At 41.9% G+C, this 72,089-nt stretch overlaps 2 protein-coding genes and 1 non-coding gene across 3 annotated transcripts; all 3 read right to left on the reverse strand.

Moving 5' to 3' along the window:
* Positions 1-13,326: 13,326 nt before the first annotated feature.
* On the reverse strand, positions 13,327-13,815 carry LOC141588010 (uncharacterized). Its single transcript, XM_074409470.1, has 2 exons — positions 13,663-13,815; positions 13,327-13,548 (listed from the first exon to the last, which is right to left on the reverse strand). Exons 1-2 carry the CDS (start codon positions 13,813-13,815, stop codon positions 13,327-13,329), a joined length of 375 nt encoding a protein of 124 aa, XP_074265571.1.
* Positions 13,816-13,878: 63 nt separating this feature from the next.
* LOC141588011 (uncharacterized) lies at positions 13,879-14,454 on the reverse strand. The gene has a single exon (XM_074409471.1). It carries the CDS (start codon positions 14,452-14,454, stop codon positions 13,879-13,881), a length of 576 nt encoding a protein of 191 aa, XP_074265572.1.
* A 34,173-nt stretch (positions 14,455-48,627) lies between these two features.
* On the reverse strand, positions 48,628-48,734 carry LOC141589234 (small nucleolar RNA R71). Its single transcript, XR_012520183.1, has one exon. It is a non-coding gene; the product is annotated as a small nucleolar RNA R71 (small nucleolar RNA).
* Between the last annotated feature and the right edge of the window lie 23,355 nt (positions 48,735-72,089).

Genomic DNA, 72,089 nt, shown 5'->3' on the forward strand with positions numbered 1-72,089 from the left:
TACAAACTTACGCCCTAATCAGCCACAAGCATCACCAACTACCGAAAACCCGACATACAAATTCACGTTTGACTTACAACCACTACCACCACTAGATGTCACCATCATCCCACATCATATCCAGCACCACCATCAACCCAGCCACGACTAGCCACCATGCCCTGCTCACGACACCCATAACAACACTCGGACAACATAACCCGACACATCCACGAAACCCGACCACAAACCAAACACAACACCCATATACCACCCTTACCACCACCAGTGACAACCCGTGGCCACCACCGTGGTCTCCCTTGACCCACGGTGGTCCCACCATCAGCCACAACCTCTCACGACACAACCCAATACCGACAGCAATAACAAACGTAACCCCTCCCCTGTTTTCACGTTTTTTTCCGGCCATCACCACCACAACCCGCCAACTTTATCACACCAACACCCACCAATATGACCGACTCCTCCCCCCACGACCAACCAACACCAGCCCAGGTCATGATGGTCAAGCTACGGGTTAAAATTCTTGTTTTTAATGGTGCGATAACACCTAACCAAATACCACGACACCACCCCTAAAACCCGCCCGAACAGCCCCTTTCCCGAGGTCCCTGGTGGTCAACGGTAGTTCAACGGTGATCCTTGGTCATCCACGGTCACAACCGTACTTACGGCCTGATTTATGGTGGTCTAGATTACGAGTTATAGCAAGGCAAAGTGTATATATAAGACGATTTAAAATATTACCTTGAGGCGATAATAAAGTTAGTTCTTCTCTTCTTTCCGTCTCCTAAAACTCCTTCTTTTAATTTATGAATAATTTCTCAGATTTAATGTGGTATTTATAGTGTAAGATTAGAGAAAATGCAAGGTCGATTAAGAAACTATTATAATTTACCTTATTCTAATTAGTGTATGAATTATTATTATTATTACCATCATAAATTATTATTATTATTATTATTGTTATCAGATATTACTACTCTTACCATAATTATAATTACCATACATCTCTTTTACTAATTAAATTATTAGGATAATTAATATAATTATTATTACTTTTCCATTATTATTATTTCCATATTATCTATTGTAAATTCCCGATGCAAATCCCGATTATACTCATACCTTATTATAATAAATTCCGGTCCAATTAATCAATGCCACACGGCCCAACACTCGATTATTAGCTAAGCCGAATTCCCGACATTGATTATAAATTTTATATTTTACTTAACGTCTTATTTGTAATTATTATTAGAAATGCTTTTAACTAATTATTAATTACATAAATTATTAATATCAAAATACGGGGTATTACAACGTCATTTCAACCCTAATCATTTTACGATTTCTTTAATTACTCTCTAATCACTCTCTAATCATTCCTTAATCCTCCATTGTGTGTGTGCAATCGTCGTAGTTCTTGCGTTTAATCCTTCATTCTACTGTTGGTAAGTCCTTGTTCTTCATGTCATTTATGTTCTTTTGGGGTTTACTGTATACATATGGATGGGGAAAAGGGGGATTGTGCAATGTGTAATTGTGCTATGTGGTTATTGTATAGAAGAAGACTTATAAAGGAGCCTTTTTGATTGCTTGGTTTTCGTATTGTTGTTGATTACTAAGGTAGGGTTTCTCCTACTCAGTACTGTTAATTGATTGAGATTTCATATGTTTTATAATTGTTGTTATCTGCTGATCATCAGAGGTTGGGTGTTGTGGTGATGATGTTGGTGTGATTGTGTTGTGACGGTTGTGGTGTTGTGACAGCTGTGATGCTGTGTGTGTGATTGTGGTGGAGTCACTTGCGGGAGTGGATTCACACCCTAGTTCGCCCTCCGTGGAACCCGTCACGGGAGGGGATGTGCACATTAAGGGACAGGGATTGTTAGTTGCTCGTTGGTGAGCTGGACTAGGTGGGGATGGGCTGCGGTCACCCACTAGCGGCGAGGATTACCTGTTGCGATGGGTAATCTGGCAGGGCTACACACTTCGGTGTGTAGTCGGTTACTGTGTGAGATCGGGAGACCGGAGTGGAGGATGATCAGCTGGTTGCATTGTCTGTTGTCTTATATTGATTGAGTAAACAGGAGCTGGATCCTAAGATTCAGGAATGGAAGTCAAGAGTGGAGAGTGGGACAGTTTCTAGGTTTTCTATCCATACAGATGGGAGTGTTCGCTTTGATGGGAGATGGTGTATCCCAGAGGATGCAGAGTTGAGGAGAGTGATCTTATCGGAGGCTCATTTCACTCCTTATTCGGTTCACCCGAGTGGTGACAAGCTTTATAAAGATGTTAAGAAGACTTTCTGGTGGCCAAACATGAAGAGGGATGTAGCTAAGTTCGTGGCTAGATGTTTGACCTGCCAGAGGGTCAAGGGTATGCAAAGGAGACCACAGGGTAAAATTCAGTCTTTGGAGGTACCCGAGTGGATGTGGGAGTCCATCTCTATGGACTTCATTGTGGGATTACCTAGGTCATAGCAAGGTAATAATATGATCTAGGTGATTGTTGATCGGTTAACCAAGTCAGCTCACTTTGTTCCTATGAAAGATACCTGGTCTAAGATGCAGCTGGCATTGGGTTATAGGAGGCATGTGGTACGGTTACATGGTATACCCAAGGATATCATTTCTGATCGTGATGCGAAGTTCATATCCAAGTTTTGGCAAGAGCTGCAGAGTTGATGGGTACCACCTTGAAGATGAGTACGACCTTTCATCCAAAGAACCGATGGTCGGACATAGAGAACCATCAAGACCTTAGAGGACATGTTGAGGGCATGTGTCATGGAGTTTGGGGGCAGCTAGGAGAACAGACTTGAGCTGATTGAGTTTTCATACAATAACAGTTATCATACGAGTATCGAGATGGCACCTTTTAAGGCTTTGTGTGGTCGAAAGTGCCGAAGTCCAGTTTGTTAGGATGATAGTTCTGAGGCTGTAGTTTTAGGACCACAGCTGGTACAGGATATGGTTGAGCAAGTCCAGATGATTCGGCAAAAGATGAGAGCGACTCAAGATCGTCGGAAGAGTTATGCTTGATTTCCACCGGGGACATAGAGTTCGCGATGAGGTGACAAGGTCTTTTTGAAAGTGTCACCTATGCGTGGGAAATGCGGTTTGGGAAGAAAAGTAAGCTAAGTCAGAAGTTTATAGGTCCTTATGAGATTTTGGACCGCATAGGCGAGGTAGCCTACAGATTAGCTTTGCCACCAGCTTTGGACAGAGTCCACAATGTTTTCCATGTTTCCCTGCTTTGGAAGTATGTGAGTGATCCGTCGCATATCCTTGAGGTGGAGAACATCGAGCTTGATGAGTCCTTGTCCTATACCGAGGTTCCTAAAGAGATTCTTGACCGCAAAGTTCATAAGACAACGAATGGTGAGACGGTCTTACTTAAGGTACTTTGGTCTAATCACAATGTGGAAGAGGCCACATGGGAACCCGAGGAAGTTATGCGAGAACGTTTTCCTAGCCTTTTTGATCAGGTATGTTTGGTTACGGGGACGTAACCATTGTATTTTTAGGGGGGTAGGAGATGGTCGCGTGTGTGTTTTGTCTTATTTTTGAGTCGGGGTAGTGAGTCTTGTGGTGTCTTGTGTGGTTCTTTGGTGTTGATAAATGTTTGTTTTGGAAGTCTATTTGTGTTTTGTGATGTCTTGTTTAGGGTGGAGTATGAACTTTGGGACGAAGTTCTTGTTAAGGGGGGAAGACTATAATACTACGGATTTTCATAAGCTAAGTACTCGACCGAGTAGTGCTAGTTGTGTATTCTGTTTTGGTTATGCCGAGGAATACTCGGTAGAGTATGATGAATACTCGACTGAGTAGAGGATACTCGGTCGAGTATACTCTTTACTCGACCGAGTATCCGGTCTGGCGAGTGATATTTCAGCGGTTTGATGCGGGAGTGTTTAGGGTTATTTAATATTAAGAATCAGTTTCTAAACGTCATTTCAACCCTAATCATTTTACGATTACTTTAAACACTCTTTAATCACTCCCTAATCATTCCTTACTCCTCCATTGTGTGTGTGCAATCGTCGTAGTTCTTGCGTTTAATCCTTCATTCTACTGTTGGTAAGTCCTTGTTCTTCATGTCATTTATGTTCTTTTGGGGTTTACTATATACATATGGATTGGGAAAAGGGGGATTGCGCAATGTGTTATTGTGCTATATGGTTATTGTATATGAGAAGACTTCATAGAGGAGCCTTTTTGATTGCTCGGTTTCCGTATTGCTGTTGATTACTAAGGTAGGGTTTCTCCTACTCAGTACTGTTAATTGATTGAGATTTCATATGTTTTATAATTGTTGTTATCTACTGATCATCAGAGGTTGGGTGTTGTGGTGATGATGTTGGTGTGATTGTGTTGTGACGGTTGTGGTGTTGTGACAGCTGTGATGCTGTGTGTGTGATTGTGGTGGAGTCACTTGCGGGAGTGGATTCACACCCTAGTTCGCCCTCCGTGGAACCCGTCACGGGAGGGGATGTGCACATTAAGGGACAGGGATTGTTAGTTGCTCGTTGGTGAGCTGGACTAGGTGGGGATGGGCTGCGGTCACCCACTAGCGGCGAGGATTACCTGTTGCGATGGGTAATCTGGCAGGGCTACACACTTTGGTGTGTAGTCGGTTACTGTGTGAGATCGGGAGAACGGAGTGGAGGATGATCAGCTGGTTGCATTGTCTGTTGTCTTATATTGATTGAGTAAACAGGAGCTGGATCCTAAGATTCAGGAATGGAAGTCAAGAATGGAGAGTGGGACAGTTTCTAGGTTTTCTATCCATACAGATGGGAGTGTTCGCTTTGATGGGAGATGGTGTATCCCAGAGGATGCAGAGTTGAGGAGAGTGATCTTATCGGAGGCTCATTTCACTCCTTATTCGGTTCACCCGAGTGGTGACAAGCTTTATAAAGATGTTAAGAAGACTTTCTGGTGGCCAAACATGAAGAGGGATGTAGCTAAGTTCGTGGCTAGATGTTTGACCTGCCAGAGGGTCAAGGGTATGCAAAGGAGACCACAGGGTAAAATTCAGTCTTTGGAGGTACCCGAGTGGATGTGGGAGTCCATCTCTATGGACTTCATTGTGGGATTACCTAGGTCATGGCAAGGTAATAACATGATCTGGGTGATTGTTGATCGGTTAACCAAGTCAGCTGACTTTGTTCCTATGAAAGATACCTGGTCTAAGATGCAGCTGGCATTGGGTTATAGGAGGCATGTGGTACGGTTACATGGTATACCCAAGGATATCATTTCTGATCGTGATGCGAAGTTCATATCCAAGTTTTGGCAAGAGCTGCAAGAGTTGATGGGTACCACCTTGAAGATGAGTACGACCTTTCATCCAAAGAACCGATGGTCAGACATAGAGAACCATCAAGACCTTAGAGGACATGTTGAGGGCATGTGTCATGGAGTTTGGGGGCAGCTAGGAGAACAGACTTGAGCTGATTGAGTTTTCATACAATAACAGTTATCATACGAGTATCGGGATGGCACCTTTTAAGGCTTTGTGTGGTCGAAAGTGCCGAAGTCTAGTTTGTTAGGATGATAGTTCTGAGGCTGTAGTTTTAGGACCACAGCTGGTACAGGATATGGTTGAGCAAGTCCAGATGATTCGGCAAAAGATGAGAGCAGCTCAAGATCGTCAGAAGAGTTATGCCGATTTCCACCGCTGGGACATAGAGTTCGCAGTAGGTGACAAGGTCTTTTTGAAAGTGTCACCTATGCGTGGGGTAATGCGGTTTGGGAAGAAAAGTAAGCTAAGTCAGAAGTTTATAGGTCCTTATGAGATTTTGGACCGCATAGGCGAGGTAGCCTACAGATTAGCTTTGCCACCAGCTTTGGACAGAGTCCACAATGTTTTCCATGTTTCCCTGCTTTGGAAGTATGTGAGTGATCCGTCGCATATCCTTGAGGTGGAGAACATCGAGCTTGATGAGTCCTTGTCCTATACCGAGGTTCCTAAAGAGATTCTTGACCGCAAAGTTCATAAGACAACGAATGGTGAGACGGTCTTACTTAAGGTACTTTGGTCTAATCACAATGTGGAAGAGGCCACATGGGAACCCGAGGAAGTTATGCGAGAACGTTTTCCTAGCCTTTTTGATCAGGTATGTTTGGTTACGGGGACGTAACCATTGTATTTTTAGGGGGGTAGGAGATGGTCGCGTGTGTGTTTTGTCTTATTTTTGAGTCGGGGTAGTGAGTCTTGTGGTGTCTTGTGTGGTTCTTTGGTGTTGATAAATGTTTGTTTTGGAAGTCTATTTGTGTTTTGTGATGTCTTGTTTAGGGTGGAGTATGAACTTTGGGACGAAGTTCTTGTTAAGGGGGGAAGACTATAATACTACGGTTTTCATAAGCTAAGTACTCGTAGAGTAGTGCTAGTTGTGTATTCTGTTTTGGTTATGCCGAGGAATACTCGGTAGAGTATGATGAATACTCGACTGAGTAGAGGATACTCGGTCGAGTATACTCTTTACTCGACCGAGTATCCGGTCTGGCGAGTGATATTTCAGCGGTTTGATGCGGGAGTGTTTAGGGTTATTTAATATTAAGAATCAGTTTCTAAACGTCATTTCAACCCTAATCATTTTACGATTACTTTAAACACTCTTTAATCACTCCCTAATCATTCCTTACTCCTCCATTGTGTGTGTGCAATCGTCGTAGTTCTTGCGTTTAATCCTTCATTCTACTGTTGGTAAGTCCTTGTTCTTCATGTCATTTATGTTCTTTTGGGGTTTACTATATACATATGGATTGGGAAAAGGGGGATTGCGCAATGTGTTATTGTGCTATATGGTTATTGTATATGAGAAGACTTCATAGGGGAGCCTTTTTGATTGCTCGGTTTCCGTATTGCTGTTGATTACTAAGGTAGGGTTTCTCCTACTCAGTACTGTTAATTGATTGAGATTTCATATGTTTTATAATTGTTGTTATCTACTGATCATCAGAGGTTGGGTGTTGTGGTGATGATGTTGGTGTGATTGTGTTGTGACGGTTGTGGTGTTGTGACAGCTGTGATGCTGTGTGTGTGATTGTGGTGGAGTCACTTGCGGGAGTGGATTCACACCCTAGTTCGCCCTCCGTGGAACCCGTCACGGGAGGGGATGTGCACATTAAGGGACAGGGATTGTTAGTTGCTCGTTGGTGAGCTGGACTAGGTGGGGATGGGCTGCGGTCACCCACTAGCGGCGAGGATTACCTTGCGATGGGTAATGCGCGGGGCTACACACTTCGGTGTGTAGTCGGTTACTGTGTGAGATCGGGAGAACGGAGTGGAGGATGATCAGCTGGTTGCATTGTCTGTTGTCTTATATTGATTGAGTAAACAGGAGCTGGATCCTAAGATTCAGGAATGGAAGTCAAGAGTGGAGAGTGGGACAGTTTCTAGGTTTTCTATCCATACAGATGGGAGTGTTCGCTTTGATGGGAGATGGTGTATCCCAGAGGATGCAGAGTTGAGGAGAGTGATCTTATCGGAGGCTCATTTCACTCCTTATTCGGTTCACCCGAGTGGTGACAAGCTTTATAAAGATGTTAAGAAGACTTTCTGGTGGCCAAACATGAAGAGGGATGTAGCTAAGTTCGTGGCTAGATGTTTGACCTGCCAGAGGGTCAAGGGTATGCAAAGGAGACCACAGGGTAAAATTCAGTCTTTGGAGGTACCCGAGTGGATGTGGGAGTCCATCTCTATGGACTTCATTGTGGGATTACCTAGGTCATGGCAAGGTAATAACATGATCTGGGTGATTGTTGATCGGTTAACCAAGTCAGCTCACTTTGTTCCTATGAAAGATACCTGGTCTAAGATGCAGCTGGCATTGGGTTATAGGAGGCATGTGGTACGGTTACATGGTATACCCAAGGATATCATTTCTGATCGTGATGCGAAGTTCATATCCAAGTTTTGGCAAGAGCTGCAAGAGTTGATGGGTACCACCTTGAAGATGAGTACAGCCTTTCATCCAGCAACCGATGGTCAGACATAGAGAACCATCAAGACCTTAGAGGACATGTTGAGGGCATGTGTCATGGAGTTTGGGGGCAGCTAGGAGAACAGACTTGAGCTGATTGAGTTTTCATACAATAACAGTTATCATACGAGTATCGGGATGGCACCTTTTAAGGCTTTGTGTGGTCGAAAGTGCCGAAGTCCAGTTTGTTAGGATGATAGTTCTGAGGCTGTAGTTTTAGGACCACAGCTGGTACAGGATATGGTTGAGCAAGTCCAGATGATTCGGCAAAAGATGAGAGCAGCTCAAGATCGTCAGAAGAGTTATGCCGATTTCCACCGCTGGGACATAGAGTTCGCAGTAGGTGACAAGGTCTTTTTGAAAGTGTCACCTATGCGTGGGGTAATGCGGTTTGGGAAGAAAAGTAAGCTAAGTCAGAAGTTTATAGGTCCTTATGAGATTTTGGACCGCATAGGCGAGGTAGCCTACAGATTAGCTTTGCCACCAGCTTTGGACAGAGTCCACAATGTTTTCCATGTTTCCCTGCTTTGGAAGTATGTGAGTGATCCGTCGCATATCCTTGAGGTGGAGAACATCGAGCTTGATGAGTCCTTGTCCTATACCGAGGTTCCTAAAGAGATTCTTGACCGCAAAGTTCATAAGACAACGAATGGTGAGACGGTCTTACTTAAGGTACTTTGGTCTAATCACAATGTGGAAGAGGCCACATGGGAACCCGAGGAAGTTATGCGAGAACGTTTTCCTAGCCTTTTTGATCAGGTATGTTTGGTTACGGGGACGTAACCATTGTATTTTTAGGGGGGTAGGAGATGGTCGCGTGTGTGTTTTGTCTTATTTTTGAGTCGGGGTAGTGAGTCTTGTGGTGTCTTGTGTGGTTCTTTGGTGTTGATAAATGTTTGTTTTGGAAGTCTATTTGTGTTTTGTGATGTCTTGTTTAGGGTGGAGTATGAACTTTGGGACGAAGTTCTTGTTAAGGGGGGAAGACTATAATACTACGGATTTTCATAAGCTAAGTACTCGACCGAGTAGTGCTAGTTGTGTATTCTGTTTTGGTTATGCCGAGGAATACTCGGTAGAGTATGATGAATACTCGACTGAGTAGAGGATACTCGGTCGAGTATACTCTTTACTCGACCGAGTATCCGATGCAGGCGAGTGATATTTCAGCGGTTTGATGCGGGAGTGTTTAGGGTTATTTAATATTAAGAATCAGTTTCTAAACGTCATTTCAACCCTAATCATTTTACGATTACTTTAAACACTCTTTAATCACTCCCTAATCATTCCTTACTCCTCCATTGTGTGTGTGCAATCGTCGTAGTTCTTGCGTTTAATCCTTCATTCTACTGTTGGTAAGTCCTTGTTCTTCATGTCATTTATGTTCTTTTGGGGTTTACTATATACATATGGATTGGGAAAAGGGGGATTGTGCAATGTGTTATTGTGCTATATGGTTATTGTATATGAGAAGACTTCATAGGGGAGCCTTTTTGATTGCTCGGTTTCCGTATTGCTGTTGATTACTAAGGTAGGGTTTCTCCTACTCAGTACTGTTAATTGATTGAGATTGCATATGTTTTATAATTGTTGTTATCTGCTGATCATCGAAGGTTGGGTGTTATGGTGACGATGTTGGTGTGGTTGTGTTGTGACGGTTGTGGTGTTGTGACAGCTGTGATGTTGTGTGTGTCATTGTGGTGGAGTCACTTGCGGGAGTGGCTTCACACCCTAGTTCGCCCTTCGTGGAACCCGTCACGTGAGGGGATGTGCACATTAAGGGATAGGGATTGTTAGTCGCTCGTTGATGAGCTGGACTAGGTGGGGATGGGCTGCGGTCACCTACTGGCGGCGAGGATTACCTGTTGCGATGGGTAATCTGGCAGGGCTACACACTTCGGTGTGTAGTCGGTTACTATGTGAGATCGAGAGACCGGAGTGGAGGATGATCAGCTGGTTGCATTGTCTGTTGTCTTATATTGATTGTGTAGTACTGACCCCGTGTTGTTGTTTTGTAAAACCTGCGGTGATCCATTCGGGGATGGTGAGCAGGCTTGACAGGTACTGCTATTGGTGAGCTTAGGCAGACATGGGGGAGTTGTCATCACCAGTCATAACATCACAGTTCGAGTCCTAGTTATGATTTTGTTGTCAGACATTGGATTTATTTATTGGTTCAGTTTTGGATTTAATTAGATGTAAACATTTATACTTTATTGTACTTTTAATAAATGTGCTCAGTTCAGACGCTTTTGATATTTACTAACCTCGGGCAACCGAGATGGTAACACACTTTCATGGTAGGGTGGTCCTGGTAAGGCACCTTGGTATGAGGGGATGTTACAGTTATAGTCATGAAACAAATGAAAAACATGATAGAAGAGGATTTTTACACCCTCGTACTTACATGCTAGGCTTGAGACGAGAAATCGACGAATGTGTATCAACTTGTTTAGTCGGAAAACTCGGTTTGAAAACCGTTTTAGCAAAGTAAAAGAGTGTTTTAATTTTAGTGATGGTGTAGTGGTCGAGATGGTTGGTCAAGTGGTTTAATGCATGATGACGGTACCAAACAATGTGTTAGGCTTGTGTTTTCGATCGGTAGGTCGGAAAAACGTGTCGGTTTGTGACTTGAGAAGTCCAGTCTAGAATTTTAAGAGAGTGCTGAGGGGGCGGACACTCGCATAACTCTTAAATGGTGGCATTTGAGGGGTATTTATAGGAAAATGGGTGGTTGTGTGCGTTTTGAGCGACGTGGCCGCATGGGCTGCTCGAAGAGGCGCGAGCCATTTTGCGCGTCTTTGAGGTGTCTTGTCACTATCACGCAAGTGTAATCATGATTTGTTCTATCCTATATTTTGGACGAACTTGATTTGTACTTGACCATTAAGGATTGCGGGAAACCTTAACATGGATGTCTTTGAAAAGTTTGTTTTTTGTGTTTGACTCGATTTTACTCGTTGTTAGAGTCGGGATTTGAATTTTCGAGTGTGTTTTTGGTCCGGTGTCGGTTTTGACTCTAGTTAGTGTCATTGTGACCCTGGCGTGATGCATTAAACACTCCAGGTATTTTTGAGAATTTTTAAAATGTTTTTTTTTTGAAATGTTTTTTTTTAAATGTATTTTTGAAATTTTTTGAAATGTTAAACACTCCAGGTATTTTTGAAAATTTTTGAAATGGTTTTTCGACGTATAGTTGTACAAAACTGTCGATCAAACGCTGCGCTTCCTAAGCATGTTGTAGTCCGATAATCATCGGGTGTTTGTTGGAGACTCGACAGATATCGGGTATCTACAGAGCCTCCAGTTTGACTGAGGCTTGGACAGGGCAAAATTCAAAGTATAGCCCCCAGGTCAATCGAAGATTACAACCTGGAGACCGAAGCGATGTCGAGGTGGCTCGAAAGTATTCGGGCCAAGGACCTGCCGTCGGGAAGGGCGACGCCTAGGCGATTCAAGGGTACGAGCCAAGGACCTGTCATCGGGAACATTTTAGAGTTTGTCGACTGTCTGTGCAGGTCGTTTAAAGTCCGTTAGACTACGTATAATGGCTCGCCAGCCATAAGAAGGAGTCATACCTGAAACATGTTCGGGATATGTCCTTTGAGTCGTTTCTTGCTTGCAGACAAAGGCTCTCCAGCTGTGTTGCGGATATGAAGGGGCTCGCCAGCCGCGGGCGTATATGAAGGGGCTCGCCAGCCGTTGTGCGTATATGAAGGGGCTCGCCAACCGCGGTGCGTATATGAAGGGGCTCTCCAGCTGCTGCGCGTATGTAAAAGGGGCTCGCCAGCCGTGGGGCGTATATGAAAGGGACTCGCCGGCCGCTGTGCGTAAATGAGGGGGCTCGATAGTCACGGTGCGTATATGAAGGGGCTCGCCAGTAGCGGTGCGTATATGAAGGAGCTCGCCAGCCGCGGTGCATATATGAAGGGGCTCGCCTACCGATGTGCGTATATAATGGGGCTCGCCAGCCGCTGTGCGTTTAGGACGGGGCTCACCAGCCGCTGGGAATGTGATGCATTGTGAGGCTCGCCAGCCATGTCGAATGTGCAAAATTGCCACGTTGGATGGGCCTATTTCGGGAAGTTGTTTGAATTACCGGGCTTCGTGAGGAAGCCTCCGATATCCTGTTGGGGAATTTCGGTGTTTGTATTGAGTATTTGTGGTGCGGGAAAGGGATAGGTTTGTGAGCCTGGCCCCCATGGTCGGCGGTGATTTTGAATCTCGGAAAGAGATAGCGGTTTTTCTTGCTGTTTGTTTGGTGGGAAACGGACAGATGCGTACTCTGTCGTCTGATGGGTGTTTAGGGAGGATGATTTTAATTTCGCCTTCCCATGATTTGAAATTCGTGAAGGGTAGCGAATTTCACTGTCCCCTTTTTTAAGGTTTGACGGTTTTTAATGCCGTTCGTTTGAGATCTGTGAATGCTGTTAAAAAATTTGTGAGAATAGCGGATTTGAATTCCGCTATTGATTTCGTTTTTGACAGATGGTGCTTTTAATGCCGTTGTTGAAATTCGTGAAAATAGCGGATTTGAGTTCCGCTATCTGGCTCTTGTATCCGAGAAACGACGGTTTCTAATGTCGCCGTTGAAAATTTTGAAAATAGCGGATTTTGAATTTCCCTATTACCTTTGAAAAATGACGGTTTTTATTCCGCCGTTGGAATTTTTAAAATCGTGGAAATAGCGAATTTTGAGTTTCGCTATTACTTTTTGAAAAGTGACGGTTTTTATTGCCATCGTTGAAATAGGGAGTTTGAATTTCACTATTTTTGTAAAATGACGGTTTTTACTGCTGTCGTTGAAATTTGAAAAAATAGCGAATTTTGAATTTCACTATTTCGTTTTTGTATTTTGAAATGACAGTTTTTTTATTACTGTCGTCGAAATTTGAGAAAATAGCGAATTTTGGTGGAAATGTAAGTACTATTATAGCTCTTTCCTAATAGGGATAACAAAGGTCACCAATTACAACCAAACCATTAGTCTAGATGTTGACTCTAGACACTAACCAAAACCATACATAGGCAGAATTATAAACTACATTCAAACTACATCAGACCCCTTTGCCTACACCAACTATCATTAGCCAGCTTCAAAGTCCCTTTATCAATAACCATTAATCTTAGCTTGCTTTCCCGCTGGATACACTTAACCTACACACTAGGTAATATGACATAACCCTCCACTCTGCATCTGTTCCTTGCAAACCAAATATTATAATGCATAGCCACAATCAGAGAACTAAGCACCAGACGAACAAATCCAGAACATCCTCTCTGTCTGAGTATCTGGACAGGGTCAGTAATGCCTTGAAACTGCCTAGGAAGATCTAGCCATTGATATAGCTCAAGTAGCATTTCTCAGCGTAAAGACATTCATGAAATAAATGCTGATGAGTTTCATTCTTTTCCCCACAGAGAAAGCATAATGTCTGCTGAGTACTTCCAAAGTTTCCAAGTCTGTCTAAAGTGAGCAACCTACCATGCTGAATTAACCATTGATTGAAGTTATGCTTACTAAGATTGAATCTGTTCCACACACTCCTATGCCACTGCACAACAGAATAAGTATGCTCCGACCAGGAATAACCAGTACAAATGGAGTATTCATCATCATCACTCATCTACTTACCACATATAAAAGCAGGTTTGAACTTCTCTTTTACCTCACAAATTTTCCTCCAAGACCAGGAGCTAGCTGCAGTCGGACTATAGTCCATCAACATCCTTCCTTTTAGATAGACCTTGTCAACCCATTGGATCCGAAGATGGTCCTTCTTTTTTGCAATCCACCGTACCAGCTTCTCAACTGCTGTCATGTTCCATAATTTTAAGTCCCGTAGTCCCAATCCTCCATATTCCTTCCCTTTACAAAGCACACTCTATGCCACCAAAGGAGCTTTATTGTAGTTCTCTTCTCCTTCCCACAAAAAATTCCTACAAAGAGCTTCAATCCTGTCCATCAGTCCAGCAGGTAAGACAAAGATTTGAGACCAGTAAGTGTGGATTGTTGCCAGAACTGATTTAACCAGAACAAGCCTCCCTGAGTAAGAAATTTTCTTCTTATTCCATCCTCTGATCCTCTTCATCATTCTGTCCACTAAAATATTACAATCTCCTTTGGAAAAACGCTTGTGAGAGATCTTCACACCAAGATATTTGAATGGTAGAGACCCTTTCTTGAAGCCAGTATACTCAAGAATTGCAGCTTCAGTGCTTTGATCAATTCCAATCAAAATGATGTCAGATTTGTCACTACTAATATTTAGCCGAGAAGCTCCAGTGAAGCAATTAAAAACTTCCATTATAGTGAAGATTGACCTGAAGTCTCCTCTACAAAAAAGAAGCAGGTCAGCAACAAACATCAAATGAGTGAGTCTGATGCCTCTACATAGAGGATGGAACTTGAAACCAGGGAATTCACTAGCAACAGTCATCAGCCTACTCAGGTATTCCATGCATATAGTGAAAAATAACGAATTTTGAATTTCACTATTTCGCTTTTGTATTTTGAAATGACAGTATTTATTACTGTCGTTGAAATTTTGTGAAAATAGCTAATTTTGAATTTCGCTATTATCGTTTTTGAAAAATGACGGTTTTTATTGTCGTCGTTGAAAATCCGAAATTTGTGTGAGAAATTGGGTCAAAGCCCGAAATTTCGCTGAACGAGTCAAGGAGCGCCTCATTGAGGCGCGAGCCCTGCTCCGAAGGAAGGGAGCTCCTCTATTTTTGTAGTAAAGACGTGAGAAACAGGACGATCCTCTTTACTTCGTCTTCTTCGATACACAAACCAAAGAAACTCGACAAATCGCCATTTTTTGATCTCGTCTCTTGCTTGGACTCGTTCTCTTATCATCATGTCATCTCAAGGTACGTAAATCCTCTTGAATCCAATTGAATTTGTTTGTCTTTTTGTTAATTGAATTAGGGCGAAACCCTAAACCATCAAAAATCGAATTAGGAGTTTTTGATTAGGCCATTTTCGAGTGAAATTGATTATTGCATTAGGTTGGAAACCTGTTTAAGAGCATAGAGGTGCTTTTATTTTGCATTTTGGTCCCCGTTCCCGCTTCCTATGTTCGAAAAAAGTGAATGAGACGAGGAAACCATCTTATTTCACAATGCCAAGTTTGTTTGCTTGAGTTGTGTGCTCTACTAGGTTGCATTGTAGTCAGGAAGGACCGTGTTTTCTATATTGAACCTTCGTTGGGTATTGTGGGCAAAATTGGAATTTTTGCCTATTGCGACAATCTTAGGTCTGCCGAAATGAGCGTCTGTTTGAGCCCAAATTGAGTCAGTTTGTTTTGAAATGGAACTTATTGGTAGTTTAGGTCACTTTGGGATGTGATTAAATCGCGTTGCTTTGTTGTGGTCGTATTTTGAAATTTTGACTTGTTTTTGCCTGAATTGGCGTAAAATTGCCTGTTTTAGCTGTGGAAAATACCCCATTGTGTCGGGAATATTTTTTTGGTTGTTGGCGGGCCTTGTGTGGGTCTTGAGGTGTTGGATGCTGTTAGGCCTGGAAATCCGCAGACCTCCCTGATCAGTATCTCATCTAAACCTGACTACCAGGCTGTCAGGATGTCAGGGTATCAGGACACATGAAGATAGGCGCCCGGCCATGGAGAGGACAACGGTCAAAATATCAGGACGATATCAGACCAGGAGCTCATATTATAAATGGAATATATGCGCATCATTGAATGAAAAGATCTCGCAGTAAATGCAGTAATTAAGGGAGAAATATTGACAATTATTATGGACAATTATAGAGAATAATCCGCATTAATTCTGGCACCAGGCAGCCGTTCAAGTGAAGTTTATACAAGGAATACTTTGAAGACATTTGCAACACATCGTCTACACAAGAAAAAGCATATATCCACATACACAATACTTACAGAAATATTAACATTGTCGTTATCATATAATTATTCTCCCAATTACATAAGTGAAATCCTCTCCTGGCTTGGTTCCCGTGGTTTTTTCCCATTTAAGGGTTTTCCACGTACAAAATTCGTTGTCTCATTATTGTTGTTGTTATTATACTTACAGCTTTACATTTCAACCCTGACGACCTGACCAACAGACCACTTAGAGCTAGTTAACCGCACACGACACTATCCTGACCTGACTTTGCCTTGCGCAAAATACACCCAAAACAATTGGCGCCCACCGTGGGGCATCTAGCTCTTTAAATCCTTTTTTCTCATCTCACAAAAACTCAAAAATCCTACAAAAATGGCCCAACCTACCGTTGAAGAACAATTGAATGCATCTCTCCAGCAAATCGCTGAGTTGGAAAGCTTGAAAGAAAAGGTAGCCCAAACTAAAGCAGAAATCCTGCAACTAAGAGAATCAGAGTCAACCCTGAAACAAAAATTAGAAAAAACTAAAGGAGCATGCTCTAGATTCCAACCAGGAACCCCATTTGCATCAATCATCAAAAATATCGACTTTTCCAGTTTTGGGAGCCCAATTGGTTCTAAATCTATTGATTTTGATGGTGATGGTGAACCAAAGAATGACAAGGAAAAACCCGATGAATCTGCAGCAGCCATCGTGATGGCAGTGGTTCAGGCGATCAAGAAACTCAATGAAAAATTTGATAAGATACCTAGAGTACCTGCCAGCATGGAAGAAGCTGCCCCTAACAGCTATGCTGATTCGCCTTTCATAGACGAAATAGCAAAAGTAGATCTACCCAAGAAGTTTGTAGTTCCATCCATGAGGGTCTATGATAGAACTACGGATCCACAAAATCACGTGGCTCTTTATAAACAAAAAATGCTGGCTGCATCTATCCCCAGTGAATTTAGAAAAGTTTGCATGTGTAAGGGATTTGGAACGACCCTGACCGGCCCTGCTCTTCAATGGTACATCAACCTACCAACTGGGAGCATCCATTATTTCGCCAACCTGATTAACAGTTTCAACCAGCAGTTTGCGAGTAGCAGGGAGTTGGAGAAACGATCCAGTGACCTTTACCGAGTTACACAGAAGCCTGATGAAACTCTCAGGACATTCCTTGTAAGATTCAACAAGGAGAAGGTATCCATTCCCAGGTGTGACGTTGGAACAGCAGTGGAGGCATTCAGGCAGGGGTTACTACCATATAGTGACTTGTACAGCGAGCTCACTAAGTATCCCTGCCATACCTTCGAGGACGTCCAGGCCAAGACTCTTGCCTTTATCAGGCTAGAAGAAGATAAAAGTTATAAACTTGGATCACCCAGTAGACCAAAGGATCATGAAAGGAGCAGTAGGAAGAGCAACAAAGGAAACAATTATAGGTCTACTCCATATTCCAGGCCTGATCAATCAGAAGTTAACCTGGCTCATGAGTCTCAAGGTAAGGTTAAAGTTTATCCACCTATTTCCGAACATAACATCAGTGTCGATATTGCAGGATTAATCCAGAGACTTGACAACATGGGATCAGCTATCAGATGGCCCAGGAAGTCAGAAAATCCCAACCCCAGAAGGGACAATTCTAAATTGTGCGAATTCGACATGGATATTGGACACACCACGGATGATTGTTTCACCCTGAGGAAAGAAGTGGCCTACCTGTGAAATCTGGATACTTGAAAGACTTGATTAAGACGAAGGGCGGGAACGCAAACCAGGATAAAGAGAATCAGGAGCATAAGCAGGATCGTAGTCTCCCTCTACCACCACCAATCTATGAAGTAAAATTCATATCTGGCGGATCAGAAATTTGCGGCTTGACAAGTTTAGCAGCAAAGAAGATATCCAGGACACCAAGGACCTTGTCACCCTGTAAGCCGGATCATATCCCAACAATCACTTTCAGTGATTGTGACTTGGTGGGCATCCCTGATGTTCATCATGATGGCCTGTAATTTCTATGTAGATTGGAACCACCACAGTAAGAAGGATCCTGGTAGACGGAGGCAGCTCAGTAAACCTAATCATGCTTGATATACTGAAAGCCATGAAGATCAACGAGGACCTAATCACAAAAAAATCAAGTGTCCTAGTAGGATTCAGTGGCGAAACAAGAAGCACCCTAGGAGAAATCCACCTCCCAACCTACGTGGAAGGAGTCTCATCTTATGAGAAATTTGGGGTCCTTGATTGCCTGTCGTCTTACAACGCGATCTTGGGTAGGCCCTGGATTCATAATGTCAAGGCTGTACCGTCAACCTATCACCAGTGTATGAAGATACCAACAGACTGGGGCATAGCCACAATCAAAGGGGATCACAAGACAGCCCAGAAATGCTACACAGCAGCCTTAAAGCCTTCCAAGGCAGGTAAGTCCCTTGCATAGCAATTACGAACCACCGTCGTCGGAGCACTTATGTAGCACCTCCCGAATGGAAACAGATCAGGTAATCCTAGACCCTGAGTACCCTGACAGGTATGTTTTAGTAGGATCTGACGCTCCAGATAGCGTCAGGCCTGAACTGGTAAAGTTCCTTAAAAATAAATCATCTTGGTTTACTTGGTCACATTTTTATATGACTGGAACTAGCGCTGATATTATTACGCATAAACTCAATGTTGACCCATCTTTTAAGCCTGTACAACAGAAAAGGCGGAAATTTGCAGCTGAAATAAATACCATAATTAACGAGGAAGTAGAGAAACTCTTGGACATGGGAATGATCAGGGAAGTAATGTACCATGAGTGGCTGGCTAACGTAGTTGTTGTGCAGTAAAAGAATGGAAAATGGAGAGTCTGTGTAGACTACACTGACCTGAACAAAGCCTGTCCCAAAGACCCATTTCCCTTGCCATATATTGATGTCATGGTAGATGCCACAGCAGGCCATGAGATGCTGACATTCATGGATGCTTCCAGTGGATTCAATCAAATAATGATGCACCCTGCTGACCAGGAGAGTCTTTGCATTCATTCTGACAGGCATATCTTGTTACCTTTGCCAAGCCTTTCGGCCTGAAGAATACAGGGGCAACGTACCAGCGCCTGGTCAACATGATGTTTAAAGACCAAATAGGTGACATCATGGAGGTGTACATAGACGACATGGTGGTGAAATCCAAAAATTCAAAAGATCATGTAAAACATCTCGAAATAGCGTTCGAGATATTGCAAAAATACAACATGAAACTCAACCCCGCAAAATGCCACTTTAGAGTTTCTGCAGGCAAATTTCCCGGATATATGGTCCCAAAGAGAGGCATAGAAGCCAGCCCTGAACAGATAAAAGCTATCTTGGAACTGCAGACTCCAAAATCTGTCAAGGATATCCAAAAATTGACAGGATGAGTAGCTGCCCTGAACCGTTTCATATCAAGATCCTCCGAGAGGTGCAAAACATTTTATAACCTCCTCAGAAAGAATAAACAGTTTCAGTGGACGGATGAACACGAGACAGCTTTTCAGGATCTAAAATCCTACTTATCATCTCCACCCTTACTGGCTAAGCCAGAGAAGGGAGAACCCTTGTCAGTATACTTGTCTGTTACTGACATAGCGGTCAGCGCAGTCCTAGTGAAAGAACATGATGGTCAGCAACATCCAGTCTACTATGTAAGTAAAAGCCTCACAGATCTTTGAGTTGAGGTATGGATTGCTTGAAAAATATGTTTTAGCTTTGATTATGTCATGTACTAAACTGCGACCTTATTTTGAAAGCCACCCCATTATAGTCAGGACCAAATTACCCATAAAGTCTGTCCTACGTAAGCCTGAAATGTCAGGTAGGATGGCCAAGTGGTCAATACAGATTAGCACATACGATATCTCCTTTGAAACCAGGGCAGCGATTAAATCGCAGGCCCTAGAAGACTTTGTGGCTGACTTTAGCCCTAACCTGGAACCGGGCCTGATAAAAGAGGTCAAACAACTAGAAAATAAAACCCCAGACCAAGAATGGACCATATTCATAGATGGGGCATCCAACGCCAGGAGGACAGGATTAGGATTAGTGCTCAAATAACCACAGGGAGATATGATAGCACAGGCTGTAAGCTGTGAGTTCAAAGCTACGAACAACGAAGCAGAATATGAAGCCCTGATAGCAGGCCTAAAGGTATGTCTAGACCTCGGTGTTCAAAACCTAAAGGTAAAAACTGATTCACTCCTAATTGCTAATCAAATAAAGGGAATTTATACGGCTAAGGATGCAAAAATGATTTCGTATTTAGAATATGAAAAAAACCTTACCGCTAAATTCGCTTTATTTGACATAGATCAAATATCAAGAGACCTTAACACCCAGGCTGATGCTTTGGCCAGCCTAGGTTCAAATTTTACCCCTACAGTCTTCGACAAAATACCAATTGTTCATCTATTAGAGTCAGCCATCAGCAAACCTGAACAAGTCAATCCTGTCAATCGGGATAATAACTCTTAGACTAAACCCTATTATAATTGGTTTCTCCGAGGAATACTGCCTCAGGGCAGACATGAGGCAAGGGCCTTTAAAATTAGAGTTTCAACTTATGCTATCATCAATAACACTTTGTTCAAGAGATCGCAGGCCGGACCCTACCTGAGATGCTTGGAACCTGACAAAGCCAAACAAACTAGTACTTCAAGAAATACACGACGGACACTGTGGCAACCACAAAGGAGGAAAGAGCCTGGCAAGTAAAGTTCTCAGGACAGGCTACTATTGGCCTACACTGAGGGCTGACTGCCTGGAATACTCTTCCAAATGCGAAGCCTGTGAAATTCATGCACCAATCATACGTCAGCCATCTGAACTCCTCCATTCAATTTCTGCACCCTGGCCGTTCATAAAGTGGGGCATGGATATTGTGGGAAAACTGCACGTAGCTCCAGGACAAAAAGTATTCATGTTGGCTATGACTGATTACTTCTCCAAATGGATTGAGGCTGACTCTTTTAGGCAAGTAACTGAAAAAAGAAGTAATATCCTTCATCAGGACAAACATCATTTGCAGATATGGAGTCCCATCAGAAATAGTATGTGATAATGGAACTCAATTTGTGGGGAAAAAGACCCAACAATTTTGCCAAGAATGGAATATAAGCCTGGTAACGTCAACCCCTGGATATCTAAAAGCCAATGGCCAGGCTGAATCAAGCAATAAGGTAGTCATAAGCTGCCTAAAAAAAGAAGCTAAAAAGAAGACGAGGTAGATGGGCTGAAGAACTTTCATTAGTACTATGGGCAGACATGACAACTCCAAAGACATCAACAGGCCAAACACCTTATTCTTTGGTGTACGGCTGTGAAGCTGTCATTCCTGCAGAAGTATGTGTGCCAACATCAAGATACAGCCTGAATAACGTTGAGGCTGTTGGAGCTAGTGTCCTCCACAGTTAGTGTGATAACGTATATAAATCTCTTATAGGTTCACATGGTATACTTAGTATTTTATCAGTTTATTAACGTTTACTTAATAACGGTTGGCTTGCTAGAAGTTTGACGTTATTATCATACTGATGGTGGTGATCAACTGGTCCCTAAAAGTCACACCTAAAGGATGTGTTTGAGAGATGTGATTATATGAAAATATAATCACATTGATACCTTATATGACTAAAAGGTTAGTCCATATATTTGACTAAAAGGTTAGTCAATGTGATGATGAGACGATTATTTAATACAATTAAATAATATTAGCTGAGACGAATTAATTGTTAATTCGTAAAATTGAATATAAACTGTTATATTTAATTAATGTATATAATGTTAGCTTAAACGAACTAAGATGTTAATTCGTAATTAAACGTAAACGGTTATATTTAATAAGCAAATTATAAATATGCGATATTTATCGTTAATGTATATATTATACGAAATTGTCATAATAAATGTTGACAGACCGGTATTAATAAATCGACTATAAACTGTTGTGTGTGAACTTATTAAATACGTGACGACATAAATGGCATTTGATAAATATATACACATTTTATACAAGAAATAAAACCAACCAAAAATAAGAAGATTTCTCTCCTTATTTTGGGGTCACTCGGTTTTGAAAAAAAAGAGAGAAAATATCTTCTCCTTTTTATTCTCCCTTGGACGGTTAAAATGAGGGGAGTAGGAGATCATTTTCTTACTTCTTTTTGACCTAATTCTCACATCACAAAAAAAACCCTAAAATCATTAGAAATTAGGGATCTCATTCTAGCAAAAAGAGAGGCATTTCTCAAAGCATTGGATGCAACACTTAGGAGAATATCGATTTCGATATTTGTTCTTAGGCCAAATTGCTAGGACCAATGGTTAATTCTTAATCTCTATTCTTTTTGTTTATGCAATTTCGTTTATGACTCGTAATTTCATAATTATAATTTCGTTATAATCCGAATTTCTTAATGAAGTATACCGATATTTCCCTTAAGTGGTATCAGAGCATAGGCCACGAAATTATTTTATATGATTTTCATAAATGGATTTAAACAAAATTTTGATGAAAAAAAAAAAAGGTCTCAGCCAAATCAAATTTTTTTTTGACGAGACATTTTTGATTTTTTGTTGCTTTGTTTCCATTTGATTTATTTTTTTTTTTTTTTAGGTGGAATGTGAAATATATATTAAAAATATATAAGAGTCATATACAGTACATGGCTTTAAGGACAAATGAGACCACCTACAACATAATATGTCAAACAGGGAACTTAGACCCACTTAGAAAATAAATTGCTGCTGAAAACGAGTGGGCCAAGTCCTAGCTAAATATCGTTGCTTGACAGAATTCTTGACTTCCTGCACAACTGCTCTGGGAGTTTTTAACCACTGCTCAAGACGACATATGTTCCTGCACTGCCATATAGAGTAGAACACAGCAGCCACAGCAGCAAACACAATGTGCTTCTTTAATAATGACCTGCACCTCCACTGTATACACCAGTGAATGAGATCCTGCTCAGGAAGAGAAACATGAAGCCAGTCCTTAACTAGTTGCCAACAGGAGACACTAAAAGGACAATGATAGAACAAATGCATATGTGACTCGTCCTCAAGCTTACAAATTTCACAAAGCCCATCATTAACAACACCAAACGCCTGAAGCCTGTCTTTAGTGAGCAATCTCTGCCTAGCACACAACCAAACAATGAAGGAGTGCTTAGGTAGATTAAATCGGTTCCATACCAAAGGATACCATTCAACCTTATCCATTGACCCTTGAAGCCACTGATAACCAGCATTGATAGTATACACACCAGTAGCAGTAGCCCATTTATTATTCACATAGCCAGCTTTCAAAATATTCTTCACTTTGCAAATCATCCTCCACGTCCAACTAGTATTTTGGTTTGGCTCATAATGCTTCCAATCCACACCCTTCATATAGATGTGGTTCACCCACTTTATCCAGAGGTGATCACTTTTACAGGCTAACCACCAGGTATACTTCCCTATCATAGCCAAATTCCACTTCCTACTGTTCACCACACCCAAACCTCCATGTTTCTTAGCAGTACAAACAGACTCCCATGAAACAGCAGGAGTTCTGCCATACTTATCAGAAGCTGACCACAGAAAGTTTCTACAGATAGTGGTGATCCTGTCAATAACAGTAGCTGGAATGACAAAAATACGTGACCAGTACACATGAAGTTGAGATAGCACACTCTGCACCAACACCAATCTGCCTGTGTAACTCAACTTCCTAGCCCCCCAGCCTCGAATCCTGGCAACCACCTTTTCCACCAACCTTGTGCAATCCCCTATAGCCATACATTTGTAGGAAATAGGAATCCCTAGGTATCTAAAAGGAAATTGACCAGACTTGAAGCCAGAGATCCTCAAAACATAGTCAATCTCAGCTTGACATACACCATTAAAATAAATATTGGACTTATCACAATTCATTTCAAGACCAGAAACAGTAGAAAAGGTTACAAAAGCCTTCAGTAACACTTTAATAGATCCCCTATCCCCTCTACAAAACATGAGTAAATCATCTGCAAAACATAGATGACTGAGCTTCATAGGTCTACAAAGAGGATGGAAATTGAAATCCAACTTATTAGTGACCACATCAAGGATCCTACTCAAATATTCCATACAAATGGTAAAAATCAAAGGAGACATAGGATCACCCTGCCTAATACCCCTTTTCCCCTGAAAGTAACCAAAACTTGAACCATTAAGAGAGAGTGTAAACCAAGGGGATGATACACACTCCATAATCCAATTAACCATCTGAGGAGGGAATCTAAGGGCTAGCAACATCTGTTCAATAAACTTCCACTCAATAGAGTCATAAGCTTTCTTAAGATCAATTTTCATAATACATCTAGGGGAACAGGTTTTCCTATTGTATAGTCTGACTAGATCCTGACAGATAAGGATATTATCCACTATCTCCCTCCCTTTGATAAAAGCACTTTGGTTTGGACTAATAATCTCAGGGAGAACCTTAGCCAACCTATTGCAAATCACCTTAGAAATAGTCTTGTAAATGACATTGCAACAGGCTATGGGCCTAAAGTCAGCCACACTAATAGGTCTCTCTTTCTTGGGAATAAGAGTCAAGGTAGTGGAGTTAATTTGTTTCAGAAGCTTACCAGAATCAAAAAACTCCTTCACAGCTTTAACAATGTCATTACCCACAATAATGTAGGCATCCTTGAAAAATTGAGAAGAATAACCATCAGGACCTGGTGCCTTGTTAGCCGGAATAGAAAACAAAGCCTCTTTAATTTCCATATCAGTTACAGGACTGATCAGTTCACTGGATTGCTCCAAACTCACCACCTTCCCATGCCTGACAGTAGGATAATGCACATCCCCTACATGTTTACTAGACCCCAGTAACTGGACATAATAATCCATAAAGGCCTTTTCAATCCCATCAGGGGTAGTATGAGTAGTACCCTGAAGATCCTGAATACACAATACTCTGTTGTGAAGGCGTCTAGCTTTAATAATACTGTGAAAATATTGAGAATTGTCATCTCCATCACACAGCCAGTGAGCCTTAGCTTTCTGACTAAGGAAACTTTTCCAAGCTGCATCCAAGTCCCTGTAAGCCCTGGCAGCTTCCTTTACAGCCACCTGAAGGAGAAGATCAGTGGGAGAATGATGAAGCTGTTTTTGCAACTCAAAAAGTTGGACCTGGGCAACCTTAGCAGCAGTTTCAACATTAGAAAAGCTGGTCCTATTCAACTCTTTCAAGGGCTGTTTCAGAGCTTTGAGTTTCTTAGCAATCTGAAACATAGTAAACCCCTCAACCTGAGTCTCCCAAATGGCTTTAACAATATTCAGGAAATTGGCATCCATTCCCCACATATTAAAAAACTTAAAACTACCTTTTCTTCTAGCACAAGTTGGCCAGAGAGTGATTGTGCACGGGCAGTGATCATAGAGGCCCTCAGGGTGAAAAGTAACGTTAGCCTCAGGGAACTGAGCTAACCACTCATCATTGATTAGGGCTCTATCAATCCTACTAAACACCATATCTCCAGCATCATGTTTATTATTCCAAGTGAAAAATGCCCCCTGAGCAGGAGCATCCATCAACCCACAAGTGGCTACACACTCCTGAAATCCCTTTAATTCAGCAACAGTTATTTCAGACCCTATCCTCTCATCCATAGCCAGCACATTATTGAAGTCTCCCATGACCAGCCAAGGACCAGTAACCACAGAAGCCATAAGAGTAAGAGAATCCCAGAGAGGAGTTCTCTCAGCAACCCTGTTAAATCCATACACCACAGATAACCACCATTTAACACCAGTAGGTAAGAAAGTAACCCTAGAATGCATAACCTGAGCATGACTACTAACCAGCTCAACTTTATAATTCATAGGGTCCCAAATAAGCCAAATTCTGCCCCCTTCATGATCATCTATATTGTTTAGCATGGACCAATTCATCCCTAAGCCAGAATGTACTTTATTAAGAGCCTGTCTCCTAACTCTAGTTTCTAGAATACCAAAAAGCCCTACATTATTCAACTGCAAAAATCTTCTAACATCAGATTGCTTATTCATACTATTAAACCCCCTCACGTTCCAAAACCCAATGCTACCCATTTTCAATAGTTAGCTCAGGTCCTTCCTTTCCAGGTTCACAAACCTCTCGTATCTGAATAGAGCGTTCAACCACTTCCAAGAATGTCCTTCTATGACTACCAATCTGTATCCCCCCATGCCTTGTCATCTGAGTGATGATACTAGCAGGTGAGAACACAGACTGGAAAGGCATTGGAGTTACAAACACCCCTGGTCCAGTGCGCCTTGTATCTGAAATAGTCTTCTCCTTTGACTTATTAGTCTTCTCCTTTGGCTTACTAGTCTTCTCCTTTGGCTTATGAGCTACCACAGGAAGCTGGTTACCAGCCTTAGGGGCTTCAGGAGCAGCTTTCTTAGATACCCACACCTTGCGTTTTTGAGGAGGAGCTTTCTGTTTCTTCCTACAATCACGGCCAAGATGCCCCATAGCCTTACACTCAGTGCAGATGGTAGGTTTCCACTCATAGTGGACAATTTGTCTATGAGGGTTCCCCAATTCATCCTGAAATTCAACAACATCAGGTAACTCTTCCCCAACAGTGACCTCAACCATTACCCGAGCATAGCCAATGAATGTTTTTAATTGAGTATTGCTGTCACACCGTATAGGAGTACCCACAAGGTTAGCATGTTAAGATGATAATATTGTTGTTTTAACATGTTAAGATGATATTGTTGTTTTAACACCCATTTGATTTATTGATATTGTTGTTTTAACATGTTAAGATGATAATATGATAAATTTGTAGATGTTTTGATTTAATAAGAATTAAATTAAAATGGAAATGGAAATCGTTTTTATTGATGATGTTCATTTGTTTTTGCTATATAGTTTTGGCATACAAGTTAATTTAATAATGTTCAAATTAATTATGATGAATCAAATATTCGGATAATCGATTTAATCATGATTTAGATATTCATTTTTAAGAGGTTAAATTGAATCATCTTGTTTGGATCTAAGTTTAAATTAAAAGTTGATGATTATGCCAATCTTGTTATAGTAGCAACATTAAACAAATTGTTCACATTAAAAGGGATTTTTCGTGAAAGAAAAAAAAACTGTTTTATCCAGATTTTTGGGCGAAATGCTGCAAGAAAAAAAAATAACAAACTGTTTTTGTTTTTTTTATGGTGTTTATGCCGAGAGCAAGAAAAAAAAAGGGTTTTCGTTTTTTTTTGTGAATGTCGAGGGCAATTATTAAAAAAAAAAATTATGTTTATTTTGGCCAATAATTATTATACATTAAATTTATAATGTATGATTATTTGTTGTGAAAAGGTTCACAAATTTGAGATACCCAAATTATTTTAAAGAGGTTTAAAATAATGTTAGATTAATTCATATTATAGGTTAATGTGAATTAAGATTGGAGTTATTGTGAGTAATTGAGGAATTGTCACATAATTTGATCATTTAAATAGGTGGTTTGGATAAATTACTCTACATAATTAAGGAATTATGTCTTGAATGATTAATTTATAGTTGATGCTTTTTTATTTAGTTGTATTAATTGTTGAATGGTTTTATTTACGTATTTTTGCAATCGGTTGTAATTTGTATTACCTAGTGTGGCCTTAGTTGATTATGTTTTCGTAATGATGGAAACATAGTCTTAATGTAATTTTGAGATCTCGAATCTCCTTTGGTTTTCTTTAAGTATTATGTTTTTGAAATTAGAATGTAAATAGGTTTATTTTGTAATTTTATTGTAATTTTGAGAAGACTAAAGATGGAGATTGGATTGTTCACTCCCGCTACATGGACCAAGATGGAATATCAAGACAAGCTTCTCGGGTCCTAGGAAGGATTCCAAAGTTGTATTTATGTTCATTTTGGTAGATAGGCCACACTAGGACTTTGTTTTTATTTTACGTTTTTCCTTTCATGTTGCTTTTCATCGCATGATAATTAGTGCATCATATTCCGCCTAAACCAAACAACCTACTAATATGCATGAAAATTGACTCATATAGATTGAATGTTAGTTATCATGGACATAAAGATGTCACACTACTTTAAGCCATCATATTAGTTTATTCATTCTCGCATGCTAGATATTAGTTCACTTAAAATGAATTAAAATTAAGTTGATGGGATCTTCCTCTAAAACTAAAATTGAGACTAGTCTTTATAAGGGCAAACAACTATGAATCCCTTCTTCGTCGGTGGGCATATAGGACCTTACTCTCCATGTGACCCCTTCTACGTTGGGTAAGTAGTTTGTGTTGACTTATTTTACCTCAACATTATAATCCGAAGCGTTTCTCGTGATTATGATGGACTAAATATAGAATTTACAGAAATTTATCAACCAAGAATTCTAACAGTAGAATTAGCCAAGAGGTTGGCTTATCAATTTACAGATAATTGAGTCTTGGGATCATTTATATAATTCTTGAGGGAGGTCAATTGTATAAATGCTTGAGTCTTCTCTTATAACAGTTTTGCATTAGACTTAAATCATAACGATGAGTATGTTTATTATATATTTCTTCTTTTCGCAGTTTAGAATTCGTTTTATATTGATAATACTGCTTACAACAAATGGCTGGAAATAATGATATCCCTATGCCAAGTGCCACACTTTCACGCGAGTCTTGGCTCAAAACATTCATGGACCACATGAATCAGTCCACACGACTGAAGAATGACGGGTTCAACTTTGCTGACTGGGAGGCATCATTACGGAATGCTGCTATTGCTGACGGTAAGCTCAAGTACTTAACTGAGCCAATACCGCCAAACCCAGGCCCCAATGCAAGAGCTAACGAGTAACTTGCTTATAGTGACTTCGTCAAGGAAGCGGGTGCGATAAAGAACGTACTCATTTTTTGCAATGGAAACCAATTTGCAAAGACGCTTCATTGCCCAAGGTGCAAAAAAGATTTTCACCACGCTCACTAATGAGTTCTCAAAAGCACCGAGAATCGTTACTTATGAGCATACCTGTCGCTTCTTTGATGCGAAACTCCAGAAGGGCCAACCGGTTAGCCAACACATTCTTAACATGATTGAGAATGTCGAGAAAATGGAGGCACTTGATTGCAAAATCTGTGAGAGCATAGTCATTGACCGTATGCTTCATTCACTTCATGATGGTTTTGCCCTTTTCAGGGCAAATTACTACATGAATGACATGAAGAAAAGTCCTCATGAGCTACACTCACTTCTCCTACAGACCGAGAAGGATATGAAATTGAGTGGGAGCATGAAGCAAGATGTTCTCATGATTTCCAACAAGAATAAGGGTAAGGGCAAAGCTCACGGCGACCTAACTGTAGGAAAGCCAAAGTTTAAAAAGTCAAAAAACGGTAAGAGTGGGCCTGCTGAGACTAGTGGCTCACTAGGCAAGGCAAAGAGCAAGGACGGTAATGTTGAGTGCCACCATTGTCACAAGACTGGGCATTGGAGGAGGAACTGTCCCGTGTACCGTGAGGACATAAAAGCGGGTCGCGTCACTCCTGTTCGTATGTCATCTTATATTCATATGATTGAGATTAACCATGCAAGTTTCGAAACTTGGGTACTTGATACTGGTTGTGGTTCTCATCTGTGTAATCATTTGCAGGGCCTAAAAAACATCAAACCCCTCGCAAAGGTTGATGTGGACCTACAAGTCGGGAATGGAGCACGAGTTGCTGCAGTCTCAATGGGAACATACGTAATCCAGCTCCCTAGTGGTTTTGAGTTATATTTATATAACGATTACTATGTACCCAGCTTTATCTAAGAATATTATTTCATTTCCGTACTTGATAAAGACGGTTTTCATTTTCAATAAAGGACAATAGTTTGTATTTGCTCTTTTAATGAAATGGTTTATGGCAAAGCGATTTAGTGAATGGAATTTATATCTTAGATCAAACCACATATATATTACATGTGAATAATAAGAAATTAAAGGTTGGTGACAAAGATCAAACTTATCTATGGCATTGTCGAATGGGACACATAAATGAAAAACGTGTAAAGAAACTCATTGAGAATGGGACTATCCCCACTTTTGATTTCTCATCCTTTGGCACGTGTGAATCATGTCTTATCGGCAAAATGACTCGAATTTCCTTCAAAGGTGTTGGAATACGCGCTAATGACCTATTAGGACTCATACATACTGATGTATGTGGACCTATGTCAATCACCGCAAGAGACGGCTATAGATATTTTATCACTTTCACGGATGATTTGAGTAGATACGGATATGTGTACTTAATGAAGCATAATAGTGAGTCTCTTGAAAAATTCACGGAATACCAGAATAAGGTTGAGAACCAACTGGGAAGAAAGGTTAAAGCACTACGTTCAGATCATGGTGGCGAATATCTTTCAAATGAGTTTGATCAACACCTTAAAGACTGTGGAATAGTTTTACAGTTAACTCCACCTGGAACACCTCAAATAAATGGTGTGTTCGAACGGAGAAATCGAACACTAATTGATATGGTTCGATCCATGATGAGTCACGCGGTAGTACCTGATTCATTATGGGGTTTTGCTCTTTTGTCAGCTGCTCTTATACTTAACCGACGTCCGTCTAAAGCTGTCGACAAGACTCCATATGAAATGTGGAAGGGAACGGTCCCTAACTTGTCCTTTATTCGGGTTTGGGGCTGCGAGGCTTATGTCAAGTGGAGACACGAGGATAAGCTTGACCCACGATCGGTCAAGACATACTTTATTAGTTATCCAAAAGGAATGTTTGGTCATTACTTCTATTCGCCTACCGAACAACGAGTTTTTGTTGCGGCTAGTGCAAAGTTCTTAGAGAAAGAATTTCTCGAGAACAAGTCAAGTAATAGAACCTTCGAGCTGTCGGAGATTCAAGAACCAAAAACCGAGGAACAGATGGAGGAAGATGTTCCTTCAACTAATTATACGGTTAACATTCCTCAGGAACCTAGAGGTCGGGTAGAGTCTCTAATCCTCCAGACAGATACATTGGTATGGTCGAGGAAAATGACGTTTTACTCCTAGAGAGTAATGAACCCGCTACCTATAAAGGTGCCATGACCTGTTCTGACTCTAAGCTATGGCTTGAAGCCATGCAATCCGAGATGGACTCCATGTATGAGAATGACGTATGGGATCTTGTTGATTTACCTAACAAGGTAAGACCTCTTCAGTGCAAATGGCTTTACGAAATAAAGCATTTTGTAGACGGGCAACCAGATACCTATAAAGCAGGACTAGTGGCAAAAGGTTTCACTCAAGTGCACGGATTGCATTATGATAAAATTTTTGCACCCGTAGTTATGCTGCGTTCCATTCGGATATTCTTAGCGATTGCCGCTTTTCATGACTATGAAATTTGGCAAATGGATGTGAAAACCACCTTCTTAAACGGTTATTTGGAGGAGGAGTTGTACATGGTACAACCCGAAGGTTTCATAGATCCTGAAAATCCTAAGAAAGTGTGCAAGCTTAAACGTTCCATTTATGGACTTAAGCAAGCTTCTCGGAGTTGGAATCATCGTTTCGACCAGGTGATAAAAGAGTATGGTTTCACTCGATCGGTCGAGGAACCATGCTTATATATCAAGTCGAGTGGGAGCAAGATTGTTTTCTTGATATTGTATGTCGATGACATACTCTTGATTAGGAATGAAATTCCTCTCTTTCTTCGGTAAAAGGATGGTTGAAGAACCATATCCAGATGAAAGATCTGGGTGAGGCACAACGCATATTGGGAATCCGTATCTATCGAGATAGATCACGACGGATGTTATCACTGAGTCAGGAGTCTTATTTAGATAAGATTCTTAAAAGGTTCAGCATGACCAACTCCAAGAAGGGGAACCTTCCAATGACGTCTGGGATGCATTTGAGCAAGTCTCAGTCACCCAAGACACCTGAAGGGGTTGAACGCATGAGTCGTGTTCCTTATGCATCAGCCATAGGATCAATCATATATGTCATGATATGCACACGTCCAGACATGGCATATGCATTGAGTATGACGAGTCGGTACCAAGGCAATCCAGGTGAAACACACTGGATGGCTGTTAAAAACATCCTTATGTACCTACGGAGGACTAAGGATTGGGTATTGACTTATGGAGGAGATACTAAGCTATGTGCAATCGGTTACGCAGATGCTAGCTTCCAAACGGATCGAGATGATTCGAAATCTCGGTCTGATTCGTCTTTACTCTTAATGGTGTCGCGCCACCGGAAGAGTTCCAAACAAGAAGTTGTAGCAGATTTTACTACTGAATCCGAGTACTATGCCGCTTCAGAAGCAGCAAAGGAAGCTATATGGATGGGTCAATTCTTACAAGAACTAACCATAGTTCCTAGTTCGAATGACCCAATCACTATCTATTGTGACAATAGAGGTGCCATCTTCCAGGCTAAGGAGCTTAAGTCTAGCAACAAGTCTAGACATGTACATCGGAAGGCTCACCTGATCCGTGATTACGTGGGGCAAGAGGAGATAGTGATTGACAAGATTGCTTCGGATGACAACATCGCGGACCCTCTCACTAAACCATTGAAATATGATAAGCATGAAGGGCACGTTATTTCCATGGGAATTAAACGTGTTCCTGAGTTGTACTAGTTGCTTATGAATTCGATACTTTTTCTTTTCATATGCTATTTATAACTTCATCATTTTATTTCATATTTTGTTTTTCATGTGGATTGTACGACAACATTGAACGCCACAAAGTGAACTGAATTACATTATATTTGTTTTGGTCCGTAATCGCCTACATGAGCTGATAACTCTGGCTATTATATTGTGAAGTTGATTGATGGTGGGTTCAATGAGCCATAAGTCAAACGGTTGGCTGATCGATCACAGATGCGAGTTATAACGATACCTCGTAGGACAATTATGACAACGTAATGGAGTCCTAAATGTTTAAAAACATTTGGTGTCAGGTCGTGGATTGGACGTCCATTGTGTTCCTAGAGTCGATTCTTTTGACTATCGACTGTCTCTTGAGATTAAGGCAGTTTTTGGGTGACTTTGGTTTCTTTCTCATGGTCGACCGTAACAGGAGGCTAAGCAGATTTTCACTGGGTCATTTCATACTGTGCTTATATCTGCAGGATTCGAGTTGAAGAAAATATCCAACCTTTATCAGGTTTAGTTATTTCTCAGGGCCACTCGAGGAGTTGTAATTGAAATGCATGGCCATGCTCGAATGATGATTCCTCTCTAGTCGGGAAAACCACTTTTGATATTGAGCACTTGTAAAATACGACCTTTGTGAATGCGGATTTTGCAAATTGTTTTACATTAAGTGGGAGAAATTTTAGGATATGCGAATCGGTTATCGCACATACACTTGTGAGGACAAGTGGGAGATTGTTGGAGCTAGTGTCCTCCACAGTTAGTGTGATAACGTATATAAATCTCTTATAGGTTCACAGGATATACTTAGTATTTTATCAGTTGATTAACGTTTACTTAATAACGGTTGGCTTGCTAGAAGTTTGACGTTATTATCATACTGATGGCGGTGATCAACTGGTCCCTAAAATTCACACCTAAAGGATGTGTTTGAGAGATGTGATTATATGAAAATATAATCACATTGATGCCTTATATGACTAAAAGGTTAGTCCATATATTTGACTAAAAGGTTAGTCAATGTGATGATGAGACGATTATTTAATACAATTAAATAATATTAGCTGAGACGAATTAACTCCGCCTGTGAGTGTTTTCGGGCATTCGCTGCCGGTCCCAAGCCCGGATAAAGGAGGAGGGTTGCGGTAGGTCTGTGGCAGCCAGCATAAAAACTTCGTCACATTTTATGGACATGAATCGGAATTTGAACATCGTTGGGGCGTCTCCTCAGAAGCGACGCGCTGCACTTCTTAGACCCGGGTGTAGTGATAAGTATGTGAGGGTTGCTAGGTCGTCGCCCGGAAGCGACGCGCCATCTTTACATCTGGGGGTGGTGTCAAATAGGCAAGGGTGCGCTACATCTTCTAGACCCGGGTGTAGTGAAAAATATGCAAGGGTTGTTAGGTCGTCGCCCAAAAGCGGCGCGCCACCTCGAAGTATGGGTGTGGTGTCAAATAGGTTTGGATCTAGGAAGCATGGTCAAGAGCGGGTAAAGAAATCAGGACATGACTTTAGGAAGGGTAGTAGGTTACGGTTTGGTACTTGGAATGTTGGCTCTTTGACAGGGAGATTAGCTGAGGTAGGGGAGGTTATGAAAAGGAGGAGAGTGCATATATTGTGTCTACAAGAGACAAAGTGGATCGGAGATAAAGCAAGGGTGATAGCGCCTTGGGGTTATAAGCTTTGGTACACGGGTAAAGACAAAAGTCGTAATGGAGTGGGTATTGTCATTGATAAAGATTACATTGATGATGTGGTAGAGGTATCGAGAAAGAGTGATAGGATTATGAGTATTAAGCTTGTAGTCGGGGATGAGGTGGTGACGGTTATAAGTGCTTACGCACCCCAAGTAGGTTTGGATGCTTCTTTTCGACGAGCCTTCTGGGAAGATTTGGAAGAGGTGGTAGAACGTGTTCCTATTGGAGAGAAATTGATCATTGGTGGTGACCTCAATGGGCATGTGGGTACTAGTCGAGTTGGCTTTGAGAACATTCATGGGGGTTTTGGGTTCGGGGAGAGAAATGAAGCAGGAAGTGACATATTGGATTTTGCTTTGGCATATGACTTGGGTATAATGAACACTTGGTTCGAGAAAAGACATTCTCATTTGGTGACTTATAGAAGTGGAGGTAATGCTAGTCAAATTGACTTCCTTTTGGTAAGGAATGTGTGGAGGAAAGAGTACACCGATTGCAAGGTCATACCCGGGAAAAGTGCCGCAACACAACATAGACTAGTGGTTCTTGATTTTCGAGGTAAGAGAGACTTGAGGAAGAGAAAGATAATCGGTGAGGCACGGATCAAGTGGTGGAAGCTACAAGGGGGAAACCAACAAGCGTTTTGGATAAGGTTGGAAGTAGCGATATTTGGTCGGATTGTGAGGAGAAAGATATTGATGCAACGTGGGATAAATTGGAGCATGTTGTAAAGGAGTTGGCGAGGAGGTATTAGGGAATCTAAAGGGAATAGACCATCAAGTAATGACACATCTTGGTGGAACGATGTGGTGAGACAAGCGATAAAGACTAAACGTGAATGCTATAAGGTTTTGGGGAAATGCATGAGTGATGAGAACTTTGAAAAGTACAAGGAAGCTAGACGAGCCGCTAAAAAGGCCGTACGGGATGCGAGGGCAAAAGTTAACCAAGAAGTGTATGCCAGGTTGGACACGAGAGAAGGAGAGAAGGATATCTATAAACTGGCTCGCATAAGAGACCGAAAGACGAGAGATATTGGGAGAGTTAGGTGTGTGAAAGATATGGACGACAAGGTTCTGGTTCAGGATAACGAGATAAAGGCTAGATGGAGTTCTTACTTTGATAATTTATTCAATGGACATCAGGAACAAGGTTTTGGGGATGTAGAGGTAACACCAAGCATGGTTAACCGGGAATTTGTGCGTAGAATACAAAAGAGTGAAGTTAGAAAGGTGTTAAGGAAGATGGGGTCAAAGAAAGCAGAGGGACCGAATGGTATACCCATAGAAGTTTGGAGGTGCTTCGGGGAGAGAGGGATTGAATGGGTAACCATGCTCTTCAACAAGATTTGGAGGAGCAACAAGATGCCATCGGCTTGGAGGAAAAGCACTCTTGTCCCTTTGTACAAGAACAAAGGTGATGTCCAAGAGTGTTCCAATTATCGGGGAATTAAACTTATGAGTCATACAATGAAGTTATGGGAGCGGGTAATCGAGCAAAGGCTTAGGAGATATGTAGACATCTCGGAAAACCAATTTGGATTTATGCCCGGGAGATCGACTATGGATGCGATTTTTATCATGAGACAGTTGATGGAATACCATCGGGACAAGAAGAAGGATTTGCATATGGTTTTTATTGACTTGGAAAAGGCATATGATAGGGTACCAAGAGAAGTACTTTGGTGGGCTTTGGCGAGAAAGGGTGTGTCGCGAAAATATATTGACCTCATAAAGGACATGTATGAGGGGGCTAGTGCAAGTGTTCGCACTAATGTTGGGAGAACGGAAGAATTTCCTATTACCATCGGGGTGCATCAAGGTTCCGCACTTAGTCCTTTTCTCTTTGCTATAGTTATGGATGAGTTGACAAGGGATATTCAGGACGACATCCCTTGGTGTATGATGTTTGCTGACGATATTGTGTTGATTGATGAGACAAAAGAGGGGGTGGAGAGAAAGTTGGAATTGTGGAGGCAGACTTTAGAGACTCGTGGGTTCAGGCTGAGCAGGAGTAAGACTGAGTATTTGAGGTGTCAGTTCACTAAGGTGGCGGGGTTGAGATCGACAGAGGCGGGGAGTATTATTTTTGATGGGAATATTGTTGAGGGTTCGGATTTCTTCAGATATCTAGGATCTATTATTCAAAAAGATGGGGAGTTAGACGGAGATGTGGCTCACAGAATTAAAGCGGGATGGTTGAAATGGAAGAGTGCTTCAGGGTTTCTATGCGATAAAGATATGCCCCAAAGATTAAAGGGAAAATTTTATCGCACGGCAATTAGGCCTGCCCTACTTTACGGCTCCGAGTGTTGGGCCGTGAAACATTGTCACATTCAAAAGATGAGTGTGGCGGAGATGCGCATGTTGAGGTGGATGTGCGGACATACAAGGAAAGATCGGTTAAGGAATGAGGTGATTAGGGAAAAGGTTAAAGTGGCGCCAATAGAGGACAAGATGATGGAAAACCGACTAAGATGGTCCGCCATGTGAGAAGGAGACCTATGGACGCACTTTTGATTAGGAGGCCGGAGACTTGGAGAATGTAAAAAGGTCCCTAGAGGCGAGGGAAGACCGAGACAGACATGGTTGAGAGTGATAGAGCATGATATGAGAGTTCGGGGCTTGAGGAGAGTATGGTGACGGAGAGGGCACAATGGAGGGAAAGGATACATGTGGATTTTTAGTATTTGATGTTTTTTTGACAGATTTAGTGCTTTTATTTATTTATTTAATTTAAAGAAATTAATTTATTTATTTTTCTACCCTTTATTACACACTTTTTCAACAACCACTTTCTTATAGATTTTACCTGGTTCATTCCGGATACTTAACTCTATTTCGGTTTTTAAAAATCGTTTTAATCTTTTCTCTCGATTTAAATTTTAAGTTTTTATAAAAGAAAGACGGAATCCGATTTTAAAACCCCTAAGTTCACCTTGACTTTCCATTACATTTTCGTTCTCCCTTTTGTTTTTTATCTTCCCTTTTTTATTCGCATTTTGAGGCGTGCGTGCACCCATGGACGGTTCGAAAGGATGATTCATGTCAGCCGACCCCAAATCATTTTGGGATTAAGGCTCTGATGTTGTTGTTGTTGTTGTAGCTGAGACGAATTAATTGTTAATTCGTAAAATTGAATATAAACTGTTATATTTCATTAATGTATATAATGTTAGCTTAAACGAATTAAGATGTTAATTCGTAATTAAACGTAAACGGTTATATTTAATAAGCAAATTATAAATATGCGATATTTAGAGTTAATGTATATATTATACGAAATTGTCATAATAAATGTTGACAGACCGGTATTAATAAATCGACTACAAACTGTTGTGTGTGGACTTATTAAATACGTGACGACATAAATGGCATTTGATAAATATATACACATTTTATACAAGAAATAAAACCAACCCAAAATAAGAAGATTTCTCTCCTTATTTTGGGGTCACTCGGTTTTGAAAAAAAAAGAGAGAAAATATCTTCTCCCTTTTATTCTCCCTTGGACGGTAAAAAATGAGGGGAGTAGGAGATCATTTTGTTACTTCTTTTTTACCTAATTCTCACATCACAAAAAAACCCTAAAATCATTAGAAATTAGGGATCTCATTCTAGCAAAAAGAGAGGCATTTCTCAAAGCATTTTGACTGCAACAATTAGGAGAATATCGATTTCGATATTTGTTCTTAGGCCAAATTGCTAGGACCAAAGGATAATTCTTAATCTCTATTCTTTTTCTTTATGCTATTTCGTTTATGACTCGTAATTTCATAATTATAATTTCGTTATAATCCGAATTTCTTAATGAAGTATACCGATATTTCCCATAGAGGCAAATAAAGACCTAATGCAATATAACCTGGTTCTAACAAAAGAATTAAGAGACGCTGCCAAGATCAGGATGGCATCATACCAACAAGCAGTTGCCAGGACTTACAACAAAAACGTCAAAATCAGAGTCTTTAAAGAAGGAGACCTCGTGTTACGAAAAGTTTTTCCAAATAAAAAAGAAAAATCAGCAGGCAAGCTGGCCCCCACATGGGAAGGCCCTTACCTAATTGACTCAATTGTCGGACAAGGAGCGTACAGACTCCAAACACTTGAAGGAGAAATGATCCCAAGATCTTGGAATGTAACCCATTTAAAACTAATCCATGTGAAAAGATCAGATCAGGCCACAATCAGGTATAAATTTAATCACTGCACAACCTGACATGCTACCTGAGAAACTATGTGTTTTACATGCTTTATATGCAACTCGTATCTATATATTCAAATAACCCATTTATTTTACTTCTTGAATCCTGAACAATTATACATGATAAATGATTATATGCATAAAAATTCAGGATTGAGGGCTACTCTACTATATATTTCTGAAACAAAAATTTTGCACTTGACTGTGCCTGACGAGTTGGTAACCACCACCAGATACAGTAAATGTCAGGACCAATCATGCATGAAATAATTGCCTGACCTGACTAGGTTTACTGCCACGGATTACAACCGGCTGGACGCAGCAAGACAGGTGCAAGGGTGTTCTCTACCAACCACTTACTCTAAATGCCCTCCTGACAGGCTAAATACCAAGCCCTCCAGCTAGACAGGGGACATAAGCCTTCCTGACAGGCCGGTTTTCCCACCCCTTCAACCGTTATAGCAAAAAACTATACTTGGTTGAATTACTCATGAAATAACAAGATAAAACAAAAATGATGTGCAGGATGTCTAAACAGGCCCAACAGGATGAAACTCACAGACCCAAGCAAAGTCAAAAGCAAAATCAGCCAAAAAAGGCCACCATGCCTACATTAATAAAGCCCTTACCCCCTAGGGCAAAGGCACCAAAATATTCATAAAGGCCAAGGATAGTCTCCCTGACCTAGATAAAGACAGAAAAAAGAAAAATTGTTCGTCCAGGGACATCCCCCCTGGATGGGCCAAATACCAACTTATTCAAATTACTGCTTCTCCTTAGAAATAGTACCAGCACTCCCACTCTTAGTCGGATCAGCATAAACATCCTGCTCCCCTGGAGAATCGACCTCCTGTTCATTTCCCATGTTATGCAGGTCAGGATACTTTGAAGCAGCAAAAACCATCTCAGCTTCAGAGTTCCACTTCGCCCTGGCCTCGACAGGCTCTGACATAGCAGCAGCCCTCCCCTTAATATAGAAATAGAGGGAAGCATCAATTAGCTTAAACTCCAGATCATCCCTCTCCTAGGTGAGCTCCTCATTTCTGTCCAAAGCTTCCTGCAAAAGTCGCTTGCATGAATCTGCCTCAGCCTTAGCAGTATCTCTCTCACCTTGCGCCCTAACCAAGTCAGCAGCTTTAGCAGCCAGGTCAGCTCGTGCAAAATCCAGCTCAGACTTTGGCCTATCATAATCCGATCTCATCAGATCAATCCTGGCTACCAAAGAAGTAGCCTGATAGGCGTTATGGAGGCAGGTCGCAACACCCTGACCAAAAACAGGATGAAGAGTATGAATAATATACCCCAATAATAAAAACTACTGAAACAAAACACTCATAAAAATTATTCCAGCCTACCTCCCTTACAGCAGCCAAGGCACCTGCCAAGAGGCTGACTGAATGATCCACTGAAGAAACCGCCTGAGTAGCAGTCTCAACAGGGTCAAGGGTGAGTATGACATCTAATCTAGAAGCAGCATAATCCCTGATTTTCACCCTAGCAGCCTCCATATTGTCCACCCTGGCTTTCACTTCCCTGACCGGGGCAGAATTGTCAACATCTTCAATTTTCCTTTTTTGGGTCAAACTTGTTTCAAAGGGCAAAGGTGCAGTACATTAGTGACCTTGGGAGCATCGACTGCTCATCAAATCTATAACAGTTCAAAGATCTCGCCTTCCCTGGGAACCTTCCTCCTTGATCTTAGCCAGCCTGTCTGAAAGGTCAGCCATACCGAACCTGGCGAGGCGAGTAGATGACCTGGTGGCTACAACACGAAACACTATATTAACAATAGAAACCAAACATTATCAGGAAGCCAAAGCAAAAAGAAAAGATAAATTAAGATAGACCTACTGCCTGAGGTAGTCGCACTAACAGCCCCAAAAGGTTTAGCCACCCTGGCAGCACCATCAGCCTTCAAGCAACGAGGAAGATGGCCAACCCCACAACAGAGAGGCCAAGACCTCTCCAAAGGAGGAATAGCAAGGAAAGCAGAAATATTCGCAGTAGAATACTCAGTTTCAGTAACCCAGTCATCAACTGTGCGCATAAAAGGTATAATTCAATATGAATTTCATTTCATTTTTTACTAAACAAGTAAAACATGCAGGACAAAAGAAAGAAACTCACCAGCAACACAAGCCTCGTAATTTAAATACGTCAGGTCAGGACCCACATAATTGGTCTTGACAAACATGTACCCAGCAGCCCAGCCCTTATCATGGCCGCTATCCAGATTGCTCAAAAGAGGAGTAGTAGAAGCCCTGACTTTAAAACTTATACGACCGGGACTATTAGTTTTGATAGCATAACAAGCCTTCAGATCATCAAGGGAAAATGAGATATTGTGCTTTTTACAGAGATAATCAATGGAACACACAACCTTCCACACCATAGGCATGAGCTGATAAGATGGAACGCCAATCTCCTTAATAACTTCAACCATAAGAGGAGAAAAAGGAAGCTTACAACCTGCTCTGAAAGCCCAGTCATGAATGCAGAACCAACCAGGACAAGCCCAGTCGGCCCTGATAAGAAAATTCTCAGGGATCCAGACTTCAGCATCAGCAGGGATGATCCCCTTATCCTTGAACACCTTCTCAAACTCAGGCTTCAAACGATTTGCAAGAGACTGATCATCCTTCAAAGCCTTCGTTGGCTTGAATTGGAAGTCACCATGAAAAATTGAGATCATATCCAATGGAGAATCACTCGGCTTGCTGATCGTGGAAGGTTGAGCAGCAGAAGAAGTAGGAAAATTTTCAGAAGAAGTTCCCTCTGGATTCTGGGAAGGAGGGGTTGCAGGAGTCGCTGCCCTGGTGGACTTCGTTTTGCGGCCATTGTTGAAAAGAATTATGAAGATTGATTGAAGATTGAAGAACTGGGAATTAAGGAAACTAGAGAGAAATATTATTAAGAGAAGAATAAGAAAGATTACTTTGATGAAGTTTAACTCAATGAAGCAAGCGGGTATTTATAGTGGAGTAAATTAGGGTTTCAATCGCAAAAGAGATGGATAATCATTAAGGAAGTTGCAATAAAGTTTACATGCGTCATAAACTGCATTAAAATAGCTGTTACAGGAACTGACTAGGCATAACTTAACCGTTGGGTAATTTTTCCACCATCAAGGTTATCTCCTCATTTTCGTCCTGACACACTAAAAATAAGGAGATAAGGGGCAATTGTTAGGCCTGGAAATCCGCAGACCACCCTGATCAGTATCTCATCTAAACCTGACTACCAAGCTGTCAGGATGTCAGGGTATCAGGACACATGAAGATAGGCGCCAGGCTATAGAGAGGACAACGGTCAAAATATCAGGACGATATTAGACCAGGAGCTCATATTATAAACAGAATATATGCGCAGCATTGAATGAAAAGATCTCGCAGTAAACGTAATAATTAAGGGAGAAATATTGACAATTATTATGGACAATTATGGAGAATAATCCGCATTAATTCTGGCACCAGGCAGCCGTTCAAGTGAAGCTTATATAAGGAATACTTTGAAGACATTTGCAACACGTCGTCTACACAAGAAAAAGCATATATCCACATACACAATACTTAGAGAAATATTAACATTGTCATTATCATATAATTATTCTCCCAATTACATAAGTGAAATCCTCTCCTAGCTTGGTGCCCGTGGTTTTTTGCCATTTAAGGGTTTTCCACGTACAAAATTTTTTGTCTCATTATTGTTGTTTTTATTATACTTACAGCTTTACATTTCAACCCTGACGACCTGACCAATAGACCACTTAGAGCTAGTTAACCGCACACGACTCTATCCTGACCTGTCTTTGCCTTGCGCAAAATATACCCAAAACAGGTGCTTTTCTTTGAAACTTTATGTTGTTGTTTTGACTCGTCTTTTGCTTGAAAAGAAGGGCGAGTCATTTTTGTGCTTTTGTGAAACGTGTTGTTGTTTCTTTTTGTTGGTTGGGTTTGGGCGGGATTGCCCTTGTTTTGTTCTGCAGGTGTTTTTTTTATTTGTCCATTTTGTGCCTTCGTAATGCCATAATTTCGGCTGACGCTTTTGTTTTTTCCTCGATTGCAGGGGAGTGTTCTGGGCCTACTGGGTCCGTTGCCAAGGCTTTAGAGGACTTGTTTGGGACTGGGCCAGTTAGTACTTCGGCTAGTGTACCTGAGGTGGTAGTAGAGGATACTTCTAAGGAGGAGGAGTTCACCGAGGTTCATGAGGAGTCCGTTGTTGGGGCTGTTGGTGCTGAGGGAGCCACTAGGGCTCAGGAGGAGCCTGTTGTTAAGGCTGCTGTTGTTAGGAGAGCTCAGACATGGTCTGAGGCTGGTACCTCCGAGAGAAGGGTTAGTACCGTTAGGAGGAGGGGTCCTCGGCCGACCAGACGGAAGCTTCAGAACGTTGTTAGGGTCATTGAGAGGCCTCCTCCCCGTCGTGTGGAGTCTCGTGGGCATAAGAGACGGAGAGTGGAGACGGTTAAGGACGACGCTCACTTCACAAGTTGGGAGGCTGGACGGGTTACAGCTCCGCGGGGGTTGAACCTGCGGGCGGCGCCTGCTTGGGCTGAGTGCTTTGACGGTAGCCAGTTATTGCTGCGATTAGACACTCACCTCTCTTACCGTGCACACGAGGGTCTAGTAAGTTTTACCATTTTGTCGACTTTTTGTTGTTTTCTTTTTATATTTCAGACCTGAATAGGTGTTCTGACGCTGTTTGTTTCCCAATTTCAGGAGATTGCTACCATGAGGATTTTCTCAGGCTTCACGACTTGCTTGGGTTTCTACGACGTTCTCCGGGCCGGTACGAGGGCGTTGATAGAGAGGTCGGCTATGGGGCCGTTGGTGGCTGCTTGGCATGATATTCACAGGGCTTCGATTAGATCGAACATGTGTCTTATTCGCGCCATGTTGGATCGTTACTAGGACACGACATCATCATTCCACATGGTATTTGGGGAGGTCGGTGTGACCTTAGAGGACTTCGCCATGATATTGGGCCTCCCCTGTGGCGAGATGCCTGTTGAGTTCCTGGAGACGCTAAAGAGAATGTCTTCCCCTGCAGTCACGGGTTTGATCGACAATGTTTTGCCTGCACCCTCTGACATCACTCCTTACTTGATCGCGAACACGTATGTGAGGGATCACTTCAGGGGGAGAGCGGTGGGCTACGCTCCGGCACCGTTGGCGAGTCCGGAGGCTGAGAGTAAGGCTGACGCGCAGGAGGCGCGGTTGTGGTTGTGGTACTTCTTAGGTACTACGTACTTTGGTGACAAGGGTGAGCGCTTGTCGACCAAAGTACTTCCTCTTCTTGCTGACCTAGACACTTTGGGTCAGTTTGACTGGGTTACGCCGGCTTTGGTGAGTTTTACCCGGTACTTGCATGCTGCGGTACGTCCAGAGGTGATGGGGGATGCTAGTTCTCTCGTTTTGGTTGGTCTCGGCCTCATCTTGGAGGTACAAGCATTTTTGTAGTTTTTTTTTTGAATTTGATTTTGATTTTGATTTTGATTTGTGGTTTGATTTTCGCAATTTTTGAAAAAATTGATTGATTTGTGTTTGCTGTGTTTTGTTACAGGCTTGGTTGTACGCTTACTTCATCCCTCTGCGCCCGAGGACGAATGGCGGCGTTCCTTCGGCTTACCATACCGTGAGGGCTTGGACGGTGGCTCGGAAGAAGCCGACCAAGTCGACTTACGAGGACTGCAGGCGTCAGGTGAACGGCCTTCAAGTTGTTGACATAAGGTGTTGTTTCTTACCTCTTTTGTTGTTGTAGAAACGGATAGAGATAGGATGACTAGGTAGCCTAGAGAGCCCCCAGTTAGTTGATTAGTTTTGCGTTGAGTGTAGTTTGTCGGGTGGCCTTGGGAGCACTACACAGACATGCCGGCTGCTGTCAGGGAGCGTCTGCGACCTCGTAGCTCCTAGAGTTTGTACCTCGAGACGGCGATCGAGCCTGTTTTGTACCTGGGCGAGCGTTTAGCTCGTCAGTGCTTTAGTGAGACCTTTGTGGTACCGGTCGATTCGCCTAGGGTGTTGTTCTAGGAGTCGACACCCGACGAGTTGAGGAGCACCTTCACGGTCACGGAGGTGAGGAGCTGTTGTTGCGGGAGGCCGACTACAACACCTTCCGGTTGTCGAGGCTTGCCTAGTACCCGATTGATGTACGTTTTCCTCTGTTCTTTGTTTCCATTGCCTCTTTTTAGCAGAAGGGTTTGTTACCCTCGATGTGGATCTATGTTGTAGGGGGGTCGACGTGTTGATGAGGAGCCAACCCCCAGTTTTCCCAACACAGACCACCTTTCAGGGGACAGGTGGTGAGGAGCTATAGCTGCGCCTGCCAGAGTGCACAGGTACTAAGGTGACCGACGCTGGCATGGAGTGGAGGTTGACTGTTTTGAGAGTGAGTTTGTGATCCGAATACTTTTCCCGTTTATGTTTTGCCTTGCATTTTTTGTATTTGAAGGACCTTTCAGGTTGTAGGTGTCGACCGCTAGTCATTAGGCTTTGTGGCAGGTGGCTAACCGGTAGAGGGCACTTGCTGGTGACCTGGCTGCGAGGGGGTCTCGGTTGCACAGGTACTTTTGTAGGTTTTTTTTGTGTCTTTTTATGTTGCATTTCACGTTTTTATATCTCAATGATCTTTACTGTGTTTTGCAGGGTACTGTGGATCCGGTAGAGCTTGCTCAAGTCCGTGCTGAGTTGGACGTAGCTTGGTTGACGATCGAGGCCCAGGGTTGGGGATCACCATTCGCGAGGGAGGGTTGCAGAATCGGGATGCGGAGATTGCCTCTCTCAAGGCTCAGCTGGCTGCGGCGGAGGAGCTTCGCGTCACGATGGAGCACGAGACGTTGGAGAGTTCTCCGGAGAGGGGGCCTGAGCAGGAGGTGGTGTCTGCCTTGGCTGTGACTCCTCGTGAGACCGAGACTGGCCCACCGAGAGGTGTTGAGTAGTTTTAGTTGTTTGTCCGTGTTTTGGACTTGTTTGTACATATTTACATTTTTCGTGAGGCGGTTTGTATATATGTGTTTTTGGATTGTGGTTTTTTTGTGTTTGTGGCTTTTTTTTGTTGTGTTTCGGAGAAGCACTGTCGGCTGGTAGTTCTCCTTTGCTTCGCACTAGATCCTGCATCATTAGTGTAGAAAACCGGCAACAGGTAGCACGTACACATAAATGTATACACGTAAAAGCATTTGATGGAAACAAAATAACCACGGTGACTCAAAGTTAAAATTGATATTGACATTTTGAAAATTCCGCGACATGTCGTCACGTTTGGATTTCAAAAGGAAATGATTTGAAATTTGAGCAATTAACTTGTGTTTGAATTAAATTGCCTCGGATTTTGCTGAAATCGATTTGTGACTCGAAAAAACAAAAACTCAAACCGTCACGGGTCAATTTTAAAATAGATTTTTGCGAGCGTATTTTTTTTGTGAGCTCAAGACTTGGATTCGCAAGAGTCGGAATTTTTGAAGAAAATTGACGTCGTGTTATCAATTCTCGAATTTTGTGGAGAATGCGAAAAAGCGAAAAAAAATTGAAATTTTCGACTGGCATGAAAACGATCCGTCGCGGATCGGGGCGACTAGCCTTTCCCTCTTAAAAAAAGAAGAGAAAAAACCCATATGTTTAAAGCTACGTCATGGAAACCGTGTCGGATTCGTAAAACGCGAAAATAAGGAAATGTGAGTGTGAGAAAACACACAACATCCTGGATAGGCCCGAAGAGGCGCGAGTCCTCTGGCGGGAGGTTTGAGGTGTGATGTGACCATAATTAGCGCATATTTAGCCCCCGAATTAGCCTTGTTCCCATGCTTTTTAGTGAATATTTGGGTCATTTATTATCTTTAGTTCTTTGTTTTGCATATTCTTTGAGATTTTGATCCCTTGGTAGGAAAGGAGTAAGAATCTTGCATTTTCATGGCAAAACGAGACTAAATTGATCGAATCCAATGACCAAGCATCAAGGAGAGACAAGATTAGAAGGCCTTTATACATATTATAGTAGATGAGCAATGTTGAGAAAGGATCCTTGAGTCCCCAAGGAAATCCCCAAGGAATTTATGAAGAAAAGGGAAGAAAAGAAGAAGAAATCTTGCTGAGGCACAATCCGTGCGGATTATCTACAATCCGGCCGTCCTCCACCTGCACAATCCGTGCGGTTTCACCACAAGACGCTCGGGTTTAGCCACCACAATCCGCCCGGATTCTCTTGAATCCGCTCGTGTTCCATCGCCAGAATCCGCCCGTCCCGACTCTAATCCGCTCGGATTCCTCTACAGCGCAATTTCGTTTTCTCCAAAATACAAAGAAAGAAGCCCTTCCTTCGAAAAATACCGGCTCCTCCCTGCTCAATCTAAAAAGTGTAATTACTAGTTTAGCCCTTAGTTAACCCTAATGCATCCCCCTAATTTCCACTATAAATACCCCATTAGTCTAATTAGAAGAGCATGTTCTTCTTATCAATAATTAGAGTAGTTAATATCAATCAAATCTCTCTTTAGTTTTGTAATCAACAATTAATCAAGTTCTAATACAAGTTTTATTTCCTTAATCTCTCTTTTATTCAACCTTTATTTTGGGTAATTGAAGATTATTTGGGTTATTATTGGGAGATTGACAACCTCTCAATCAAGCATCAAGTACTTCTTTTATCTTTGCTTTATTATTGGAATCATTAGTAGGTATAATTCTCTTAATCCCTCTTTAATTATTGTTAATTACTTTCATTTATTCATCATGTTTCCTTTTGTTGGTATGATTGACAACCTTGCTAGCATGATCAACATGATAATGAGTGAGTAGTCTCTTAGCTAGGGTTAATGGGTGATTAGGGGAAACCAACATGGGGAATGATTCATGCTTAAATTAATATGCTTTCATGTTTTATTTGCTTGCTTGTTTTGATCTCAACTCATGCACATGTTATGTTTGATGAAATGCGAGCCTATTAATCCTTGCATTTTTTACCCATCACCTATCTTTTCAATGATACTTGTAAGACATAAACCAACTCGAGTCTCATTAGACCATGCATGTTGTTGAGTAGGGAAGATTAAGTCGACTTGTAGGTGTTGTACAATCTAATCGATTCGGCTCCGGGACCCAAACTTTCCTAGGATTGTAGGATATAACCCAACTCAATCCATCACAACAATAATTGCTTGCTTATAATTTGAGAACATGTTTGTATGATCAATTCCCATGATTCCCCTATGATCCCATGACACCCTAGTGCTTTTTATCAATTGTTTACAACCCTTTTAATTCATCTTGCTTGTTTATTTTCATTGCTATTTTACTTAGTGACCTTCTACATCAACCCAAATTGTGACACCCCTAAGACACCACTAGTTTCAATATAAATCTCATTTCAATACCCGTCCCTTGGGATCCGACCTTTACTTGCCTCTTTACTAATTGTAGAGTTGTTTGTGAAGCTATAAATTGTGTTTTGATTCGGACGTGACCCAACGACCACACCTTAAATTGTGAACACGATACAGACCGATCAAAAATGGCGCCGTTGCCGGGGACGGTGTTTGCTTGATTTAGATTTCTTACATTGTTATTAGTTGTGTCTTTCTTTGCCTTGGGGAAGTAAAACTCCTCAAGGTTTGTTCTAATTGTTTTCAAGTTGTTTGATATTTTGCATGTCTAGAAGGTCACAAGGTGATTTGTTACCTTTTGATCGTGAAATTGAAAGAACCTTAAAAAACAATAGGAGACTTGCTAGGAGGAATTTGAGAGGTATTAGTGAGGTTATTCAACCAACTATTGAGTTCATCAACCCTTTTGAAAGAGAAGGAAGGAGAACCCATTACACAATACCACCCAAAATCAACCTACAATGCCTAAGTTTTCATCACACTCCGTACCCACCGAGGAGAACTACCCAATGGTACTCCCACACCACAACATCTAACCGGAAATTTTATTGCCAAATCCGCCTTTATCCAATTAGTCGAAAGGAGCCAATTTAGGGGGATGCCTAGTGAAGACCCTCATCCTCATATGGAAACCTTTTGTGACTATTGTGATGCGATTTCTCAAACCGGTGTAACTCAAGACCAAATTCGATGGGTCTTATTTCCTTTTTCTCTAATTGGCACCGCGAAACAATGGTTGAAGGGCCTTGATAAGGCCACTCTCGGAATTGATTCTTGGAAAAAGTTGGCTCTAGCTTTCTACAAAAAATTCTACCCACCGAAAAAGACTAACATGTTAAGAGCTCAAATTACGGGTTTTAAGCAAAGGGATGATGAATCTTTGTATGAAGCTTGGGAGCGGTTCAAGGGAATTTGTCGCTCATGTCCTCACCATGGACTTAGCGAATGGTTCTTGGTACAACAATTTTGGAATGGTTTATATGAAGATTCAAGGAACATTCTCAACATGGGATCAAATGGAATGTTCACCGAAGTTGATGACAATCAAACATGGAACAAAATTGAGGAAATGGCGGTCCATAACTCACAATATAGTAGACCTCGCAAGGCTACTAGAGGAGGAAAGCATGAAGTGGACTCCGTTACTCAATTGGGTGCTCAACTTAGTGCTTACATTGACACAATCAATTTGAAGTTTGAAAAAGTTATGGCTAGACTTGAAGAAGTCTCAAAATCACCAAAGCATCATGTTAATGCCATGACGGCATCTTCATCAATCCCAAGTGGGATATGTGAGAATTGTGGAACTTTGGGACATGACCAAAGTGAATGTAGGGGAACAAATGAACAAGTGAATGCTTTCCAAGCATACAAGAGTGGTACCCCTTATTCCAACTATTACAATGAAAACACCAAATTCCATCCAAATCTCTCATACAAAAGCCAAAATGTTCAAAACCCTCAAACAACATACACTCCACCTCCCATGAGAAACCAAAATCAAAGACCCTTTTACAATCAAAACCAAGGTTACCAAAACCAAAATCCATACAATCACCAAAATGACCAAGGTTTTGATGTCCAAAAAGCGGTCCTCCAAATGCAAAAGAATCAACAACAATTTTACACTCAAATGCAAAAAGATAGCCAAGCAAAGGAAACCACCATCAACAACATCCTTGCTCACACCAAGATGTTGGAAACCCAATTGACTCAACTAGCATTTCAAGCTCACAAAGACAAAAGGGGCAATTACCACCTCAAAGTAATCCCCCAAGACATGAAACGGTTAGTGCCATTCACTTGAGAAGTGGTACAAGGTATGAAGCACCGAAGAAGCAAGTTGAGGATGAAGTTGTGGAAGCTAGTGATAAGGAAGAAATTGTGCAAAACTCCAAAGATGGAGAATCATCAAAAGAAGAAAGTTCAAAGAAAAATGAAGACAAGGTCAAGGAGAAGGAGCCCATTGTGATTAGACTTCCTTTTCCAAGTCGTCAAGCCAAGCCCAAATTTGATGACCAACTTGGAAAGTTTATGGAAATTGTGAAGAATTTGGAAGTCTCAATTCCTTTCACGGAATTGATCAATCACGTACCGGCCTATGCGAAATACATGAAAGATATCCTCACAAATAAGAAGTCGATCCAGAAACTTGAAACTATCGCCTTCACTAAGGTGAGTAGTGCAATACTTCAAGGGAGTTCACCTCCAAAACTAAAAGATCCGGGAAGCTTCTCAATACCGTGTACCATTGGCGACACAACGATCAACAAAGCCTTATGTGATCTAGGGGCTAGTGTGAGTGTCATGCCGTACTCGGTGAGTAAAAGGTTGGGGATGGGAGAGCTTAAATGCACCAATATCACATTCCAAATGGCCGATAGATCGACGAAGACACCATTAGGGATATGGGAAGATGTCCCCGTGCGAATTGGGAAGTTTTTCATCCCGGTGGACTTTTTCATTGTTGATATGGAGGAAGATTCCAACATTCCAATCATTCTAGGAAGACCTTTCCTAAACACCGCGGGTGCGGTAATTGATGTGAAGCATGGTGAGCTCACTCTAGAAGTGGGAGATTAGAGCATAGCCTTTAATCTTGACAAGACTATGAGAGCTCCTCGTTTGCGTGAACCGTGTTTCATGATTGATCATTATAGCCGAAAAGATGAAAGGATGAAGTCGGAACTCCAATGGAAGAAGAAAATTGAAGATGCTCCATTCAAAGAGCAAGTGAATTGTGACAAGGAGATCTTGCAAAGCTCATCAAAATCAATCAAAGAAGAAGAGGATGGCCTCATTGGCCAAGAAAAGAAATTGGGAGAGTTGTCTCCATCAAATCAAGAGATTTTCAATGATCAACTTAATGAAGTTTGTGGTCTTTGGGACGACGAATTTGAAGGGATTTTTAATCCCTACATTGGTAATGCCATCGATCAAGATCGACAACAAGGGCAAAGGTCGATTGAAGAGCTTTATAACGATAACGAACAAGCTTTTGATTATTTCTTCAAGGTGTTGAGCAACATCAACAACACCTTGAACATGCCCCCCTTGACATCTCATCAAGAATGAGAGTTTGGTGGAGTCCTCCCTAAACCACCATTTGTAAATATTTCTAACTCCCTAACTCGCATTTCAATTCTTGTATTGCATTTTTGTCATCTTTGGATTTTTATTTACTTTGATCAAGATAATTGTCATGTTTGAGAGAAGTGAGGGAGGGACTAATAATTTCAATTGATGTGTAGTGCTTTAGCTTAGTGTGGGGATGGGAATTGCCTAGGCTATTCATGCCTTAGTAACGCCCCCACAATGAAGAACACAAGATATGAAGAAGAATGGAAGAATGATAAGGGATATGCATTGTACACGGATGAAACTGAATCCGGGTACAAAGGGGTCGAATCCGAGCGGATTCAGGAGAATCCGCCCGTCTTCAGACAATCCGAGCGTACTAGGTAGAAGACGCACGTCCCTATGAGCTGCACTTTTGAAATATTTTTGACTGTCAAAGAATCCGAGCGTCCTACAGCAGAATCCGCCCGTCTCTGAAAATCCGTCCGTCTTGGAAAGAAGACGCCCGTCTTCTAAGCTGAGGAAAACAAGAAAAATTCCTGGACTGAAATCCGTCCGTCTTCTGAAGAATCCGCCCGTCCCGTATCAGCAAATCCGAGCGTCTTCTCTTAAATACGCCCATCTTTAGGCGAGTTTTTTTTCCAACCCAGAAAGTGCAGAATCCGCCCGTCTTGGGCAGAAACCGCACGGATTGCCCCTGCAGTTCGAATTTTTTCGGTCTTTATAAAACCCCTCCCACACTACTTCAAAACATCAAAACCCTCATCCTCTCCATCACAAAAACAAAATCCCTCAACTACATTCACCAAAATCAAATCAAACCATCCTTTCAACAACAAATTAATCACTCCTTTTTCAATAAAAATCAAAACCAAGCACAAAATCTTCAACCTTTGAGTCGATTTTTGAATTCATAAAGGCAAAGCCTTTCACCTTAAATCGATTCGGGTACACTACAAATTGAAGATTTTTCGTTCTTTTCTTGGTTAATTCATCAATGGCAAGGACTAAGGGAGCAACAAAGGCAACAAAGGCACCAAAGACACTTTCACAAAGGCAAAAGGCTCTTCAAGCAAAGAAAGCATTGGCTATGGTGGTAGCAACCCCAAACTTGGAAGTACAACAACAACAACAACCTTCTATGGGAGCAACAACATCTTCTACTCCGGAAATCGATCAACTTTTGCATTATCCGGAGGTAACTTTTATTTCCAAAACCCATAGAGATACTTTTGCCAAGTTTGCTAGAAAATCATTTCAATCCACCAAGTTTATTTGTGAAGACACCTTGGATAAGTTGGGTGTCCTTGAGCAAACTAGAGCCTTTTTCAAAGCAATGGGGTTGAAGAAATTGTTTGAATCAAAAGAATTGACATACCCCTCCCTTACCTTGGAGTTTTTGAGTTCTTTGAAAGTCACCAAAGTTGAGACTAGGGAGAATCTCGAGTTTCGTCTAGCTAATGTTAGTAGATGCATTTCCTTTAGGGAATTGGGTGAAATTTTGGGTCTTAGTGATGAACCGAGTTATTTTAAGAATTATGGAAAGTATGACCCCGACCCTCTTTGGGAGGCAATTTCCGGAAGGAAATTTGAGGACTTTCATGCGAGTCGTGCTCTTTTAGTCCATCATCCGGGCATAAGAGTATGGCACAAGGTCATAGGAAACACCATTATTGCAAGGAAAGATACCAACCATTTCACAAAACTTGATTTTATTCTTCTTGAATCGGCGTTGAACATTGGAAGAGTACGCACCAAGCCTTTCAACTCTTTGAGGCTTTTGGTAGATAGATGGCTCAACATTGATTGTGGGAAGAAAGGCACTACCGTTATTGTCAATGGCGGCCTAGTCACTATCCTAGCCAAATACTTTGACCCTAACTTCAACAAGGATAACAAGTATGAAGCAAAGGAGGGTGGTCATCTTGTTGATTTGCATACTATGATACACAAGTACAAGTGGGTTGCCCATAACCCTCTTGACACCAAGTATGGATGGCTCACTAGTGAAGCTAGATCGTTCACTTTGCCTTCAAAGATTTGTCGTCTAAGCGTCCACCGGACCAATTATCTACTTCCCCTTTCTAAAGAGGCCGAGTATATTATACAACAACAAAAGGGTGAACTTCAAATGCCCTCCTCTTCCATTGTCACACCACCTTACCCTTTTGAGTACCAAGAGTTCAAGCCGGAAGGTGTTGAAGCAAGAAATGATTATTTGACTCTACTCATGCAAGCAATGCACAAGCAAGCCTTTGAGGATCGGAAAAATGCTTACTTGGCTCAATATCCACCCCTCCTACACTTAGCTAGGCAAGGACTACTTGATCCATCATGTCCTTTGCCTAGTTGGGCGGATAGAGAAGTCCTATTTCCGGGTGCATCTAGGGTCGTTTCGGGTGACAATGAGGTTGTTGGTAATGAAGAAGTTGATGATAACATTGATGAGGAAGCAAGTGAAGAAGGAGAAAAGGATGGTGAGCAAGATGATGAGCAAGGCGAAGAGGAAAGTGAAGAAGCAAATGAAGAGGGAAGTGGCAATGAGACCACTTCTAATGAGGAGAATGATGATAGTGATGATATGATAGAAGATTAGCAAGCTTTGGAGACTCCTACCCTCTCATGGTTTGTCTATTTCTCTCTTTGTTTTAATTATTTTCTTGATCATTGTTGTTGTAGTCCTAGCACCATAGAGGACTCACACCTCGGTACCATTGAGGTGTTCTCATTTTATTGTTCCCATTTTCAAAATCCAAAATGACAAATTAGTTTCATGCATTGCATAGTGTGTGCATGAACTACACCCATCCTTAGACATTAGCAATAGTGTCTCACTCGGTTTGGGGAAGTTAATGCATACACAACGGGAGGTAATCTAAATTATCCTCTCCGTCATAACAAAAACCATGCATCATGTAGTGTAGACTAGTATAGATTACATTTAGTATAGAAATCATGCATCATCTTTGCATAATTTCCATCATTTTGGCCATTGAGGACAGTGCTCATATTAGTGTGGGGATGGGAATTCTAACATTTAACTCTTATTCAAAAAATCCAAAAAAATTGAAAATTTTTGAAAATCATAAAAATTTGAAAATTGAAAACCCAAAAACATGTTTATTTCCTTTTATAGTCTTGTGTATATATTGTTTTGTATATATTGTGTTTGTTCTATCTTTGTTCACATTGATTGACTACGCCACATCTGAGACATGAGGATAATGAAGACCGCATGGTATGATCTTTCCAATCTCCTTTTTCCTCTTTATGTTAATGACTATGTGGCTTTATTTTGATTGATGCGGTATAACAATGTGAACGTAGGGCTTGCATTTAGTTTATATGTCATATTAGTTGATAGAATCACTTGCATTAGGATGTTTATATTAGTTGCATCATATCATATAGTTGCATTTAGATAAAAGTTTTGAGAAATGCCTAATTAGGAACTTTGACAAGAGCAACTAAGCCATTACAAATACTTGTTCAACTTAAGACTTTGCCTACTAGAATGGTTGTAAAACACCCTAGATAGTGTCATACTAGTGTCTTTTGACCCATGACCCAAAGCCTAGTCAAGGGTTTGCATGTGAATCACCTATCCAACCCCGTGATGCGATGTGGACTTGGTTAACTTTTCTAGGTGACCTTGATTGACCTTGTGGTAAGGCAACCCAAAAATACTTTCTATCAATAAGTTTGAAGTGCTCATTTCAAAGAATTTTGTCATGTGGAAGTAATTTAATGCCAAGGAAACCTCAAATGTTATGAATTGTTGAATGTTGAGAAATTTAAATTATTTTGATGGAGGCGTACCACTTCGATGTGCTTTGGAGAGGGATCCATTGAATTGGGCCCCCACACGGTTATGAATTCGGCCGCCCAGAGACAGAGTGACTATCACCCCGAAAAGCTATTGTCTAGAGGTTAACCGGTTGCCTAATAAGCGATTGGCAAAAGCAAAGGACACTAGCCCGGAAGGGACAAACCCCATCTAAAATTTTTGAAATGTGAAAGTTGAAATGAGGTCAATTTTTGAATACTAGTCATATCCACTCGTTGTGTATAAAGATTTGAGCATTTCATACCCAAAAAGCCTTTTTGTCAAGCCACTTTGTCGAGCTTGGGACGATCCATGACCTTTACTTTTGTAGAGAATTCGAGACTTGTCATGTCATATGCTACTAGCATCATAGGGATCATCATTCCACCACCATCCGATCGCTCTTGACGAAAGCATTTGGAAATTGAGGACGAAAGTAGTCTAGTTTAACACCATTTGGAGGTGATTTAGTGCCATCCTCTTAGCCTTAGTAATTTGTTGAACTAGTATTTGTGAAGGATTACATGCTCTTAAATTTGTTCCTTTTTAGTGCCTCCGCCACTTGATGAGGAAGTGGCTATTCCTTTTGTAGATGCATCCATTATGTGATTTTGTGTGCTTAATGTTTGGATGTGTCGCCATTTTGGCAAGACCCACCTTGCCTTGCAAGAAGGCATCCTACCTCATGGTTGTCTTGTTGTGAGTTGAAGGGGCGGAGTGAGACCCGCTAATTGTCTCATATCGGCTATGTTATTAGGTTAGTTTAAATAATGGTCGTAGTCTTTGTCACCTCTTTACTCGGGACGAGCAAAGGTTCGGTTTGGGGATATTTGATGTGACCATAATTAGCGCATATTTAGCCCCCGAATTAGCTTTGTTCACATGCTTTTTAGTGCATATTTGGGTCATTTATTATCTTTAGTTCTTTATTTCGCATATTCTTTGAGATTTTGATCCTTTGGTAGGAAAGGAGTAAGAATCTTGCATTTTCATTGCAAAACGAGACTAAATTGATCGAATCCAATGACCAAGCATCAAGGAGAGACAAGATTAGAAGGCCTTTGTACATATTATAGTAGATGAGCAATGTTGAGAAAGGATCCTTGAGTCCCCAAGGAAATCCCCAAGGAATTTATGAAGAAAAGGGAAGAAAAGAAGAAGAAATCTTGCTGAGGCACAATCCGTGCGGATTATCTACAATCCGGCCGTCCTCCACCTGCACAATCCGTGCGGTTTCACCACAAGATGCTCGGGTTTAGCCACCACAATCCGCCCGGATTCTCTTGAATCCGCTCGTGTTCCATCGCCAGAATCCGCCCGTCCCGACTCTAATCCGCTCAGATTCCTCTACAAACACTCGTCTTCTCCAAGCTACAAAGAAAGAAGCCCTTCCTTCGAAAAATACCGGCTCCTCCTTGCTCAATCTAAAAAGTGTAATTACTAGTTTAGCCCTTAGTTAACCCTAATGTATCCCCCTAATTTCCACTATAAATACCCCATTAGTCTAATTAGAAGAGCATGTTCTTCTTATCAATAATTAGAGTAGTTAATATCAATCAAATCTCTCTTTAGTTTTGTAATCAACAATTAATCAAGTTCTAATACAAGTTTTATTTCCTTAATCTCTCTTTTATTCATCCTTTATTTTGGGTAATTGAAGATTTTTTGGGTTATTATTGGGAGATTGACAACCTCTCAATCAAGCATCAAGTACTTCGTTTATCTTTGCTTTATTATTGGAATCATTAGTAGGTATAATTCTCTTAATCCCTCTTTAATTATTATTAATTACTTTCATTTATTCATCATGTCTCCTTTTGTTGGTATGATTGACAACCTTGCTAGCATGATCAACATGATAATGAGTGAGTAGTCTCTTAGCTAGGGTTAATGGGTGATTAGGAGAAACCAACATGGGGAATGATTCATGCTTAAATTAATATGCTTTCATGTTTTATTTGCTTGCTTGTTTTGATCTCAACTCATGCACATGTTATGTTTGATGAAATGCGAGCCTATGAATCCTTGCATTTTTTACCCATCACCTATCTTTTCAATGATACTTGTAAGACATAAACCAACTCGAGTCTCATTAGACCATGCATGTTGTTGAGTAGGGAAGATTAAGTCGACTTGTAGGCGTTGTACAATCTAATCGATTCGGCTCCGGGACCCAAACTTTCCTAGGATTGTAAGATATAACCCAACTCAATCCATCACAACAATAATTGCTTGCTTATAATTTGAGAACTTGTTTGTATGATCAATTCCCATGATTCCCCTATGATCCCATGACACCCTAGTACTTTTTATCAATTGTTTACAACCCTTTTAATTCATCTTGCTTGTTTATTTTCATTGCTATTTTAGTTAGTGACCTTCTACATCAACCCAAATTGTGACACCCCTAAGACACCACTAGTTTCAATAGAAATCTCATTTCAATACCCGTCCCTTGGGATCCAACCTTTACTTGCCTCTTTACTAATTGTAGAGTTGTTTGTGAAGCTATAAATTGTGTTTTGATTCGGCCGTGACCCAACGACCACACCTTAAATTGTGAACATGAAACGGACCGATCAAGGTGTCAGGAAGAAACACAACTTGAACGAGACATTTCAAGGTGTGGATCCTGAGGAGCAGCCCAGTTAGCAGGTATGTTGACAAGCGCGGCAAGTTTTGCTAGGGCATTCGCAAATTGATTTTCCTCCCGTCGCAAGTGGAAGTAGTCGATTTGGTCGAAGAATTCGGCCTCTTGATTGATTTTTGCTTGTAAGGGTGCTAAGCTGTCGCTTCAAATTTTTAATGATCCGGACACCTCATTGATGATGAGTGAGGAATCGCCATGAATCCTTAGTCTCTTGATGCCAAGCGTTATAGCTGCTTGTAGGCCGATGAGGCATGCTTCATATTCGGCGGCATTGTTGGTGACGGCGAAGTCTAGTTTGACTGATATCGGAACATGTTCTCCCTCTGGTGATATTAGAAGGACTCCTACCCCGAAGCCTCTCAGATTTGATGCACCATCGAAGTAAAGGTCCCATGCGTTGGTGTCGGCACAAAGGATGTCTTTGTCAGGAAGTGACCATATGTCGGTTGTTGGATCCTCGTTGACGGGATTTTCTGCTAGGAAATCAGCAACTTCCCTTCCCTTGATAACCTTGAGGGGTACGAACTTGAGATCGAATTCGGATAGCATGAGCATCCACCTAGACAGCCTTTCGTTTAGTACGGGGTTTTTGAAGATGTATTTGACCGGGTCTATCTTGGAGTATATGTGAACCGTGTAGCTGAGCATGTAGTGCCACAGCTTCTTTGTTGACCATACTAGGGCAAGGCATGTCTTTTCCAGTTGGATGTACTTTGTCTCATACTCGATGAACTTTTTACTGATGTAGTAGATGGCTCGTTCTTCGTCGTTGACTGTTTGTGCTAGCATTTCTCCCATGGCTGTGTCGGTGACAATCAGGTATATGGATAAGGGGATTCCTTGTTGAGGTGGCATTGGGACAGGCGGTTTGGATAGGATTTCCTTTATCTTGTCGAAGGCTTTTTGACAGTCGTCCCAATCGGTGTGATCGGAGGTGCGAAGCTTCTTGAAGATTGGTTTACAAATCATTGTGAGCTTGGCTATGAAGCTGCTGATGTATTGAACTTGACGGAGAAATCCCCGAATCTCCTTCTCGTTCTTAGGCCGAGGAATTTGTTGAAGGGCTTTGATTTTGGTTGGATGAGGTGACCCCGAATGCACACTTCTGAGAATTCAGTCTCATGTTATATTTCCGCAGGCGAGCGAAGAATTTTCGAAGGGCGCTGGTGTGGCCGTCCCGTTCTTTTGATTTGACAATCATGTCATCGACATATACCTTCACCTCCTTGTGCATCATGTCTTGTAGGATTGTGGTGGTGGTTCTTTGGTAAGTTGCTCCGGCGTTGATGAGGCCAAAGGGCATGATCGTGTAGCAGTATGTACCCCACCGTGTAGTGAATGCAGTTTTGTGCATGTCTTCCTCAGCCATTTTGATCTGGTTGTACCCACCATACCCATCCATGAATGATAGTAGGGCGTGCTCGGCGGTATTGTCCACCATGAAGTCACATGTGGCAAAGGGAAGTCGTCCTTTGGACTTATTTTGTTCAGATCCCTGAAGTCGACGCAAACCACTATTCTTCCATCTTTCTTGGGTACAGGAACAATGTTGGCCACCCAGTCAGAGTATTCAGACACTTTGATGAACCGAGCCTTGAACTGCTTATCCACCTCTTCCTTATTTTCAGGGCGCATTCGGCGCAACTTTTGTTTTACGGGTTTAGCTCTGGGTTTAATGGGTATCATATGCTCCGCAATCTCCCTGTCGATCCCGGGCATGTTTCTGTAGGACCAGGCGAATACGTCCTTGTATTCTTGTAGGAGGTCAATGAACTGCTGTCTTTCCGAGGGGTCAAGGGTTGTCCCTATCCTAAGTTCTTAAGGTGTGTTGTCGGTCCCTACGTTAATAGGCTCGGTCTCCTCAATGATGGGTGTCCTAGTTTCTCATTTGTCAAGTTCTTTGGCTAGGTGAGGTGGGTAGTCACTCAAGTCAAATTCCTCATAGTCGTTCAGAATTGCATTGCAGTTGAATTGAGACGAGTCATAAGCAAACTTAGCGTTCATTAAGTCCACATGAGTGAAGAGCTCGGATAGGACAGACATCTCATGGGCAGTCAGAGGCGACACAGTGGAGAAGGTGGCTCCTAGAACAAGCTCCGGGTTGCTACCTTCCAAGGGAGTGGGGATGACCCTCGTTGATTCAGCCTATGAAGCAGCCACGAGTTTGTGATAAAACAGTGAGAATGGGACTCTGACTGGGACATCAGGAGTGCTAGGAGCTAAGATAGACACCGACTCTGACTCAGACTCAGACTCTTCTTCACTTCCCTCTTTGAACATTGGGCTTTCTTCTGTTGTTATCTTGAGGATGCGGCCTTGACGATCGGTCCATTTGACAGTTTTCCTCCAGCCTTGTGTAGCTTTCTCTGGGTCAGTATCAGAGATTAAGGTGGTGGGATCAAACTGGTTGTCCTTCAGAGCAATGTTGATGATGTCCTCATAGCTGAGGTGCTTGATGTTGTCCTCCCTGAAGAGGAGACTGACGGATTGTCCGTCCAGGCATGGGGTTGACTCAGATTTGGTTGATGTAGTTTTGGTGTTGTTGGGGATGAAGTAGCATTCTTGAAAGACTTCTACACCCGGGTGTCTGACCTTGGCTACGGAATCATTGATCGGCTCAGGAAAGCCGTGGTAGAGCTCGGACTCTCCCTCGGGGACGAAGTAGCCATTGAGAGTCAAATGGTAGGGACGGACGATGACTCCGTGCTTCTTGTGCTTCCGTATTAGGAATTCATCTCCTCGATGTCTTCATCGGTAGGTTCATAGCCTAGCCCGAAGGGGATGTTAGAGACTTTAGCCTGTTTCAAGGGAGGCAAGGTGCTCTTCAGTGGATTCAGGGGTAGACCCGGGAAATAACCCTGGCGAATCAGAATGCGGTTGACTGTGAGGTTGGAGAATGGGTCACAATCGAAAGGTGTTGATTCACCTGTTAGGGCATTCACAGCTTGGAATCCCCACATTTCGCTGTCGTCTTCCTCAATGGCTTGGGAGGCTATTCCCTTTTTCATGATAGCCTTGATCGGGGATGCGGGAATTGTGATTGTCTTCCCGTTAAAAGGGGCTCTGATTTTCTGATGAAGGGTTGAGGTAAAGGCCTTGACGACGTGAATTCAGGGGTGTCCCAGAAGCATGTTGAAGGAGGCGTCAATGTCGACTACCTGAAAACTGGTTTGTCTTTCCAAGGGCCCAGTTGCAATGGTTAGGCTGATAAGCCCCCGCAACCTTACAACGAGTGCCGTCATAGGCTCGTACTCTTTGATTGGTTGGGACCAAATCAATTTCTTTGATACCCAGTTTATGAGCTGTCTTGAGGGGAATGACATTAACCGCAGATCCGTCATCCACTAGAACCATAGACACATTCTTTTTGACGCATTATACAGTGATGTATAAGGCCAGGTTATGGTTGGCTCCAAAGGGAGGGATATCCTCATCAGAGAAGATGACCGGGTTGTTCAGGTCGGGGACATTCTTTGTCATATGTGCTACCACTTCTTCAGTAGGGGAGGTAGAGGGAACTGTCAACTTTCCCAAGGCTTGTAGTAGAGCTTTCTGATGTTCGAAGGATGTAGCAATCAGTTGCCAAATTGAAATTTCGGCTTTTGCTTTTTGCAGTTGCTTGAGGATCGAATTTTCGGGAACCTTAGGTTGGGTGTCCACGTTCGGGACAACCTGGTCATTCGTTGTTGGAATGACTGTTGAATTGTTCGGGTTTTGATAGGGGCGTCCGGACCGAGTAAGATGACCGATCTCTTTTGCTTGTTTCCCCTTTCCCGGAACCATATATACATCCATCGCGTCATCTCTACAGATACCATTGACTTTGGGATCTCGAGGGTATCTTAGAGGGGTATTCCTTGGTGGGTAGTTTTTGTGAGGGAAGTTTTTGTGAGGGCAATTTTTGTGAGGTTGATTATTGTGAGGTTAATTATTGTGAGGTTGATTATTATGGGGGTAATTCTTGTGAGGTTGATTATTGTGGGGGGAATTTTGGTGGGGTGCGTGCCAGAATGGTCGCGGGAGCAATCCTTCCTGGTGAGGGTAGTTTCGGGTGTTTGGAGGGCCCTCCCTCGGGTGCGGTGTTGGAGGGTTGAAAATTAATCGGTGGTAAGCGTCGTCAAAGCGAGTAATCCTTTCTGAGAGACTGGCTATGGCCTCCTCAACTTGTTGGAACATGGCGAGCATGGTTGCGGTGCTGTATACGAATACCCCGTCCGAGGAATCCTTCTCCACGGCATTCACCTCGTCATCAATTGGTAATATGAGGTGTGAGCAATCCAAGGTTGGCTCGTCATCGGAGATAGCATGGATTCCCAAAGGGTTTGTCTTGTTGTTTGGTTTTGTTGGTGGAGGCAAAAATAATTCCCCTTTCTCGACCATGTCTTGAATGATGTGTTTGGGCTTGAAGCAGGCTTCAGTGTCATGACCTTTCCCTTGGTGGTATTGGCAGTAGGTATTGGGATTCAAGAAACGGGACTTCTTAGCCTCAGATGGATCTGGAGTGGGTCCAATCAGTTATAGTTTCCCTTGGTCCATAAGCCTTTTTAGGGCGCTTGCATAAGTTGACCCTAGGTTGGTGAATACTCTTTGAGGGCGCTCAGCTCGTTTCGCGGTTGGCTCGAGGAGTTTGACCTCATCGATTTTGTTTGTTTGACCATAGGGGCGAGATCCGGTTGATGTAGATCCCTGATAGCCTTCCGGTGGTCGTGTTCGATGCGGGTTCCAAGGATTTGTAGATCTTGGAATGTCTTGATGTTTTGGTATCTCAGCAAGTTGGCATAAACCGGGCGGAGATTGTTGATAAATTTCTCTACCAAAGTTGATTCACTCGGCTTACTGATCAATTGAGTGCTTACTCTCCTCCAAAGGGTTAGGAATTCCGTGAATCCTTCCTTATCATTCTGAGTCAGGACCTCAAGAGTACGAGTGTTAGCCTGGATTTCGACATTGTCGGCATACTGTTTATCAAATTCAACTGCGACTTCGTCCCAGGTAGTAAGGTTCTTAGGGTCGAGGGAGTAGTACCACTGGCAAGGGATCGGCTCCAGGGATGATGTAAAGATCTGGGTGAAGAGTTCCTGTTTGACCCCCTTTATGGCCATGTAGTTTTTGAAGGCTAGAATGTGATTGAGTGAGTCCTCCACTCCCTTGAATTTGGGTACATCAGTCAAGGTAAAGTTGTCGGGTAGTTGATCCCCAACGGGTTCGAATCTTCGATTGTTTTCGAGGTGGATGTTGTTACCCCGGGCTAGGAGTTGTTCTTCCAAGAGTTTGAGCCTTTTCTCAGTTTCAGTCAAAGGCGGAGTGTTGTGTTCTCCGATTTCCTTGTTTTCCAGGGTGTCGATACGGGTGTCGACACGGTCCAGGGTGACTTTGAGAGCAGTGAGCAGGCTGGCTAGCTGGGCAGTTGTAACATCTCTGTTGTCATTGTTGTTGTTGGACGAAGTTGAATACGGGGCCATGGTTCTGAGGCCGAAAAACGGCTTACATTATATCTCAATCCGACACGGTTCAAAGACGAAACGCAGACAACGCAAAGGACGGAAAAGTGATCAGACTCAAGACGAGGTATTCCGTGTGTGGTACCTCGGTGCTGACTTGATTTGTAATGTGACAGTGCTGACCGGACCTTGACTCGCGTCCAACGTAGTGGCGCGACGCCGTTGGACGAGTCTCGTGGTTAGATGACTCATAAGTAAAGACCCATAAGTACGCTTGCTTCGACTCGATAGACACGAGGCGGAATTGAAACGGTGGACTGAATTTTTCGAAAATAGAGATTTTCAAAAAGATTCGTTTGTCGCTTTATGGACGGCTTCCAAAGAATAGGGATCTCTAAAAGTCGGTCAGTTGAAGAGTTTTCTTAAGTTTGTTTTCAAAAGACGGTTCGAGTTTGAGTCGGCTCAGAAAACAATGTACTGTTTCCGGAGACGGTTTTTGAAATTCAAAATTGTATGTTTTGAAAATCGAGTTTTGAAATGTTTGACAAGGTCTCGGGGACGGTGTATGGTCCTCGGAATTTTGAAAATGTCTCGAAAAAAGGGTGTGTGCCTTTCTCGGGTTTTGAAAGAGCCATTGTCGGCGCAAGACGGGTTAAAATCCATGTCTTGAGGCGGCGATTATAACGGCATAAAAAGGTATTTTGAAACGGTTGTAGAAAAGCGGGTTTGAAAATCATTATTACGACGGCCTAGAAAGGCGTGTTGTTTGAAATGTAACGGTCGGCGAAAGACCGAGGTTTAAAATGGCCATTATAACGGCGCAAAAGGGTGTTTTTTAAATGACACGGAAGGACTTATAATCACATAACACATAAGCACTCGCAGTTTCATTATATTATGCATAATGCTGACACGGGTTTTGGCTTAAAGAGTGGGTTACACACCAAGCAATCAAACCTCGATTTTCGAGAGGGATACCAATCCAAACAAAATGTGTAAGGAGGGTGTCCTAGCCTCGTGGTCGAAGGTGATGAAAGCTCTTTGACGAAACAGAAATGTGTAACGTCAATGGCATGCTTAACTCAATCGGAATTCGAAACGCGGGGATGAGAAAACTCACGCCGACGAAACGAGCCAATTGGTCGAAAAGGGTTAGGTTGTGGGCCCGGACAAGGAACTATGACCGTAATATCAATTAATGCATTTCAACCAAGACCTCGTTCGAGTCTCACCATCTAGAGATCACAAAGACACAAGTGTCCCAGTTATCCCCACCGGAGTCGCCAATCTGTGGACATAGCCACCTGTGACGCCCATCCGATCTGTGGACGTGGCAGTGGTCTTTTTGAAAGGCACGCTCGGCGGCGTAAAAATGCTTTCGACCGGATCATTTTAGATCGATCGGTTTCATCTCGGCAAGGGTCTCGAAACGATGCAAGAGATGTTCGGAGTCGCCACCAAGCATTTGTGGGATGCTTAGAACCTGTTCGAATCCACTTTATACCTAGGTCAACCAAGACAAAAAGCGGTGTTTGACTTAGGTACTAAAGATAAGGAATCGTCCCTCTTTAGCATCCTATCTCTAGAATGACTCTCGTACGCCCTAGATAAGGTCGTCCACTATCCAAAGTTTCTGAGTAAGAGGTGAAGGTACTTATTGGGAAGCCCTTTAATCAGACATCCAATCCCGCCCGCGGTAGTGGCCTATACTGCTCGATCTTGGTTGGTTAAATGCAAAAGTTGATAAAACGGGTAAATGCATGAATACGCATCCACAAGTTTGAACCTAACATGTGAGCTTTCTATGTCGGTTGTTTAATCCAAGTATCAAGTATTTGATGTCGAGTTGGATTTAATGTTGATTTGCATGCAAGACGGAAATTAAACATCCATTTACCGAGTTAGGTTCATAGTGCATAACGTGATCCATTTGTCTTAGTAAGGCATTTTGCAAATATGATGTAAAATAGGCAGATTTGTCATCTGATCCGCCCTGTATTCGGGTTAACCGAAGTCGGGAACGTCCTAGATAAGTGCTGGAAGGAAACAGACCCAACAACATGCAGCCAGAAGAGGCGCGAGCCAGTAGGCGATGCAAGCAGGTCTGCCCTAGTTTGAAAATGGAAAAATGACTGGCCTGTTTAGGCGCGGGTCAACAGACGATGGAAGAACGTCTTCTGACCATTGAAAAAGTTCGTAAAATATATTGAAAAGAGGGTGCTTGAACCCGTCTTGATTTGAAAAGACCGTTTAGGCCGCTTTTGTGTTAATGTGAAGAACGAGACTTGAATAATCGTCATTATTTTGACGATATTCGATGTCGGGTTAGGTTTTGCAAGCTTGACATGAATAGTTTTGAAAATAATTATGAACTAATTGTTTGTAATTAGTCAATGTTTATCATCGTACTCGGGTTAAAATCCGACATGGTATGTAGAACCAAGGATGACTTTGTGTTTATGACTAATACAATTGTTTTGAAAATGTAAAGAAATGACATAAAAGTTTTAAAATACCTTTTAAATGTGATTAACCAAATATTATCACCGAAACACGGATTAAACCGTCATGGTATTAAAAACCAAGGGTGAAAAATGTTTCCTGGTTAAAAGTTTATCATAAAAAAAGATTTGAAATATTTGAAATGGTAAAAACCGATTACAAATATGAAATGAAAACAAAAGGGGAAGAAGAGACCAAACACGGTTGGATTTAGGCTGAGAGGGGCTTTAGGCGCGAGCTTGGTTGCTATACAAGCAGCCCCTGCCTCAACCAAAAATCCGATTTTGGCTCATTTATCCCATATTTGGACCATATTATGCATGTTTTAGCATGTTATAGTCATGAAACAAATGAAACAAATGAAAAACATGATAGAAGAGGATTTTTTTCACCCTCATACTTACATGCTAGGCTTGAGACGAGAAATCGACGAAAGTGTATCAACTTGTTTGGCCGGAAAACTCGGTTTGAAAACCGTTTTAGCAAAGTAAAAGAGTGTTTTATATTTAGTGATGGTGTAGTGTTCGAGATGGTTGGTCAAGTGGTTTAATGCACGATGACGGTACCAAACAATGTGTAAGGCTTGTGTTTTCGATCGGTAGATTGGAAACACGTGTCGGTTTCTGACTTGAGAAGTCGAGTCTAGAATTTTAAGAGAGAGGTGAGGGGGCGGACACTCGCGTAACTCTTAAATGGTGGCATTTGAGGGATATTTATAGGAAAATGGGTGGTTGTGTGCGTTTTGAGCGACGTGGCTGCATAGGCTGCTCGAAGAGGCGCGAGCCATTTCGTGCGTCTTCGAGGTGTCTTGTCACTATCACGCAAATGTAATCATGATTTGTTCTATCCTATGTTTTGGATGAACTTGATTTGTACTTGACCATTAAGGATTCTTGGAAACCTTAACATTGAAGTCTTTAAAAAGTTTGTTTTTTGTGTTTGACTCGTTGTTGGAGTCGGGATTTAAATTTTCGAGTCAGTTTTTGGTCCGGTGTCGGTTTTGACTCTAGTTAGTGTCATTGTGACCCCGTCGTCATGCATTAAATACTCCAGGTACTTTTTAAAAGTTTTGAAATGTTTTATTTTTGAAATCATTTTAAGTTTTCCGACGTATAGGTGTACAAAACTGTCGATCAAACGCTGCGATTCCTAAGCATGTTGTAGTCCGATAATCATCGGGTGTTTGTTGGAGACTCGATAGATACTGGGTATCTACAATCTTATATAACGGTCGCGTATTATTTTTACAATGGTGGTATATATTTAACAACCGTCGTTGCAATAACAGTCCCGTGTTTCTATTTAAAAACGGTAATTGCATTATTTGACCGTTATTGAAGGTCTTATTTGGCTTAGTGAACAATAACCCACACGGCTACAACAACAACAACACTACACAAACGCACCAACCATGGCTACCACGGGCCACGACCGGCCACGCCAGCACCCCCACCGTGTCCTCCAGCCCTAGTCGACACCAGCCCCCTATCGACAACCACCGGCAACACTTACACTAGCAACAACGAAGCACAACAATAACAACAACGAACAGGCCGTACCAACCCCTTTTGGCCCTCGATTCCGCCACCTATAGCCACTTCACCCACCACCCAAGACCACCACTAGCTCCTCCTCACTACCCTCGACACAACCCACCTAAGGTGCGCCTTAAACAGCCACGAACGGTGGGTCAAAATACCGTCTAATGATCGTCGCACAAAAAAACTATAACCATGTTATAGTCGGTCAAACCCAGATTAAGGGTTGTCAACGGTGGTCAAACCTACGGTCAAGGGCGGCCAGAGACGGGTCTATGTCGAGGTGGGTCAATGGTATAAAAATAATAACATAAAGGCTAGTATAAGATGGTTTACCATACGATGTAACACCCCGGTTTATAAAAGAAGTCCTCGTCAAGACATTCCCTAATAAAACGGACTGTTACCATCTCGGTTTCCCGAGGTAGTGAATAACAAATTAAAATCCAAGGCAATTTATATAATATTTTAACTTAATTATTACAAATCCTCTTTTCAACTCAAATTACAAGAACTGACATAAATAAAAGTGAAAGTCTTCTAGATGATGATCTAGCTACTAAGTCGTCTGATCCAGTGTCTCACGCCCATCAAGCTCCCGTCCTATCTCTTAAACCTGTCAAGTCCGCTCCCCATAAAACGGTTCATCACAGGTGTTCACGAATACACAGGGTCAACCACGAGGTTGAGTAGGGAAAACAATAAAACAATAAAATATGATATGCATGATTCTCCGTCACCTCCATCTCCATCTCAACTCATCACACACATCTCATACCCCGGAACGCCCAGCCATACCGATCCCCGGTAGACTATATATCGACCGAAGTCGATCTGCCACCAATACAACAGAGGACACCAGGGCAAGTCCTGCAGAACCCGCCTGGGCCTTATCACAACATCACATCGTATCTCAACATCGTCACTCCTACACCATCCTCCAACTCCAATGCATATGAATGCTCAAAAGAAATTGATGCAACATGATATATATATATATAAATAAATGAACTGATGAATCATAAAAATCATGCCAGTTACCCGATGTCGTGATACCATACTCAATACGATCAAATCAGTCAATCACCTTTCCGAATATAAATGATAACGTAAATCAACAACCAGGAATCAAGTCAACACAATTCAACAACGATAATAGAGTAAGTGTATTTCCCTACCTCAAAGTGCTAGCAATTCCAATTAAGCAGTTAAGCAGTCCAATGGACAGATGCCCAATAATATTTCATCACGAAATCGCTCTCTGAAAGATAAATAATGATAACAATTACTTAACTATTCCCGTTCCTAAAATAGAGGGTTATTAATGATAGAACTTCCTAAAAATGGAAACTTTCCCGATATAGTAACTTTCCACTTTAACCAGTCCCGACTCAAAATCCATCTCTAATTATTTTAATCAACTCGGGAATTAAATTAAATAAATTATTTAATTGACTCGGGAATAATTTATTCAAATGACTCGGGAATTAAATTAAATAACTAATGTGATAATAAAATATTAAACGAATTAAACGTTTTAAGAAAACCCGAATCAAACATAAAACAATTCAACAACCCGACTTAAAACCCGTCTTCAATCATTTTAATTAAATAACTCGGAATTAAATTAATTAATTAAGCATGTGACCCATTATCGAATTATAACGATTAACTATCACGAAACCCGTTTCAAAACTAAAAACAACTCGTCACCTACACCACCCCCCTTCACACGCACTCACCCGCCACCACAGGCCACCGTGAGGCCGTGTCAACCAGCCGCCCCAACACCCACTCTGACCCAGCCACCAGCAACCACCCCCACTGTGGTCGACCGCCGCCGGCGAGTCAAACCTAGGCCGCCAATTGGCCTGGTTCACCACCACGCATCACCAAACACCTCATTTTCTCTCCTGACCACCACCGCACCCAACAACTACCCCCTGCCAAACAACCACCATCCTACTCTCCGTCAACCCACGCCCACAGACACCATAGCACCACCGTTTCGACCTCCCCCTAGTCCACGGTGGTGCCACCCAGAACTTAACCACTCTAACCGCCTAAAACCCCCTGTTTAAAACCCGTGTGTCTACCCCTGTCGACAACACCTCCTGCCGCCATTTCCACCGTCCAAACCCACCATAACCACCACCACAACACTCGTCACTAACCACCCTACCCTTATGCCCCGTCAACAACCACCCTTAATACCTCCCTAAGACACAAAATAACCACCAAAAACCCGTCATAATGCGAAAACAGAGAAGAAGGTGTTGAGTGCTTACCTTTCCGCCACCACAACAGCCACCACGACCACCCACTGTCATCGACAATAGTCCCTAGCTCCTCCCTGCTGTGCCGTCAACACTCACGCTCTCTCTCTCTCTCTCTCTCGAATTGCGTGAAAGGCTGAGATTTAGTGTTGGTGAAGGAGGGAGGCGGGTTGAGGAAGTAAGAGAGGAGGGAGGCGGGTTAGGGGACTGTTAGGGTTAGGGTTAGGGCACTATTAGGGTTAGGGTTAAGGGTTAAAGGTTAAATGGGCTTTAGGGTTTAATGGGCTGAACATATATTGGGCCAACTTAAATGGGTCAGCTCACAATTCGAATTCCATATAAACCCGTCTTAATTAACTTACGATGGTTTAATGTAATTATCGACTCAATTATTTTCCCGACATAATTGTAATATAAAATGTATAATAATTAATATAAAATAATATCCGTTTAATTAATTATATTATATAAAAAATACGGGGTATTACAGTCTTCCCCCCTTAAAATGAACTTCGTCCCGAAGTTCGCTCCCGTACCCAAACCTCAGAAGGGTATTGCATATCGTACTTACGGACGTCACGCATTTCTAACACGGTTAACACACACTTTTGACACATCAATTAAACATAACAAATACGGAATGTTACATACGATCTCAAGGCGGAGGGACAAAAGACGATCTTCCCCCCTTAAAATAAACTTCGTCCCCGAAGTTTCACCTCACTCTTCCTTTTCCAACTATTCCTTCAATTCTCATGTGTACTCTATTCCCAAAGTTCGGGATACCATTCTCACTACTTCCTCTCAATTCTTACTATTTTCTCACATTCCGTACTTCGTTTTTTTCTAAACTTTCGAATTGTTACATTCACTATCCCTAAAAGAGAACTTCGTCCCGAAGTTCAACTATCAACCTGTGGGAAATATCGGTATACTTCATCAAGAAATTCGGATTTTAACGAAATTATAATTATGAAATTGCTAGTCATAAATGAAATTGCGTAAACAAAAATTGTAGAGATTAGAATCAACCTTTCGTCCTAGCAATATGGCCTAAGAACATTATCGAGATCGATATTCTCCTAATCGTTGCACCTAAAATGCTTTGAGAAATGCCTCTTTTCTTTGCTAGAATAGATCCCTAATTTCTTATGAATTTTTAAGGTTTGTGTGATGTGAGAATTAGGTCAAAAGAATGAGAGAAAATGATCTCCCTTTTGTAGATACCTCATTTCTGCACCTCCCGCAAACCACCCAGTGATGATTGGGCAGCATGTTTGGTACGCGGAACGATTTGTGACAGTTCGTAAGTTTGTCGTAAAGTGATTGCTCAAACACTGGTGTCTACCTCTTAATCATCATCTACGCGCCGATACGGTCGTTTTGACAGTAATTAGAGTACATTTGGAGTCCTGGCCTAAAACCGTCTTTATTTTCTGATAACCGCTAAAATCCCGAGTCAGAATGTTCTGGAGTGTTCCGGATATTTCTATTCCATATTTCACAACCTTTTAATCTTTGGTAAAGAATTTCCCGTAATATTCATACAAAATATTAAGGAAAATAAGATTAATCCGTTATTCCATAAATTAAACACGAAAATCTTTTTTCCGCAGGAGGAAACAACTTGGGAACAGACGCAGCAGCTGCTGCGCCTCTTCCAAGGGACGCAGTGACTGATGCGCCTCTTTCCAAGTCCTTTTCTGTGTATTTTTCGTATCTTTTCATATCTTTTCGATATTCACTTCCAAAGTTTCTCCGAAAACCCTAATTCCCTTCACGTGATTAGTATAAATAGGAGCCTTCGCTCCTCATATTTCTCACGTGAGTGTCCGCCCTTCTCTTCTCCCTTTGCATTCTAGACCACGTTCTTACTTTTTGGCGCCTACGTGCTTGAACTTTCGACCACGTAAGCTCGGATCTTTCTGAGTACCAGCCTCGTTTTGCATGACCGACCAATTTGACCAACTCCACCATAATCAACTTTAATCAATCTTAGTCTTTTTCCTCTTACGAGGGCACTTTCGTTACATTCGAGTCGAGCATCACTAAAACATAAACTTAGTTCATCTCATTTCGTCAAACATGTAAGTCTGAGGGTGTAAATCCTTCTTTTATTTATTGTTATTTACTTTTTGTAATCATCATGTAAGATTTATGTCGAAAATACAATTAAAATCAATTTCTAAAACCCTTTGTTCAAATCTTTTTTTACGGATTAACAAAAGACAGACGTCGAGAAGGGATGCAGCAACTGCTGCGCCTGTTGGAAAGGACGCAGCACTTGCTGCGCCTCTTCCTGAGGTTGCCGCCGTTCCTGCTTCTCTTCTTCTTCCTTCGTCCTCTGTTAGTTTCGTTTCTTTGTTTTCTTTCGTCATCGTTTGTTCTTGTTTCGTTCACATAATAGTTTTGCATATTATTAAGCACTGTTAGTATATAATTCATCATTAAATCCCGACTTAAATCCCTTATAACCATTATTTGCGGGTTTTCGTCATTAAAATCTATCCAGGTTGTAGAGATTCGATTCATTCATATTGAGTTTCTGGAATTCGATCTTTGATATATTCCCATCTGTTTATCCGTTATATTCTTCATTAATTCGTCATATTTAACCTAATTAGTTCACTCATGTCACTAATCAATCTTTCCTTCATGTAATGAATTCGTTTACGTTGGTTTCATCCATGTTTTATCGTTTGTATGACTCATTCACATGTAATTAATGTATGAAATCACTTTCATCCGAGTCGAATATCGTAATCAATCATTAAATTCACCCACGAATACTAACGATTTGCAGTTCCGGCTTCACAGCCAGAACTCAGCCTTGAACAACGACGCAAAGAATCGCGCACCTCTTCCGAGGGCAGGGCACACTCTGCTGCGCCTGTTCCAGGTTGATTTCTGTCTCTGAACTTCCGTTCTGCCTTGACCTAGTTTAATTAGTTTACGTATTCAATTAATTGTCATTCGTATTATC

The sequence above is a fragment of the Silene latifolia genome, chromosome 6 (genome assembly GCF_048544455.1).
Source record: "Silene latifolia isolate original U9 population chromosome 6, ASM4854445v1, whole genome shotgun sequence".
Lineage (NCBI taxonomy): Eukaryota > Viridiplantae > Streptophyta > Magnoliopsida > Caryophyllales > Caryophyllaceae > Silene > Silene latifolia.

What these genes read in the sequence shown, in the direction of transcription:
- LOC141588010 (XM_074409470.1), bottom strand. Translation starts at nt 13,815, where the DNA reads ATGACAGCAGTTGAGAAGCTGGTACGGTGGATTGCAAAAAAGAAGGAC. An exon ending in CTTGGAGGAAAATTTGTGAG is followed by an intron (nt 13,549 to 13,662) that starts GTAAAAGAGAAG and finishes TCTGTTGTGCAG; the next exon opens with TGGCATAGGAGTGTGTGGAA.
- LOC141588011 (XM_074409471.1), bottom strand. Translation starts at nt 14,454, where the DNA reads ATGGAATACCTGAGTAGGCTGATGACTGTTGCTAGTGAATTCCCTGGT.